Raw genomic sequence first — 60,497 nt, 5'->3', positions numbered from 1 at the left:
TTGTCAACAGCAATAAATGCCAATCAGGCTTTATTTGTAAAGTCTCTATTACTTTGTAACCGAAGCACAGTGATCTATGCATGAACTAGCCCATGTTTGACTAGCTAGACAAACGACCCTGCATCTTGGACATCGTTTTAGAAAGACTTTTTTCCTGATGGAGTGTAATTAGACACTAGCATAGTTAACTCATAAGTTTTGGGCCAAAACCCATATTCTAGTTCATTAAGATAAAACAAAAATCATTTTTTGCTTTTTACTCCATCCGTTTCCTAAAGATCTTCCTTGTTACTATTCCTACATATATCAAGGAGGATCCATTTGTGTGGGGTGTGGGGTGGGTAAAGTAGGAGAGAGAAAGGGGTTAAGATAAATAAACAAATAAAAAGGGGTTAAAGTAGGAGAGAGAAAGGGAGTATAATTGAATTAATAATGTAATGGTGGACCATATAATAGGGACATGAGAGGGTAAAAAGGAAAAAAAAAATCCAAATAAGGAATAAAGCAAAAGAGGAAAGATCTTTTGGAAACGCACTTAAACGGAAAGAGGGAAGATCTTTAAGAAATGGATGGAGTATTATACAAATAATTTTATGAAACATTTTACAGGGGAATGAGCTACATGTAGAAATAGAGGGAACAACAACAATGATAATAATAATAATGTAATGATAATAAAAATGCATGTTCTAACAATATTCATGAATAGTTGTAAATGGAAAATCTGCTTAGTTAGAGCCCGTTCGGTATCACTGTCAGTTTCCAGTTTTTGGTTTTTATGATTTTAGAATCATATGATATAAGTAGTATTATAAACTTGAACTTGGTCATAATGATAGTAATCATGCTAATTTTGAAAACTGACAACTAAAAACTGAAAACTACTTTTTCTGATTATCATATTATGGTTTTTGATTTTCAAAGAAAAACTGAAAACAGAAAACGATAATGAACGGGCCCTTAAAATTTATTTTAAAAGTTTTTATTTTTATTTTTACCACCTTATAAGCACCCTGTTTTATGCATTATTACAACCTTTTTGTTTTTCTTTTCAAATTTACTACATTAAAGTTCTTGACTCACTAGTCACTATAAGTCACCACCTAACTCATTTCTAGGCCAAGATTCTAGCTAAGTGGGGTCACATAATTTCCCCCTTTTTTTACTCGCTTCATGATTTCTCTTTCTCCCCTCCCTAAACTATAATCATATTATCTTTTCAACCTTTCTTCCATCTCAAATATCAAATTCCTTACTTATAAGCCCGAATTAACTTAGATCTTATACTTGTCTGTCATATTCGGCGCAGCCACAATCAAAGGGCATTTTCAAATTCCAAAATTGTAAAAAGGTATGAATTTTGAATTAGGTTTTTAAAAGTTAGGGTTCTTTAATTTGTTGATTTCGAAAAGAAGATTGAGACATTAGTATGTGTCGTTGTATTTTTTCTTTTTTAGAGGAAAAACGAGCTAGTTCATTAATCCAAAGACAAATTGTCTACAAGTACATACGGGGAAATTTCAGAGGGACATGATTTTCCCATATTTGTTCAGTATGAAGAGAAACATGAATGAAGTAATTTTTAATCTAAAAAGGACTAAAGATTCCCCAATTTAGGCCCAGTTCACCAAAAAAATTTATCAATCTAGTAAAAGGCTCAATATCAAGCAAGAATTGGATAGCAAATTAGGAATTTGCAATTGTTATTTGATTGAGGTCGAGTTTCTCAGAAAATTAGAAGCCCTAACTTGATTTAGGGTTTTACAAAAGAATTTTGGGTTTTTAGATGGATCGGAATAGATAATCGGGGTTTTTATGAATAAGAAACGAGAAATAGGGCTTTAATGGGGGAAAAAGGGGGAAACTAAACATAAAACAATAATGTGGCCCCTACTTGGCTTGATTGTTCACTTGAGCTAAGTCAACCATTTATAACGAGTTAGTAATTTTAAGGTGGTAAATTTTTTAAAAAAGACGGTAATGCATAAAATATGTTACTTTTTAAGATGGTACAAAACAAAATTAATATTACATCAAATCGAAAAAATAAGATTTGATCAGATCACAACTAACTAGTTCAAATTAGATCAAATAAAAATAAAATACTTTGAGACGAGATTAGATCAAGAAATAAAATCATTTTTAATTTAAATAAGTAAAAATAAAGATGATCTAAATATAGCCTAAGGGCCTGTTCTCTTCAACATAAAACAACTGAACTGATTACAACTGAACTGAACGGAATTAAGTTATAACTAATAGTAGTGATAATAATATAATACAATATTATTTAATTAATAATAAATTCATAATAATGATTCATTAATAATAATAAGTTATTAAATAAAATAATAATTAACCGATTATGAAAACTAGTTAATGTTCGATTGTACTATTATTTTTGCTAGTAATTCAACTATATCAAAACGTGTATTTTTTTTATTTCAACAATGACAAGTATTATTGTAGTTATTTTTAATAGTATTATTGTTGTCATCTATTAAAAAGTTTGTACTTTAAACAATGACAAATATTATTGCAATGTGTACTTCTTAGGTTTAAATTTTTATTTCAATATAATTAGCCGAATCATATAGAAAAAAAAAGTATTAGCAATATTAAAATAATAATAATATAAATATTAAGCGTAATAGTAATAGGAGTAATAAGAACAATAATAATATAATAATAATAATTATAATCATGATATTAATATTTATAATAGTAATAGTAATAGTAATAGTAATAGTAATAATAATGATAATAATAATTAGGAAAATTTGCCAAAAAAACCTTTTACGAGTTCATTTTTGTGAAAAAAAACCTTATAAAGCATTGTTTGCGAAAACAAACCAAAATCAATTTTTTTTTTTGCGGAAACAAACCAAAATCAATTTTTTTTTTTGCGGAAACAAACCAAAATCAAATTGCAAGATGAAACCTAACCACCACTACCGGCAACCCCCAACCCTCCCTCCACCCCCTTCGCCCCTACCCCCTCTCCTCTTCATTCTTCCCTCCTTCACCCCCTATCCTCTCCCTTCGTCCATCCCCCCAACCGCTGCGCCACCCAGATCCCCCCACCGTTTCGCCACCCAAAAACAATGGAACTCCCTCCAGGAAGGAGGAAACTTTTCCAGCAGAACATTAGCCTGGAAAACCTCACAGATTTTCATGTCCTCATTTAGAACATTAGCACATAAATTCTCGTAGACATGAACTTGGTCCATGACAGGCTTGTCATCAACCATTTAGAAAGACAACCACTTTCCTACAACATATTTCTGTTTCCCAGCATCATCAGCCCCATATTTTTTCTCAAGGGCCTCCCAAATCAGTTTAGATGACTTATGAACCATAAATAAATCAAACAAATTATTAGTCATCAGATTAAGGAGATGGAAGTGAACTGTTTTATTATCTTTTTCATATTTTAAAATCTGATCCTCATTCTGCTTAATAACAACAGCAGAAGGAGAAGATGAATCAGCAGAAGCCGTAATGATAGTGGGACAGTCATTGAACAGGACATAGTCAACATCCAATTGCTCGAAAAACATAAGAAGTTTCTGAGCCTAGCGTTTGTAGTTATTTCCATCAAGGGACTCAAGTTTGGACAGATGAGCCATTGATTTGGTTGAACTTTCTGCCATTGCAAATAATAGTAATTGCTTTCAAATTGTTAGAACAAAAGATTCGCAAAGGCAGAAATAGAACTTTCAAGACTGTGCCGTGGTAGGAGACCACTGACTTGAAAGCAATTACGGACCGACACTGGTGGTTATCGAACTTGGCCGGAATGCTCCCCAAGGTTAACACAGTAGCTAAGTATGCCACCACTAGAAAACTGAGCTTTGGAGATAAGCACGAAAATCGAGGAAGAGAGAAGAGAAGGAAGAAGAGAGTGTTTGTTTTTGTGTGTCTTTAACTGGTCAGAAGGCACCGATATATATAGGGAAAAAAACAAGCCTAAAAGCAATCAATTGGGCGGATTATTTGGGATTTTCCATGAATACTGTAACGGTCAAAAACGTTACAGAATCCCAACAGCCACACACGCGAAGCTCCCGGGTCCAAAACTTTAGTTAAGTTAATTCCCCAAGGCCCAAGGCCCAAGGCCCTGGCCCGGTCCGGGCGGGCGGCGCACGCGTGTGTGATAGCAAGCCCAAACCAAACATATCATCCAACCACAAAAGCATCACTAGAACCAACTCAATAGATGGAAGGAGGGAGGGAATATAAAAATAAGAGGAGATTCCCTCCCACAAGCAATGTGGGACAAACAACAAAATGAGCCAAGGCTTTTCCAAGCCTTAACTCCAACAATGGTCATGTGATGGTGATGGGTTCAGATTTTCTAAATTGCGGAGGGGGAAGCTGCGGGGGCTGCGGTGTGGGGGTTGGACGAAGGGAGAGGAAGGGGGGGGGGAGGGAAGAAGGGAGATGAGAAAGGGTAGGGGCGAAGGGGAGTGGGGGAGCCGCCGCCTGAGGGGGTGGGGGCTGCTAGTGGGGATGGGGTGGGCTGCAGGTGGTGGGTGCTGGGCTAGGGGTTAAGTGGGGGCTACAGGGGTGGGTGGAGGGTTGGACGCAGGTGTTGGTAGTGGTGGCTAGAGTTGGTCAACGCCGAAAAATGATACTAGGTTTGTTTTTGCAAAAAAAATTGATTTTGGTTTATTTTCGCAAAAAATGATTTATAAGGTTTTTTTTTTGCAAAAATGAACTCCTAAAAGGTTTTTTTGACAAATTTTCCTAATAATTATCATTGTTTTATTATTAGAGAATTAAATGATTGAACTAAACTGAAGTGAATAGATTGCAACTGAACTGAACTAAAAATTCTTATAATAAAGAAATAATATCGAGAAAAAACAAAAATATACAAGATAAAAAAGAACTAAACTAGTTATTTGATATTTAATATATATCCAAAGAAAAATACTGAACTGATTTGAATTGATTGCAATTGAACTGAACTGAACTGAAAATAAGTTGGAGAGAACAGACCTAAATCAGTTCGTAAAAAGATTTCTTAGTATTGCAATTTAATTTGCAGATGATTTCAAGTATTTTTTTTTTTTTTAAAAAAGGATTGAATCTTGTTCTACAAATATTTGATTGAGGACTTGAGGGGGTAACTCCAAAAGTAGGCAAGTTTGGGAAATGGTTGAATTGCCACCGAACACCTTTCTAATCTCATTGCACCAAGAAACTGCAAATAATAAATTAGGACATCTCTTTCTAACGATGATGCATACAATGATACAAAACTTATATTTTGGTCACTAGTAAGACGTAATTTTCAATTGCAGTGCAAAATATATTCTTAATTTGGGGATGAAATCATGAATACCTATCAAAAGGAATAATAATGATAATAAATATATTATTTTGTAGGGAAGGATCAATTAAAATAGGATTTTTGTAGGAAAATACCACTTTAATTTTTTTTTGAAGGGAAGGACCAAATAAAATAGTTCCGTTGGCAACTAAACAACATATTACTATCAACTTTCCGGCGTTGACAATTGGTTTCCCCCAAAATCTCAGTTTTTTTTGTTTTGTCAACTCACATTTTTTGTTTTCTCCTCTCTATTTTACGAGATCCCCATCTTTTTTCTCTCTCTAAAATCTTCATGTCATGGTCTTCTTCTCCTTCTTACGCACTTCTCCATCTTATCACTAATTAACACTCTCTCTCTTCCTCTTTCCTCACTCACTCACATTGTTCCACATTTTCGTTTACCAACAACAACAATAAGCCTAAATTCTGATCTGGGTTCACCCGTTTCTTCTCTACGAACTCAGACGAGTGCACTTGCTCCAAGTTCTCTAACTAGTACTTCTATTCACTGCAAGGTTGAGGATGAGAGCTTGAACTTCAATAAAATGAGGGAAATTGGGAGAAATTAGGGCTTTTAAATAGTAAGAAGGGGAAAACAAGACAAAACAAAAGAAATCGAGGTTTTGGAGGGAAAGAAATTGTCAATGCTGGAAAGTTGACAATTTGAGCTGACAATCATAATGCGGTGTTAAATTGCCAACTGAAGTATTTTAATTAGTCTTTTCCTCCAAAAAAAAATTTAAATGGTGTTTTCAAACCAAAACACTATTTTAATTGATCTTTCCCCACAAAAAACTAATAATATCAATAATAGTTTGGGGAGTATATTAACTTGACGGGTTCTTTCGCACTAGCGCACTATCTGTTATTCATTTCTAATAGATATGGTAATATATAAATGTTCCTCCAATTTCGAGCTTTCTAAAATAATAATTCCTCCGTTTCATAATTTAGTGCATGTTTCATTTTAGATGGGTCAAACTTTATAATCTTGTTAGATTATTCATATGCCTCAACAAGAAAACATATTCATTTGGGATCCTGTTAGATTCGCCTCAATATGCACTTTCATTATATCATCTTTTTCTATTTTTTACTAATAAGAAAGTGAAAATATCGAAGGTCAAAAGTAGATCTTGAAAATTGTGTAAAAATAAAATAAGCATTATATTATGAAACGAATGGGGTATTTTTTTAAGTTATAATGGTTGAAATTCCCGAGCCAATCCACATCCCAGAATGAAAGATTGCATTTGGTCCATACATGGATCAAGATAAAGTTTTACTTATTAAATTCATAGTTTGCTGACCTCCCATGTCTCCTTCCTCGCAGATGTTCAGCTATTAATTAATTTAATAGTACTTATATTTTGCTACCACTATGACAATCTTTCATCATCTTCTTGATTACCTCTCTAAATGAATACGTTTTGAATTTCTTCCCCTCCAAATATGACGAAATCTCCGAATTAGTTAGCACTTACAGCTGACTATAGAAGTGTCATCCTAATTAATTAATTGGCTTTAAGCTCATTTGGTGTAAGGACTAAAATAAAGAATTAATGTAATAATGTTGTTAAGTTTGCTAATTATGTGTTAAACTTAGAATAATCTACAAAAATCTAAGCTATGTAATAACTCTAGAAAAATCTAAGTTGTGTAATTCTAGAAAAGACTAAGGAAAAATCTACTAACTCTAACTAAACAAGTAGCTAGACTAATCTAGAACTATGATTAGAAAATTGTAGAATGCTAAACCGACAAAGCACTAGTATATATATGTGTGAATGTAAGCAAGCAAGATACAAGAGTCAATAAAAAGATATCATTCCCACAAAGTTTCTCCTACCATATCATCCAATTATACACCAAACAGAATAACCTTTTCATCATGTCAAAAGGACCAACTCAACCAAAAGCTTAAGCTGATGGTTGAGGCCCCAGGAATAGATTTATACTCTATCACGCCCCCTCACGCAAGAGCCCTTTGGGCTTGAAGTGTGGATGCAGCACAGGTCTCCCTCATACCTGGCGCTAAATATTCCACTTAACAATGAGGGGGTGATGAGATTCGAACCCGTGACCTTTATGTCACACTGGCTCTGATACCATGTTAAGATGGAATAGAATTGTGGAGAAAACGGCTTAACCTTTCATTCACATAATCACAGAATATATATAGTACAAGGGAATAACCCTAACAAGCCTAAAACTCCTCAACTGAAAGTATCTAAGAATATCCACAAAAATAGGAAGGTATAACAAACTATAGGAAATCCTAATATCAACCGGATTTCCTAACATGTTAAGATGGAATAGACTTGTGGAGAAAACGGCTTAACCTTTCATTCACATAATCACAGAATATATATAGTACAAGGGAATAACCCTAACAAGCCTAAAACTCCTCAACTGAAAGTATCTAAGAATATCCACAAAAATAGGAAGGTATAACAAACTATAGGAAATCCTAATATCAACCGGATTTCCTAACACCCCCCCTCAAGTTGGAGCATGTAAGTCCCGAATGCCCAACTTGTGAAGAAGGAACTGAAACTGCCGACGGCCCAAGGCCTTAGTGAGAATGTCAGCTAACTGATGACCAGTAGGAACATAAGACGGAGAAAGGTTGCCGGACACAATCTCATCTCGAACAAAATGGCAATCCACGCCGATATGCTTAGTACGATCATGAAACACAGGGTTGTGAGCAATGTGGAGAGCAGACTGACTATCAGAAAACAACTTCATAGGCCGAGAATGCAGAACACCAAGAGAGAACAAAACGGACTTAAGCCACTTAAGCTCACAAGTAGCCACAGCCATAGCACGATATTCAGCTTCAGCTGAAGAACGGGACACAGTAGGTTGTTTCTTAGTCTTCCAAGAAACAAGGGAACGCCCTAAGAACACCATATAACCAGTAATAGACCGACGAGTCAAAGGACAAGCCGCCCAATCACTATCACAAAAAGCGGACAAAGTCAAATCACGAAGAGGACGGAGAAGAATGCCCTGCCCTGGACTGCCTTTCAAATAGCGCAACACACGAATAGCAGCATCCCAATGTGGAACCTGAGGATCACTAAGAAACTGGGCGAGAGTATGCACAGCATAACTCAACTCAGGTCGAGTAACAGACAAATAAACCAAACGACCAACAAGGCGACGATACTGTTCAGGATGAGCATAAGGAGCACCAACAGCGGAAGCAAGGCGATGGTTTTGTTCCATCGGCGTGTCAATAGGTTTACAACCTAACATACCAGACTCAGTCAATATATCCAAGGTATACTTGCGCTGAGAAAGGAAAAGACCAGAAGGACTACGAGCAACTTCAATACCCAAAAAATACTTCAAATGACCCAAATCTTTCATATGAAAACAAGACGACAAATATAGTTTGAAATGACGAATAGCATCAGCAGATGAACCAGCAATAATGAGATCGTCAACATATACAAGCACATGCAGAGAAATCGGCCCTTTAGTGTAACTAAACAGTGAATAATCGGCATAGGACTGAGTAAAACCAAAATCAAGTAAGGCACGAGAGAGTTTAGCGAACCATTGCCGAGGGGCCTGTTTTAAACCATATAAAGACTTGTGCAACCGACATACCTTCCCTGGAGAAGGACTATGATAACCAGGAGGAAGCTTCATATAAACCTCCTCTACTAAATCGCCATGCAGAAAAGCGTTATGAACATCCATTTGATGTAATTCCCAATTAAGAGAAACCGCAACAGCTAAGAAAATACGAACAGTGCCCATTTTAGCCACTGGAGCAAATGTTTCATTATAATCAACACCGGCAATTTGCCGATTACCATGTACAACAAGACGACCTTTAAGACGCTCAACCGCTCCAGTTGAAGTATACTTGATCTTGTAAACCCAACCACTACTAATAGCACGCTTGCCGGGAGGCAAATCAACTAAAGACCAAGTACCATTTCGTTCAAGAGCATCTATCTCCTCCTGCATAGCCTTGCGCCAACCAGGTTGCTGCATAGCCTCTCGAAAGGATGAAGGCTCAAGGCCCTGAGTGACAGCTGCTAAGAAACAACGATGACGAACAGAAAAATTATCGTAATTCACATGACAAGCAATATCAAAAACGTTACCTGAAGAACGTGACGGAGAAGGAGAAGCATGTGATGGAGAAGGGGGGTCTATCTTGGGACGAACAATAGTATTAGTAACATAGTCACGAAGCTTGGAAGAAGTGACTTTGGTACGACGACCACGACCCAACTCGACAGGAGAAGAGGGCAACACAGGAGAAGGCGAAGAGATCGCACACTCGATCTCACCAATACGAACCGGCCCAGCAGGGGCTGCAAGTGAAGGCTCAGTATGAGACGGCCCAGCAGGAGACAAGGACCCAGCAGACTCGCCCACAATGGTAGAAGGGCGCTCATCGTCCCACAAAATGGGTTGTGAAAAATAGGATTCCCATTGCAATTTGGCAGAGTCCGAAAGAGTATCAAGGTACGGAAATTGATCTTCGACAAAAACAACATCACGACTCACAAAAAAATCACCAGTATCCAAATCATACATCCGCCAACCCTTTTTGCCAAAAGGATAACCAACAAAGATACAATTGCGGGAACGAGAATCGAACTTATCCTTGATACGAGGACGATTAGCAACATGACACAAGCAACCGAAAACACGAACATGCTCATAAGAAGGAACAGAACCATACAAGCATTCATAAGGAGTTTTGCCATGTAAAACCGAAGTGGGAGTAAGATTAATCAGATGAACAGCAGTTAAAACACATTCTCCCCAAAAGTACTTAGGCAACTTTGCCTGAAAACGTAATGCACGGGCAACATTAAGAATATGCCGATGTTTTCGCTCAACCCGACCATTTTGCTGAGCAGTGTCAACACAACTAGTTTGATGACAAATGCCCTTTTTAGAAAAGAAAGAGCCTAAGCTTAAAAATTCCTGTCCATTATCACTCCGAACAACTTTGACTCGTTTATTAAATTGAGTTTTAACCATAGCGTAGAACTCACGAATTAATTGACTTGCTTCATGTTTGCCCATCATTAAATAAACCCAAGTGGCACGAGAACAATCATCAATAATAGTGAGAAAATAACGAGCATTACCACTAGACAAAACTTTATTAGGTCCCCAAATATCACAATGTACCAAATCAAAAATATCAGAAGCTCGTTTAGAACTAACAGAAAAACTATTACGAGGTTGTTTACCCATGAAACAAATACGACAATCAATAGCACAATCGTGTTTGAGACCATGACTAACAACACCAGGTAATGATGAAACAACCTTCATAGATGGATGACCTAAGCGTCTATGCCATAACTCAGCCTCATCACCAACAGCTACTTTATTTGCTTGCAACGGACGACCACGAACTGGCTTGAAAAGATAGACCCCATCACACGGCATCCCCACTCCAATCAGGTTCTTCAAAGTGTGGTCCTGAATAGTGCAAAATTTGTCAGAGAAAACAATAATAAATTTCTGAATATCAAAAAGTTGCATTACAGACAACAAGTTACATTCTAGTTCAGGAACATAGAGAACATGGTCCAGAACTAAATCGTTGGATAAAACAACACAACCTTCCTTGGATGCCGTAGTACTTTGCCCATTAGGCAAACGAACAGGAGAAGATATAGTACGCAACTTAGAGAATAAAGACAAATTACCAGACATGTGGTTGGAAGCACCAGAGTCAACTATCCAGGCATTAGAATCATACATACCCGATAACTTTTCCGAAGAGGATGAAGGAGTGGAGCCTTTAAGAGCCGCAATAAGCTGCCCCCATTGTTCATTACTCAAAGTAGGAGCACCGGAACGATCACTATCATCAATAACCGAAGCCGAGGAAGAACGCGAAGTAGACCCCATGCTGCCAGCAAAGTTACGCTCAGTACCACGGCCAGCAGAGGTACGGCCACGACCGCCACGGCCACCCCGGCCACTAGAACCACGACCCCCACGACCTGCTGGCCAACCATGCAGCTCATAACACCGGTCCTGCTCATGACCGTGACGCCCACAGTGAGCACACACACGCACATCTGAACCACCAACCCCCTTACTACTACGTCCAGGAGCGTTACCACCTGCAGCAAACCCAACAACAGTAGCACGAGTGGTATCCTGGGCCTCGGAAACCGTCTGCTTACGCTCATCAGAGATTATTTTAGCATAAGCAACATTAAGAGAGGGCAGAGGATCAAGCATCAAGAGACCCGAAACAAGAGTACCAAACTTTTTAGAGTCAAGACCAATACAAAACTGATGAAGTTGTTCAGTTTCACGAAGCCGAACATACTCAGACGCAGCACTACAAGTACAAGCAGGTAATTTGCAATAGCTAAACAACTCATCTTGCAAACGACAAAGTTCACCAAAATAAACAGCCACTGGTCGATTATTTTGACGGCAATCACGAATTTGATTTTTTAATTCCAAAATACGCGGACCGTTACCAAGAGAATAACGATCACGCAGGTCATCCCACAAAGATTTAACATGTTCAGGAAAACGCATAGTAGATCTAACAGAAATATCAAGAGTATTAAAAATCCAAGCAACAAGCATAGAGTTTACGATACCCCATTGTGCATAATCGGCAGACGTGGCAGCCGGAACCGCGATCGTACCGTCAATGAACCCAAGTTTATTCTTTGCACGCAGATTATTGCGAAGAGAACGAGACCACTCTTCATAGTTATCGCCTTTGAGTAAGATAGGACTAATAACCGCACCGGTCCCCTCGCTTGGATGAAGATAATATGGAGTGAAGGGTTCATATGTTACTGACTTCTCCTGATCAGTCATGATGAAAACAGGAGAAACAAACCAAACGAAAAAAAAACAGAAGGATCGAAAAAAAAAAAAGCTCAGAACTAGAGTAGCTCCGATACCATGTTAAAAGGACCAACTCAACCAAAAGCTTAAGCTGATGGTTGAGGCCCCAGGAATAGATTTATACTCTATCACATCACAAGTTCACAATACAAATCAATATATTCCAACAACCAATTTCTAACATTATGCTGGGTTGTTAACTAAAAAAATATCCTTCTGTTACACAAATTTTTCAAATTAAATTGATTTTTTCGACATATTTGTTGCCAATTGAAATAAATAATAATCTAACTGAAAACAAACTTGATTGCAAATTTGCAATAGCACCACCTATGGGTCAGGTATGCCCAACAACATGACCTTTTAAGTCTTTAACTGAAGCAATTGACAACATAATTTATAGGGGGTGGGTGCGCTGAGTGTCCTCGATGAAATATGGTTTCTAAGATTGTGATGGAGCAATAAATTTTGAAAGAGAATGATTGAGTTTCAAATTTTATTACTTTTTTAAGGGATTCATATGTATTACTTCATCGTGTAATAATCTGTGATCCACAATTTCTGTAAAATTTAGAGATTTTAGTGATCAAGAAAAAGGAAAAAAGAAGCATATCAAGTGAAAGAGAAGAAAAGATAAGAGAGAAGGTTACATGGGGTTGAAAAAAATAAATAGTCATTTCAATCTTTAGAAGGCTCGAGAGACCTCGGGCGTAATATACGCTACCCCAGACTATCATGGTACCCTCGACTTTCCAGAACTTAATTTGAAAGCCATATTTCGAACTGAACATTTTCGGGTTGCCCCTAATAACCAACAAATGGCAAGCGCTTTTATGAGGAACGCAACGAAAAGGAGGCTCGAGGGCTTATTGTTAGGATTTCTCTATGAATGGAAAAGCGGAGCTTCCTATCGGGAGTAATCACTAGTGATAAGTAGAGATGGCAGTGGGTAATTGATCCTTCCCGGATCCGTGGATCCAGATCCATTTTTGACGGATCTGGATACTCCTTGAAAAAACGGATCTGGACCTGGTCCTAACTAATTACCCAGATCCAAATCCGTTTACCCGTTTTAATTTATAATAATATTATTATTTAATATTATATTTTGATAATATTAGTTGTAACATGCTGTAAAACGGATTTTCGATTGAATTTCAGATTTGATCTAATTAATGTGTGATTTTATGCGAATTTACTGGATAGTTAAGTTGGAAAATTGGGTTGCTAATTAATCTACAGCTTGATAATTGAATAGCTGTAAGTAGTTGCAATGGTTATTTTGTAAAAATTAAATGTATTTTTTGGTTGATATTATATGATTTTATTATTTAAAATCTTTAATTTTTGTGAAAATTAGGGTAGTTTGAAGACAATAAGCAAGGATCCGTTTAGGACCCGGATCCGTAGGATCCATACGGATATGGATTTGGATCCTCATTCTTATTACCCAGTGGATCCGAGTAGGATATGGATCCTTGCCTAAAAAAACGGATCTAGATCTTAGAGGACCCTGTCTAGATCCTACCCGCTGCCATCTCTAGTGATAAGGCAAAAATAAGGGGGTGGGGGGGAGGACAAAGGAAATATCGCGCCTCCATTGCTTGCCTCTATTAATAGAGAAGTTAATTTCTGATTCAACCAGATGATTGGTCACGCCCTTAATGCAAGCACTAAGTAAGTCACCTACCTTTTTAACTCCTAACCTTAATCCCCTTTCTCAAGGCTCGATCAAAGGACGTTGCTCTTGAAAAATGACTGGGTCTGGCCCATTTATGTCAACTATCTAGTCTGACTCCTAACCTTTATCCCCTTTCTCAACGCTTGATCGAAGGACGCCTTTAAAGCGATATAAATTTTATTCAAAAAAAATAAAAAATAAACACTTTCGAAGGAAAGGCCTTGCATTCCTAATCAGGTAGGGCCGAGCAGCTTTAGCTTGGCTAATCTTTCTTGTCCGATAATCAAGCAAGGGAGCCTTTGGATTCGTCCCTTCGTCTTGCCATAACTGTTACATAATCTGTCTATTTCTTACTCGATTCAGTAAGCCTGAAGGGACCTCGTCTAACTTTTCTCCTGATGCTGAGTCTAGCTCGTTAGCGCTTTAGAAAGATTGCAGGGCGTTTACTTAACCCCTTTTTTGGAGTGGGAGGAAGAAGGAGATCAACGGCGGATAAAGAAGGAGATGGCATGGGAGGATAGAGAAGGAGATGGAAGGACAAGAAGAAGGATTAAGGTTTGTTCTTAAACTTATAAATATGTCTTATAAACTGATAAAAGATACTCATAAACTGATAAAAGATGTTCATAAGCTGCTAAAAATGGTAAAAGATGTGCACAAACTCGTAAAAAAATGTCCATAAACTAATAAAAGATGTTCAATTCATAATATAAACTGATAAAATTAAATATATTCATAAACTGATAAATATATAGCTTATATTTATTTACTAAATTGATGCAACAACGCCTTGAAACTAATACAAAAATGTCATAAATTGAAAATCTAATAACTCAAATGCATTTCAACCAAGACGCTTTGATAGGTATATGGAATATGAGTACTAATTAATTTTAAAGTATAATGTAAGCTATTTTTTTTTGTATGAATATCATAGTAATTCGAATTATGTATATAGTTAAAACATAATATTTAAAAGACACCTTTTTCTCTCTATGCGATTTCCCCCAAACCAAACCCTAAAGTAAAACCGTCGACCAGCAGCCACCTTGTAGGCTCGCTGGTGGCCGGCGTGGCTACACCGATCACTAGCGAGCGTATCCTCTAGTTTATAACAACGTCTTCCTTTGTACTATTCCCGTCGAGTCTCCAGTCAGTGTTTGTGTCTCGTCCTGTCGCGTTTCCCCCATCCCCCATTCCCTTAGTGGTTGGTCTGGGTGGTACCCGTCGAGTCTCCCTATTGTGACTCTAAGTCAATGTTATTTTGATGATGATAAACACATGTTATTTTGATGATGATAAACGATTTGTGCCATAACTTGTATGAGTGTAACAGTGATCTAAGAAGTTCGTGAAAGATTGAAGAACTTGAAGATATGGAAGCTTAGATTTTGTTATACTTGTAATTATGTAATGTAAAGTATTGGAACCTTATGCTGAACTCTGTGCTGAAATTAGAAATGTGAAATTAGAATGGTTATTTATTTTCTTAGAGTTAAGAAAATAGGTAAGCATATTAATTTGATACATCTATATAAAAAGGAAATCTTAGTTTCGAAATTAAGATATTAAATAAAGCGTTTTTTTAAAAAAGATTTTATAAAAACCAATTTAAAAAATATTTTATAAAAAAACCAATTTGCAAAAGGAAAAGGATTTCGTAAAAAACGATTTAAAGGAAAATGTTTAATAAAATAATTTCGAAAACAAAAGGAGTTTTAATAAAGATAAAAGAAAAACTGATTTGATCATCAAGTTTTAGATAAAGATTGTTTTGAGAAAAAATTATCTTCTAAGAGTTAAAGATAAAGATGAAGTTATAAGAAGATAAAGATTGTTTTCTTAAAGGAAAAAGTTTTATCCCTTAATCTTAGGAGTAAAAGATAATTAACACTTAGAGAAGGATTTTCATTCAGAAAATAGGCTATATAAGGGATAGAAACTCAATTTCATAACATAAGTTTTCAGAGAATAAAATCGGAGATTTCGAGAGCTGAAAATAGTTTCATAAGGCACAGAGTATAGCACAGAGTTCCAGTCAGGTCAGGAAACTAAACAACGTTTATAATTGTCCTCTAATTTAATTTGCTTGAATAAGAAGCACGCTTTTGAGGAATCATTCTTTCTATAATTTCCATAATTATAGAGAGTAGCAACATTTAGGGTTAAGTGTTGGGGAGCACTACTAGAGTTAGTAGTGGGGACAATCGTATTGTATCAAGAGTTTGATATTTTAGGATTCAATTAATAAAAGAGTTTGTTTGTGTGGACGTAGATCTCAGAGGTGAGATCTAACGACCAAATATAACTGGTGTTTGATTTTTGATTTCATATTGAGTTACGCATTATTTTTCGCAAAAATACAAATCAGAGAATTACGAGTGAATAACACAGTGCTAGGCATAGTGCCATAACAGAGTTTTTGCGAAAAGCGATTAAATTTAGTCACTTAATTCAACCCCCCCTCTTGAGTGTCACCTTGTACTTCAACACTCCCCTCTCCCCATCCCCCCGTTCCCCTGGTGTTGGTGTTTCCTGCCTAGTTCCCCCCGTTCCCCTGGTGTTGGTGTTTTCTGCCTAGTCCCCCCCCCCCTTTAGTTCATCACGTCGAGTTTGTCCTGCCTCCTCTTTTGTTCATTAGGTTTCCTTGTCCTTCATGTCTAGTTCCCCTTCCCCCCCTTGTTAGGTGTCTTTTGTTATTGGTGCGTCTCTCCTCCTAGCGTTCCGTTGTTCCTAGTTTTGGTGTGTATCCCCCCTCCCCGTCCCATGTTCGGTGTCTTTAGTACGCGGTTCAGCTTCCCCCCAACCTCTGTTAGGTGTCTTAGTGCATTTTCCTCTTCCCTCTCCCTGTTTTTTGTTGTGTTGTGGCTTTGTCGGTCGGTTTGGCTGAGTGGTTTGTCGCTGCCCCTGTTATTGGTGCGTCTCTCCTCCTAGCGTTCCGTTGTTCCTAGTTTTGGTGTGTATCCCCCCTCCCCGTCCCATGTTCGGTGTCTTTAGTACGCGGTTCAGCTTCCCCCCAACCTCTGTTAGGTGTCTTAGTGCATTTTCCTCTTCCCTCTCCCTGTTTTTTGTTGTGTTGTGGCTTTGTCGGTCGGTTTGGCTGAGTGGTTTGTCGCTGCCCCTGTTTGGTTAGTTTTCGTGGCTTAGGTGTGGATGGTTCTCTTGAGAAGCTTTGGCGAAGTTTGCATAATGTAGCCTAGTAAAGTTTGTTTTGGCTACAGTTAGTAGTCCTTCCAGTTATTTCGGTCTCGTTTTATGTCTTAGTTTTTGTTTAATGTATGTTTCTTCCAGATCCAATATCCCTTGCCTTTTTGTGTATGGATGTGCTTGGTTGTTCATCGGTTGTGATCGGTCGACAGTGCAAGACTCTTAGTTTTCTATGACAAAGGAAGATATAGGAAACCTGGTGAATAGAGCCAATGATCCCGGAGTTGGTCGGGGGGGAGGGGGTATGCCGCTTTACGACTTTGAGTGTTGGTTAAGATGAGAGGAGGTTCTCAATTCAAATTTGTTGTGCGTCGTTCGTCTAGGTTGGAGATTGTGAGTTTGGATCTGCAGATCCATAAGTGGGGCAAAGTTCATCAATATAACTCGCCCCAATTTCTCGTGATGGCTTCAGGTGTCATCACACTTAAAAAATACATCTTTTGGGAGGTCCTCCAATTTGACTTAGAGCAAGTTATGACCTCCAACTTTTCGAGTTTCAGTCTAATGAGACTAAACTCTGGTAATCTCGCAGCAGGGTCAGAAGTCACCAAAGGACGTGACTTTATTGTTAGTTAATTTAGTAGAATTTCGGGAGGTTGTTTCTCTTCAAGGACCTTACAATTTAGCGTCTAATGGACATTGGAGTCCACTAGCTGCAGTGCGACAGTTTTTATCGGAATATCGTCAAAATTTCGTATCACAACAGGCTCCCTCTCATATCAGGTCTTTTTCATCAAGATATAGCATCCAATCTCACCGTCATCGCTCAAGACAAACTTCTTTTGGACTGGACATGTAGTAGCTAGTTTTTTGTTCATAAAGTAAGTACGAGTTAATAAACCTCTTGATACTGTTAGCTTATGTCTATTTAGTTGTATTAGTATTAGGTTGTACTCCAATTTTAGTAATGCAAATTTAATCGAGGTAAAAAAAACCTAATATTGAAATCAATTTACAAAATGTGGTCAACAATGAGAAATTTTTCCAAAAAATAAGACTCTTCTATTAGTAAGTAAACATGGTTCCTAAATTGGCCTAACTATCTCAAGCCCAAAAGTCCATATGTTAGATAGCTCAAGCATGTGAGTAGGGAAATTATGGTAAAAAAAAAAAATCACCCACATATATTTTCCCAATGAGTAATAAAAAAACCCACCAAATATTCCTATCATTGAGACAAAATTTTCATCCTAGACACATATGTACCATGAGCAACATACATTCAACGCTTTAAATTGCTAATTGCTCATCTAAACGACTTAAAATTCACATGCTCACCTCTACTTTTTTTTCTAAAAAAAATAAAAAATTGGTAAGAACAATTCCTTTGGGCTGCCTTCATACATGCCTCCACCCATAGGCCCATTACAAGTCAGACACCCCCCAACCCCCCTCCCTCCTTAAATCTCAAACAAATGTTTGGGGAATGAATTGAATCATAAACCTTATTTGGAGAGATGGAAAAGCTCACCACTTGAGCCAACTTCAATTCCAACTTCAATTCTTACATGATCCAATAACCTGCCTCTACTTATTATATACTAGGTTTACACCTTTTCCCTATTGCAATATCCGGAATCCGGATGTCCGAGGGAAACCGAAAAGATGAGATTTATTCCAACTTTGCTTTGTGTCATTGTGTTAGTACTTTATAGTACTTTATAGTTTATACTATGCTCGTCTTACTTGTTTGCACAATCAGACTCAGACACCATGCAGAGATACCGATGACCAATCATTTGAGTAAATAAAGCCGAAAGCCAAAAAACACAAAGAACAATCAGACATCAACACACAGTGATACAGACTCTAACTTAATCACCCTCAATTATAGCAATATAGCATGACTAATCATGCTGGTTATAGATAGTCTAAGACATATTGTCGAGATGAATACATAATCACGTCAAACTCAGCAATTGAAAAAAAATGTATTAGTCTAAATCATAATGATTTATAAATTGGTTGCCAACTTGGTAAAGTAAAAGAAATACCTACAAAATTACAATTAGTCATCTTTAGTTGACACTGAATGTTAGAAGTATTTGCTCAGCTTTAGACAAGATCAATAGGTTGGCCCATTAACAACTCAACATGTGCAGATCCACGTCAGATCAAATTGTAAATAATATCTGCCTATGTTGGTGCTTGAGTCATGTCGATGTGTCACATATTGAAAGATTAAAGTTGCATTGCAATGGAAAAATTATGTTCGTATAAAACATAGGGTTTTTTTTATCAGAAAAGATCTAATAAAATACAAGTTTTGTGGGAAGGATCTAATAAAAAAAATTTTATCAAAAAGGACCTAATAAAATACTTCCAATTGTGAACAGGAACCGCTTTATGAATATCCGGCCAAATTTACCATTTATCGGCGTTGACCTTTTTTTTACCCCTAGTTGACTCTTTAATGTTCTGTTCCTATTTTAAATCCAAGGGGATGCAAATTCTTTAGATGGGTGGATGATAAGATGACAGAATGACAATGAATTGTGATTAATGATCTTGCTGAAGAGAAGAAGTTTTTGTTGAATTAGTTGAAGGTGGTAAAGCAAGAAATGAACAATTTGAGAAGTTGAAGTTGAAATTAAAGATGAAGAAGGAGAAGGTTAAGCCAACGGGAACATTAAGTTTGGGGATTCAATAGGGATTTGTATGCTGTAAAATAGAAACAGAACATTAAAGAGTCGGCAAGGGTAAAAAAAAGGGTCAACTTCTGTAAATGGTAAATTTGGCCGGAAATTCATAAAGTGGTTTTTGTTCACCATCGGAAGTATTTTATTAGGTCCTTTTTAACCAAAAAAAAAATTTATTAAATCCTTCCCCACAAAACTTGTATTTTATTAGGTCTTTTTGTGACAAAAAAAAACCCTAAAAATATAGTATTATTGCTTCTTTGTCCATCAGTTCTTTTTATATGATCACACTTTTCAATTCTATGATGTTTAATTTGTTGATTTGTTCCCTTTATTATTGTCACACTTTTACTTTTTTGCACTTTTGGCAAAGTTTTATTATCTATTTTTCTCAACTTAACCCACTTTGTCTCACCTTCCCGAATTTTTTCATTAAAGAGTGATATCACTAGGGGTGTAAGCGGACTACGAAAAGTCCAGAGTCCAATCCAGTCCAGTCCAAACTTGTCGAACTGGACTGGACTGAAAATTTTTCGAACTAGACTCGGACTCAAATTTTCGAGTCCAAATATTTTTGGACTGGATTTGGACTCATCCTTTTGGAGTCCAATAAGTCCAGTCCAGTCCAAAAATATTTATATATATAATATATATATTTAATACATATATAATGTATATATTTAAAAAAATTGATACTATTTTTAAAATTTTGGAGTTTTCAACCTTCCCTCTCTAAATATTTCAACTGGCGCCAGACAATTTTACTTGGCGCCAAACTATTGCACTTAGCTCCATTTGTTAAATAAGTAAATTATACTAGCAGTATTGCAGGTCTGCAGTAGTAGGCTAGTGGCCGACTAATTCTATCTCACTTCACTCCTCAGTCCTTACTACTCACTTCCTCTTACTGTCCATTTTCTTTCTACCTCGCTGTCTCGACTCTTGCATTTTGTATTTTTCCCTGAGATTAATTGTCAGTCTCTTTGCTTCCCCTCAACTTAGATCAAGGTAAACATCTAATTCAACTTTTTATTCATAGTATTTTACTTTAATTTAAGCTTTCAATCTAATTTGTGGATATTGATAATTATTGAATCAGATGTCAAATGCTCAAGCATCTCAAAAAACGTTCTGAATCATTGAATCTAAATCGGAAAAAAAAGATATAATAATCGGACTGGACTGGATTCGGACTCAAGAAAAAATTATCGGACTGGATTGGACTGGACTCAAAAAATATTTGGATCGAACTTGGACTCAATTTCTCGAGTCCAAAAAACTTTGGACTGGATTTGGATTTGGCAAAGTCCAATCCAGTCCAATCCACTTACACCCCTAGATATCACTAACAATCTTTACTCTACCTTCACATAATACGACATTTCTCCTAAACATATGTGATTTTGAGTTATAACATAGTCTAAATCCAATCCCATTGCAATCCAATAGGAATAATTTTTTTTATCTTAATCGATTAAATAAATGAATCATATGCAACCCAACTCGTTGTGAATTGTGATTCCTAACTACCATCCACAATGATCACATACTAGATTTTGGTCCTAATTGACATTTAGTGGTTATCTATTGGCAAAATCAATCGGATAATCTAATTGATTTCTGCTTGTATTAGTGATTTTTTTTCACAGTTACATATATTTTTGACAAAACGATTCCTATCTTGATTAGGAAGAAGCCTAAACCGAAAATAAACCAAACACCTTGCATCACCCTCCCCCCACGAGAATCGAACTTGTATATCTCAAGTTAGGGCTGTTAACGAGCCGAACCGAGATCGAATATGTACGGGATCGACTCGGCTCAAGAATGGTTGACATTGAGCTCGACTCGAGCTCGAAGCCCGACGAGCTCAATAATTTGGGCTCGGATCGAGAGGATTAATCCAAGCTCGGCTCGAGGCTCGACTCGAAAGCAAAAAAAATCAAATATAAGAAAAAAAGAACATAACTTATGTCAATCGAGCTTTTGAAGAAACTGTAGCCCAACATAATTTTGCTCAACTTTAAATTATTACAAAAAGTCAAATAATCAATTTGTCAAGGCCAATAATTAAGCAAGAAGGCCAAACTGTCAGTACAAAGAAAGGGAGGGGGGATTTGAACCTGTGACCTATGTTCACACCACCTCAATCTAATCTTAACCACTAGACCAAGACATCATTGGTTACCGTATGACACTATGCCATTTTATTACTACATGTTCACCCCTTTCCTTGATAGGTAATCGATGTGGAACTCAACAAATTGTCAACATAACTGATTGCTGCAAGTTTAGGATTTTCTATAAAAACTCATGGCCACTAAACGTAGGATTTCTCACTTGAGGGCTGCAAATTCCTTTATTTTTTTAATTTGTAATATGAAATGTTGCTGCCACATATTATGTCTTAAAATGTTCATGGATATGTAATTTAAAAAATGATTAAATTAGTTAATTGAAGGCTAATTTTATATACACAAATGAAAAACTTCATAAATAGTCCAACAATATAAAATAAGACATATTCAAAAATACTTATATGTAGTACTAAATTTGACTAAGTAAAAAAAGTATTATGTACTATGTTGAACTACATGTTAATCTCTATGTATGCTATCTAATTATCAACTCCTTATACTTTTTTAGTTTTTTTTTTTTTTTTTTTTTGAGGGGTACTTTTTTAGTTGATAAATAAGTAATTAAGAAATTAATAGGTAAAATTGTGAGTTTGAGGTATTAAAGCTAAATTTTCTTGTTCTTAATAAAAAAAAATTAAAGTGCTAGATATATCGAAAAGATTATGGTGTGTGAAAAAAGAATACAATGAAAGCATTTTCTAATAGCTGACACGAATATTATAAACTTTGAGCTTGACTTGGTTCTCATTGCTGATATGTTATTAGATCATTTTGTTAATGACCCCCCAAACTTAAAGTCTTGGATCCGTCTCAACCCCTATTTGTCCCAAATCATAAAGCGAAAAAGTATACAAGTGGAATTTTAGCGGCTATCCCAACTTTGTTATTCAAACCAAAAATCACGACATTTAAAATATTATGACTACTAATATGGCTGCTTTTAACCATAATTAATAAAAATTTTTATCTTATATTAAAAATTAATAAAATATTTTTATTAATTAAAAAACTTTCGAGCCTATTCGCGAGCTTTTGAGCCGAGCTTAAGGTAGCTCAGGCTCGACTCGTTGAGGGTCTCGAGCCGATCCCGAGCTCGAATCGAACCCTGTCAAGCTAAATTTTGATCGAGCTGAACTCGAATAGTTTGTGAGCTACCCTAACTCATAAGCACCCCCACCTCGGATGTAGGAGTCCCCAATTCGCCATCTAACTCTCAATTAATTCTCAGCTAGTTTTAGTAAATTGTATCGGGACCTCCTAGATTGATTCAAACACTATAGATGTTTGCTAGATCTAACTTTTTAATTGTTTTTGCAAAAAAAACTATTAGGAAACAGCTAAAAGCGAATGACAATCTGATGATGATCGCAACAGATGTTAGATCGGTATGAAAGAATAATACAGACGCATTACAAATTGATTATGAAAAGTAACTCCTAGAAATTAGGCTTTTTCATTTTGCCTAAGACGAATCAATTGTCTATAATGCAAATTGTGATTGTATTTAGGGGTGTCCACCGATCCAGGACCGGGTCGGATCCGGCTGGATCGGTGATTTGGTGGACCGAAATTCGGGATTTTCTCGAACCGATCACCCAAACAACTTTTTTTTATTTTAACAAAAGCGTAACAAGGAAAACTAAATATGGTAAGTGAAGCTACAAGAAGTTTAGGAAGTAGGCACATTGTAGTTATATGTTACTCGTATATCCTAAACAGTGATGTAAGAAAAAGAAAATAAGGTTAAGTAATATTCTCTTATAATAAAACGCATATAATATATGATTAGATTTGTCTTAAAAAATTACTATAATAATATTACTTATTCTAATTTTTATCAACATGGATTGAGAATAATTAACCGTCAAAGTTCAACCTCAAACATTGTGCGTGTCTTATAATTTAAAATGGAGGGAGAATTCAGCTTCATTCTTATTTATTACTCCCTTCGTCTTATAATATAGTGCTTGTTTCTTTTTTACACGATCTCCCAGATAAATATTTGACCTTCGATATCTTCAATCCCTCATTAATAAAAAAAAATATAAAAAGTTGATATTATAAAATTACACATTTAGGCGAATCGAAGATCCCACATGAATATGATTTTTTATATAAACAAATGAGAATATTTTGGTCAAAATTTTTAAGGTTTGACCTCAAGATAGAAAACAAGCACTATATTATGGGCCGGAGGTAGTAGTTATGTTTGATCCCCTTTTGACCAAATCAATTGCTTTGCGATTCGACAAAAATACCCTTAAAATCATGTATAACCATAACTCTTGCTAGCAACTCATATCATAAAAACATGTATCTAATTCTAACAATCGAAACCAAGTGGTCTTGGTATAGTGGTTGCTCACTTTATCCCTTAACTAATTGGTCAAGAGTTTGATCCCCAACCTTTGGGGAGATTCTTGGCTGGCCCTTTACGTTTAAGTGGAGCACCCGGTGAGAGGGGATTAGTCATTGCTATCGGCGGTTGATACTGAATGAATATAAATATAGTTATGATATATTTTGTCCCTAGAGATATACTTTGTATAGGTTTCTTAAATCATAATAGGACTATCCTAGGATGTAACACTATAAATGTTGATGTAATCACTTTAATTGAGGAGTTTTTTCAAATCTAGCATGGTATCATAGTTATAGGTTTTCCATAAATTTACTTAATTTTTCTTGGCTCCTGCGCATATCCCATCGTATTTCCGCGGTATTTCTTTTCGTTTTTTTGCGCCTCCCTTATTGTGCTTCTTGCACATATAAGCCACGTACTTCCCACCAATTTCTCCAAGTGTGCTAGATTGTTGCGCCACTTCTATCATCCAAAATTGGATCTTGGCCATGTGTGATCCACCATGACCAAGGAAGATGCTCAACCCTCCCCTACTGCATCTACTGAATTTCATCCGGCACTTTCTATCAACAATATATGGAATGCCATCCCGTTAATTCTTGATCGAGAAAAGGTTCACTATTCCAATTGGGTAGAGTTGTTTGAAACACACTTACATGCTTTCAATATTTTGGATCATATTGATCCCAAAATTCCTCGTTCCTTGAATATATCTGACATTATATGAAATCCATTATTGAACAATGGATTTGTGGTACTATTTCATATGATCTATTACAAAATGTTCTTTGTCGTGGGGATTCCGCACAAGCTCTTTTGGGACAAATGGAAGGCGATTTTTCAAGATGATAAGCATACCAGGGTATTCTATCTTGAAAACCAATTCAATTCTCTACAATTGTCCAATTTTTCGGATGTCTCGACGTATTGCACAAAATTAAAATCTTTAAAGGATCAACTTGCAAATCTTGACCAACCTATTTCGGAGCAATTGGTTCTTCGACTCGTTTCCAACCTTAACGGTACAGATTTTGATGTTGTAGCAACTATGCTCCAACAAATGGAGCCTCTACCTTCGTTTGAATTTGCAAGATTGCGTCTTTTACTTGAAGAATCGCGCCGGGCACAAGACTTCGTCCCTCAAACCTCCACTTTTGTGGCTCAAGGGCCACCGGCCGTAGCTGCAACCGCCAGCACAACACCACCATCGCAACAACAGCAGACCAACCACCGTGGTGGTGGTGGTAGTGGTCGCGGCAGGGGATGTTGGGGTGGTCGTGGGCGCCACAGATCGACCCAGCAGCAATAACACTCGATGGTTGCTCCTTCACCAGCCCAGCAGGCTGCTCCCATGAATTGGGTTGGGCTTTCACCACAACAGGTCTTGTCTGCTCCTCCTTATTGGGCCTAGGCATGGGATCCTTCTCCATCCCCATTTCCACAGCAGCCTCACTATTTTAGACAACCCTATCCCACGACATATGGGCCCTCTCCAGCTAGTCGAGTTTTATCCCCAGGCCCACCAAACTTCTTACACACATATCCAGATCATGGGCCTACTATGACCTTGACTGACTTAGCAAATTCGTCTGCTACCATGACACTGCCGCCAAATAATTCTTAGTACATGGATTCAGGTGCGACTGCTCATATGACAAATTCTTCATGTACTCTTATACCCTTATTTAATTTAAGCACTCCTAATCATATATTGGTTGGTAATGGTCATCGCATTCATGTGTTAGGTTAAGGTCACTCAACCTCACCAACCCTCACCCACCATTATCCCTGCATGATGTTTTTTTTGCCCCACAAATAATCAAAAACCTTATTTTCTTCCGAAAATTTACCACTCATAATAATGCCTCCATTGAATTTCATCCTTTTGGTTTTTTGTGTGAAGGACCTTCGCACGGGGAATATTATAGGCATATGAGATACAATAGTTCGGGGGGAGCTCTATCCAGTAACTTGTCCTCAAGCTTCCACATGCTTAGCTACCGCCCTCACGGCCACTTCATCACGAACATGGCATAGTCGCCTTGGACATCCAGACTCTCAAGTTTAAAATTTTCTTAGGTCTAAAGATTAATACATTGTAATAAATGACCTATCTCTGATTTTTGCAATTCTTGTCAAGTAGGCAAACATATTCGTTTACCGTTTCAACCTTCAAATAGTAATACGATTTCTGCTTTTGATATTATTCATGCTGATTTATGGACATCTCCTATTCGTAGCTCTCAAGGTCATAAATATTATTTGGTCCTTTCGAATGATTATACTCATTATGTGTGGACCATACCCCTCAAATTTAAGTCTGAAGTCTACCAACACTTCATAAATTTTCGCCAGTATGTCCATACTCAGTTTGAAAGACCCATAAAAGCTTTTCAGTGTGATCATGGGTAGAGATGTAAATGGATCGGGTTCGGGGCGGGTGGAGCATCACCCGCATCCATCACTCGCTACCATCCGCACCACCCGATACCATCCGCACCACCCGATCCATCCATCACCCGGAAAAATCACCACCCGAATCCATCCATCCATTTACTTCCGGGTGAACGGATGGATCGGGTTATAATCGGGTGAAATTACCTCAAAATAATGCTAACCATAAAATTTCAGAATAATAAAGTTTCAACCGACAAAATCATAGATCCACAATCACAATTCAAATTAAGTTCAAAATCACAGTAATTCACATACAGAAATTAGGAAAATTAGGTTGAGCATTGGGCTTTTAGATTTTGGACATTTAGTTGGGCCTTGAGGATCGGACCTAAAAAATGTTTTTTTTAAATAAACGGGTGATGGGTCGGATTAACGGATCGGGTGATGGATGAAAATTGTCCACCCGAATCCGATCCATCACCCACATCCGTTAATTCGTCACCCGTTCACCATCCGTTTAATCCGGGTTTTTCACCCGTCCATTAAGACGGATGGATCGGGTGACCGGGTGGTCCACCGGATATTGCCATCTCTAATCATGGGCGGGAATTCGATAATATCCCTTCTAAATTTTTTTGTGTCAAACATGGCATCATTTTTCACTTCTCTTTCCCACATACATCGTCACAAAATGGGAAAGCTGAAAGCATGATCAAAACTCTATATAATATGTCCCGCTCACTTCTTTGTCATGTGTCTATTCCTCCACAATATTGGGTTGAATCTCTTGAAACGGCAACATACCTTGTTAATCTCTTACCTACTAAGGCTCTCAGTAATCTCCCCCGGCCGAAGTATTATGTCACATCATCCCCTCCTATGATCATATTCGGGTGTTTGAGTGTCTATGTTTTCCAAATTTAATAGCCACTACTCCTCGCAAATTAGCACCTCGTTCCAATCCATGTGTGTTTCTTGGTTATACTCTCCATCACCGGGCATATAGATGTCTTGAGTTGGCAACAAATAAAATTATTATTTCCCGACATGTCACTTTTGATGAATCTACATTTTCTTTTGCCAATTTAGGCTAATTTCGACCTACTGATTATGCCTTTTTAGAGGATTATGGGTCCAGTCCCTTAATTTTACCCTTTTAGGCGCCTTTCTCCCAACCCATTGGTTTCCTTCCCACCATTAATGCGGCCCAGCCTCCTCCTGCAGCCCAACCATCCACTACAGCCTAGGCGTGCGCTACAAGCCCACCCTTACCCTCCCTAGCGCAGACCCCCAGCGTGTCCAGGCCCCGCGACCCACAAATTCCCCTTCATCCCTCATCCGAACCCAGGCCCACTCTCTCTCACAAACTCGCTACAACCATCACTCTCTTAGTGCTGCTATTAGGCCCACACGCCCACCTCCCTCCCTTCATCCTATGCATACCAGCCTATTACCAGGTCCAAATCAGGAGTTTTAAAACCCAACCCCAAATATGCTCTAAACACTATTTCTTCTTCTTCTATTCCTATTCATCATTCTCCACTTCCTAAAAATCACAAACAAGCCTTGACTGATCCTAATTGGAATGCTGTGATGCATGATGAATATATGCTTTCATTAATACAGGGACATGGGAATTAGTACCTCGGCCTATGGGGGGGTGAATATTGTACATTGCATGTGGATTTATACTCACAAAGAAAAATGATAAAGGTGACCTTCAAATATTTTGCTTGTATAAAGCCGACGCATTTTGGCCCGGCTTGATTTTGGCCTGAAAAGCCCGCTCAAAATGACATTTTTAATATTTATAATTGCATTATTTCTCTCACCTGTCAGAATTTGACAAGTGTCAATTTTTTTTACATTTAATTTAGTTAATGCTAAAAACGCTAATTATGTATTTATAAATTAATTTTTTTATCAATTAGTAATGAATATTTAATATTATTAAAACGTAAATAATAAAAATATTATATAATGGTGATGGGGTGATAGAGAGAGAAAAAGTAGTTGGGTGGAAAAAAAAAATAGTTGAGTAGGTAAAAGTAGTTGGGATGATTGAAAAATGGTTCATGGTTAAGGAGATGAGTGGGGAAAGACTGTGGGATGCTATTTTTTAAAGAGAGAAAGTTAGAAAGAGAGTGGGATGATTGAGTTTTTCACTCATGAATAATGGTGCTCTTATGTGCTCATATTAGTGGTTATTTAGTAAAAGAAACACAATTTCTTGGAGATTCAGCTTTCTACATGAGCGAAAAGCCAGATTTACAAAATAAAAAAGGTGGTCTCTTCCCTCCTCAAACTTCATTTCGTTCCCTGTGGGCACCAGCACGCTTATTTTAACAATAAGAAGAAAACAAAAACCAAAAAAAAAAAAAAACAGGGGCCTTTTAAGTTTCTTAATAGTCTTACATACATGTTTGCGTATTTGCAACTTCTAGCAATTACTCTGTTAGAGAGGTAATCAGGATTCAGGAGCCGCACCGTGCCAAAAAATATTGCTCATTGGTTGGGGTAGGCCAAATTTTTGTGCCCAAAGCTAGCTACTTCGAGCCAAAATGAGCGGGCTTTTCAGGCCAAAATCAAGCCCGGCCCAAAGATTAAAAAGTCATTTTTGGCTTATATAAAGCCCAGCCCAAAGCAAAATATTGAGCCGGACTGAGCCCGACCGCAGGCCAAACATATTCTGCCCAAACCTGCCCAAAAATCGGGCCAAACTGTAGTTGATCAGCTCTACTCTGTTCTATATTATTGCTACCTCTAGGGGTGTAAGTGGACTATGAAAAGTCCAGAGTCCAATCCAGTCCAGTCCAAACTTGTCGGACTAGACTGGACTGAAAATTTTCCGAACTGGACTCAAACTCAAATTTTCGAGTCCAAATATTTTTGGACTGGATTTGGACTCATTCCTTTGGAGTCCAATAAGTCCAGTCCAGTCCAAAAATATTTTTATATATAATATATATTTAATACATATAACATATATATTAAAAAAAATTGATACTACTTTTAAAATTTTGGAGTTTTCAACCTTCCCTCTCTAAATATTTCAACTGGCGCCAGACAATTTTACTTAGCGCCAAACTATTGCACTTAACTCCATTTGTTAAATAAGTAAATTATACTAACAGTACCGCAGTAGTAGGCTAGTAGCCGACTAATTCTATCTCACTGCACTCCTCAGTTCTTACTACTCACTTCCTCTTACTGTCCATTTTCTTTCTACCTCGCTGTCTCGACTCTTGCATTTTGTATTTTTCCCTGAGATTAATTGTCAGTCTCTTTGCTTCCCCTCAACTTAGATCAAGGTAAACATCTAATTCAACTTTTTATTCATAGTATTTTACTTTAATTTAAGCTTTCAATCTAATTTGTGAATATTGATAATTGAATCAGATGTCAAATGCTCAAGCATCTCAAAAAACGTTGTGAATTATTGAATCTAAATCGGAAAAAAAGATATAATAATCGGACTAGACTGAATTCGAACTCAAGAAAAAATTATCGGACTGAATTGGACTGGACTAAAAAATATTTGGATCGAACTTGGACTCAATTTCTCGAGTCCAAAAAACTTTGGACTGGATTTGAATTTGACAAAGTCCAATCCAGTCCAATCCACTTACACCCCTAGCTACCTCGTTTTATACGCTGCATGCTCCTCATCCTCTCACCAATGCATTAGCAATCTCAACACTACAATCTCTAAAAGCAGTTTTGCATTTTCGTCATAATCTCCTGAAGTTCAATCCAAAATTGATGGTACTGTACCACTCAAAATTAACACAAGACAATCAGTACATTGCCACTTCACTTCCTCCAAGAACCAAAACAACAATATAAGCACAATCTCCGACTGGTGGCCTTGTGCAGCCACTGCACTGAAGAAGTCAGACTTAGAGCTGCTGCCACCACATATATCCAGCAAATTGCTGCTATTACCCACCTAGAGAAGATTTGGATTCGCTCACCTGGACCAGACACTGATCAATAGAATTATGGACTATGGTGCCTATTTCTGTTCAACTTATCCCATCTTACACTAGCGTTGTTAGATATAGGGAGCTCACCGACAACTTCACGTCTTCACGACAAGGTGTCAATAGATTGCAGACAATGGATCAGATGCAGACTGCAGGTATGGACATGATAAAACTCTAATACAACTATTGCACTATTGCCGTGATGAAGTTGATAGTTTCAGATGCATCATTAGAGGAACGAGTCAAGCATACATCCAATAAGATGCAAGGTACGCACACAAGTGAGTTCTTCAGCTACTATCAAACTTAGTTAGAAAGCGTTCAACCTGAAGTGAATATCCTAAGAAAGCTAAAACTTCATGGGAAGATACGGGCATGAATAAACGAGATGCAACATGAAATTTAGGAGAAAAATCATACAATAGAAACTAGAGCAACAAATACTCAAGAGTCGATTAAGTATCAGTAATAGCCTTGCAACTACAACAGCTATAAGCACAAATTTCTTCTTTCTTAAAAAAGTCTCCGTGAACCCAAAACTCAGAAACTTAACCAAATGTATCTAACAAAACTGTAGCTAGAAATCAAAATTACTGAGAAACACCGAGCCACTTTGTGAAGACATCAAACTCTGTGTAGTCTGAATCTGAGATCATGGTGTTGTAGAAAGCACGTCCAGAGGCCTTGATGGTAGAAAGCTCCTCCTGATAAAGATTAGGCAAACAAGCAAAATTTGCACAATCAGTGATTTCAAAACTTCTATACTTCTAACAACTTAAAATACATAACCTTGAGTCTGAGAGCCAAAGTGAGATTATGAAAAACACGTTATCGTGTGTTCATAATGGACACACACTACTAAAAACTTGAGACTACTTGCCCTAGCAAATTCACAGCATCAAAAGGGAAACAGCCATACATCTTATAGGTGAAGACTAGTTTGTAGCTACTATGCTAACATGTTATGCATACAATAAGTGATCCAATAATATGGAAGACTATTCAGGACGCATTGCTTTGCGGTTCCCATACAGTTTCGGGAGAACAATACAGCATTTGGTGCCAACAGGAAAAAAAGAAGCCACATGAAGCTTTTCTAAAAGGCCGAGAAAGATAAAAGAGGGGAACTCCATTGTATCAGAAGAAGAAATTATAAGTGCAGGTTACCCAATTCATTTTAGATAAACAGTACTGCCTTATTTTGAAACATCCATTAATGAACCGATGCCTTGCCGTTTAGCTAAATTCAAACAGTGTGCTAAAGGCTATGGGTGTGGCAAGTAAGAAATGACTGAAGATTAAACTTACACCAGTGAGAGGGGGTATGCAGATTGACAAGAGGCCAAGGTATTCAAATGTAAGTCTTTATAGAGATGCTTTGGATGTGGCTTTGAAGATTAGCAACACACAAGATTAAAAAAGCTCGTCAGCACTTGGTTCTCGATGATATCATGAGCCTAAGTAGTGTTTGTGCTCTAAATTTTTGTATTTTTCGTCCAAGGCAGGACAGAAGCACAGTATCTGATCACACGGCTAAAAATTGTGTTCCTAATGTAGGGGTTGAATAGACTTCGCATGTAACTTTCCTCAAAGGAATCTTCCCTTGGTAGACATGACTAATTAAACCATTTCATCCCCTGTTTTAACCCTCAAGAAACAACCACTACTCGACTTCTTACACATAGAAACAGATGAAACATACATTGAGTGATCATCCTAATTACCTGAACAAAAAATTCGTACTTAAATCGAAAACCAAAACAGAAATCAACAAACACTTAATTGTCAAACAAAAAATGCACATTGAACCCACCAATTCAAACACAAAAACTTCAACTAATGATAACAAAACCACGTAAGAACACAAACAATAAACTTGCAGACATTCAAAAACAACAAAATCTAATACACAGAAAACTACCTTGGAAAGAACCTTCCTCTTCTTCTGAAGCTTATTCTCCTTATCAACAACCCTTTGTTTCTCAGCCAACAAAGACATCCTCCTCGCAGTCTTAGCATACGGATTCAACTTCAACATAACATTCAAATTCTTCAATGGATTCTTCTTCATTGGAGCCCTAACAAAGTTCTTCTTAATAGGTCTAACAACAGACTGAATCTCATCAGAATTAATAATCCTAGCAAGATCACCATTCAACATCTTAGCCCTAGGCAACAAGTACTTATTCTTCTTCTCCGAAACCTTATCAAACGAACCATAAATCGAATCAAGTTTCTCAAATGCACCTTGAGTCCATATAACAAATCTCCCTAAATGACCTCCGGGTGCAAGTTTCAACAAATTCAACCTATCAACATGACAAATTTCCACTCCAGGAATATTTCTAAAAGCCTTGACTAACTTAGAACCTTCCGTAGCGTAAACAATAAGCGGTCCCTTCCTAGAAATATACCTTCTGTTTCTCATCTTTCCTTTCCCTGCACGAATCGCAATCGATTTCTCTGCTTTCTCAACATCAGGAAATGCACCAACAGATTTCAAAACTTTGATAGCATCTTTAGTTTTCTCAACACTTTCAATAGAATCAGAAACAACAAGAGGAAGTTCAGGTACAGATTCGATCTTGTGACCTCTAGCAAGAACAAGAGAAGGTATAGCAGAAGCAGCAATAGCTGAAACGACAGCGTATCGTTTTTGATTAACGTTAATCATACGATGCCACCTACGCCAGATCTTTGTCGGAGCAAACATACGACCACCACGACACATGTTACCGAATGCTCCTTGTCCTGCACGGTGAGTACCACCACCAGGGACACGTGGAATACGAGAAACAGCACGACCAGTTCCCCAGGATTCAGCGGAGGTTTGATGGCCGGCTTTTTTGGAGACAGCGTAAGGTTGTCGGGAGTTTTTGGAGATGTTGGAGTGAACGTAGATGACGATGTCGGGTCGAATGGGGGCTTTCATGACGTCAGGGAGAGGAGCGGTCGGAGTTGTGTCGGTTGACATGTCGGAATCGACTGTCTGGATTGAAACCAGAGGTCGCACGGCGGCGGTTGTGGAGGACATTGTTGTTTGGGGGGGGAAATGGAGGAGAGAGAAATGAGGTGGAACGGCGGAGGGAGAATTAGGGTTTTGGGAGATGAGAGGAAGTGGGAAATGGTATAATGAGGAGTTTTTATATGTGGGAGTAGGTTAGAGGAAGTGAGGGTTTTCATTTGGGCTTTTGTTTTTTGGATGTTTGAGGTTCGTAGTTTGGGCCTTTTGTGTGTGAATGATAGTATTTGGTGAATTGGGTTTATAATAATTGATTTTGTATTTAAATTTGATTTTATTAGATAAAAATTGATTATATTAGGAAAAAAATTCCGGGTATGGAGTACAAAAATTTAGTATTTCGTAAAATTGTACTTCCTCGGTCGTATAATATATATCCTGATTATGTTTTTATACGAGAACTAAGGTAAAATGGAATCTTGATTTATTTTAATAAGAAGATTCATTTTTATTGAGAAACATCTATATTGTTTTTTTCTTATTAACAAAAATAAAAAAATTAATATTAATGATGCATGGTTGAAGGTGTAGAAGAGTTCAATGAAATACAAGATTCCATTTTGTCATTAATAATAGGGCATTCTAAGCTGAAATTATAAGGACTTTTGGCAAAATAAATTATTTTCATGAGTGACTTATATCTGGGGACACTTTAAAAGAAAAGGGGATTTATATTATGAGACGGAGGATGCAGTACTTATCATACAAAAACTGTTTATTTGTGAAAAATGATTGAGGGGTTTATATATGTGGGCGTAGGTTAGAGGAAGAGTTTTGATTTATTCAGTGGATTGGGCTTTTTTTTAATGTTTGGGTTAGAGATGAATAGGAGATAGATAGTTGAAGAGGAAGAAGAAGGTTTGCTGAATTCTTTTTGGTGGAGGGGGGGGGGGGGGCGATAGTACTTTGGGCCTTATGTGTGTGAATGATGATACTATTGGAGTACTAGTAGCATTGATTACTAACTTAGGCTATGTTCAGTTCACCTTATTTTTGCTTATTTCAGATCTAATCAGATTAGATCAGATCAGATCAGAAAAAATAAGTTCAGATCAGATTATGCTTATATTTATAAATCATTATATCTTTCATTACATATTAGTAAAAATTATAATAATTGAATATTAATAAAGTACTCATTGAGACGAATCAAACAAGACCCCACATGACTATATTTTTTCTATATATTGAGAAATATTTAAAAGATAAGATCTTGTAATCAGATCAGATCAGATCAGATCAGAAAAAATAAGTTCAGATCAGATCAGATAAGTTCAGATCAGAAAATTTCAGGTGAACTAAACATAGCCTTAGAAGTATATTGGATTGAATAACGACCCAAACCATACAAAGTGATTGATATACTCTTTTGGTTTTTTTAATTACTACATTTCTATTTTTGAAAAGTCAAATTATTAACTTTGATCAATTTAAGATGAATATATCATACAAAAAACTGATTGTATCACGTAGAAAATGACTATATCAAGTAAAAACTGACTATATTATATGATACCTGGTGCAAAATAAGTTATTTTGCATTAGATCCATTCAATTTTTTTAAATATATTTATCACATTAGAGGAACTAAATCAAATATAACAAATTATTAATATTGGATTAACTATAATGTTTTATAAGTGATATCAGAAAATAATGTTGCTTTAAAACATTCTTGTAGCTAATGTCTAATTAATGAACTTAATAGTTTCAATTAATCTTTTTTTTTTAAAAAACAAATAGCTTATTGCATCAAAAAATTTATCATACACCCGAGTGTAAGTGTACTGTGAAGATGGCTATTGTTTTCTCTTTGCTAATAATTTGAAATCGTCCAAATGAGCAAAATGTGTCAAAAAGGAGAGTTATAAATGAGTAAATGATTAAAAATTAGTTTTGAGTGTACCACGCCTCAATGTATCATGAATGGACTCTTTTTTGCATACTATGTAATCATTCGGCCTAATAGCTTATAATAACAAGTATAGTATCTAATCACCACTTATACTAATAGTTGGAGTCCTAGTTAGCTTCACATCTGACTCCAATTCATGCTCCCGTTCATAATCAAATTTCTATGACTATATGAAATCAAAAAGAAAAATTCGAATTCAATCTGATAATTTTTTTTGGATTTAACTTGGCTTTGAGATGAATTGTTATCCCTATAAGTATGTCAGTGAAGGCTATTTTTTTTACTCATTTTATCATTTACTAGTATTTAGTAGATCCAAAGAGTATATGAGTTATAAAACTAACAATTCTCTGGACTCTTAATTCTCAGCCAATTAACAAATATCTTTTTCATCTCAATATTACAGGCTGTTTGGATTCATAGAAATGAAATTGTCTTCAGAAACTCTACCCCATGTCCGGTTAGAGTCATGAGTATCTTCGAAAAAATCATCGCAAGGTTGAACACTTATAAGGCCAAGCCTAAGGAAAGCAAATCCAACAAGCTAGGAAACAACAATCAAACGTGGAGTAAGGGCATATTAGAACACCAAGACTAACTTGTGTGCGGGTTGATGGAGCTTGGAAGGAAAAGAAAGGAACTAATATATGGGAAGCTGTTGTCGCTTGGGTTGAAGGAGGAAACATGATTAATCACAAAGCAACGAAAGTTCTTGCCCAATCTCCAATTCAAGAAGAAGCTCTAGCTATTTTTGTTAGGAGTATTGGGCCATAGCCCATTAGGTTAAGTTGTGTTAGGTTAAATTTATTGCTTGTTTTCATATTATAAAGATTACAACCCTTTATATAGAGAAACATAACATAAATTTAACCTAACACAACTTAACCTAATGGGCTATGGCCCAATACTCCTAACAATTTTACATTGCATGAAGAGTTGGATGGCAAAAAAAAGAGCAATCTCAATCAAGACGGACTGCAAAGAACTAGTTCTAGCTCTAAAGAACTCGAACAAAGCTACCACATAGATTATTAGGAACATAATTGAGGAAATCAACCAATTAGCTAATAATTTTGATTTTATATTATTTGTTGTACCCTTCTTAAAACTTAAAAGAACCGAAGTTTCGAAGCTCATTTCTTGGTTACTAAAACGAGAAAGGAAAGCTAGGTTACTTCTTTTCCAATTGTCAAAAAAAAAAAAAATTAACCTTTTGTATACCCAACTAGATCTACCGTCTATATATTCAATAACACAATAGACATGAAAAAAATTTGCTGCCAATAACATACATATCCTTGCCTAGTTGAGGGAAAGCCTTGTATAAGTACTAATATAGTACTATGTTCTTTTCGGTGGACAATTATTAGGAAGCAAGGAAGGGGCTCTTTTCACCGTAATTGCTTGCCCTTTGAATGAATCATGAATGTCTTGTCCCCATTTTCATGCACGTAACCTTCTTAATACGTTTTCTGTAATTTGTGGTCATTAGAATGAGTGTTGGCAAAGCGCTTTCTCATAATAACTCCTATATAATGCCAACCAACTAACTAGCTAGCTATCTTTTCATTTATGTTTTTTGGTACCAAGCTAGCTTAGCATCTAACCCTTTTAGCGTTAATGGTGAGCCAGTGAGGGTTAAACCAAGGAGATCAAGAGGAATTATAGAATGATAGGTTCTTTCTTATAAAATAATATTAAGATGTTTAACCATTTGACTTACATAATACTAAGTCTATAGGAGTACTCCTCTGTTTTTATTAGTTTACCCCTTCTGCTTTATCAAAGTCACAGTTCATAAATTTTGACGACTATACATATTTTAATACTATTATATAACATTAAACATTATTACATGAGATGTTGTTAAATTCGTCCTAATAAGTAGAGTTAAGTTTTGAACTTTTTATAATTTTATTAGTACACATTTAAAGATATCAACGGTCAAATAGACGTGTTAGAGATGGTGAAAAGCAAAGACATAAGCTAATAAAAATATAGTACCCTTATTATCATAATTTATAACTAGCACTCTAGACACTTCAAGTAGTAGGATTCTTGCATGCCGATCGAAGAACATACAACAAGCAGTACAGGGTATACATTATACAAGATCTTGGTCATTCTAGGTTATTGTAGACTAGTAGATCTTGATCAGGGATTCAGGGTATATATATTAAGCTGATTATTTATTATCTCTCATTTTCTCGCATAACTAACTTGTGGCGTCTTATGCACACATTGACACACATATGAGGAAGTACTAGTCTTTTAACAGATAGATCCTAATTACAAGTCTTACAACTTGCAACAATAAAAGGTTTGGTACTAAAAAAATTCCAATTAATAGTCATATCATATTCATGTTACATTCTTACTTATGATATCAATTGAAAAAGTTCTTAGTATAAATATACTTCATTACTTCGAGATCTATTTGAAACATACTCCCTCCGCAAATATCAAACTTAATATTATAATATATAGTAGTATTTAATATTATGAATGTTTTTTTGAGCCCTCTCAACCCGACGGTAAGAAGAATTTTCCTGTCGACTGCTCTGGCACTGAACTCAGAGGAGCGACAAGCATCCCCACCCCCCAACACAAATGAACTTTGCTTTCACCGAGATGTGAACCTTGGTTTTCCATTTTGGAGATAGGAAACGATACCATTGGACCCAAAGGTCTTTGGTACTTAATACTATGAATGTGATGCCGAGCTAACACCAATCTATTGAAAGCTCAACTATAGCTGTGAAATTTACTGCAGTGCATCATCAAACCGAATAAAAACCTGAGATTGGCATTTCAATATCAACACAATTATAATTTCACTTTACCTGTAAAAAACAGGATTATGATTTGAGATTTTCGTACAAATTACAAATATTTACACCCAAAAAGAAAGAGCACTGACTTCTTCCAATTGGTAAGCTACCCTTCCCATAGTACCAACTTTCACTACAAGCTTTCCCCAAGGTAAAAGAGAATCTCTCTTTAGATATTCTCTCCAAACAAAAATGAGAACACCAACAAAACATTTCTGAGCATGCGAGAGAATTATGAAACAAACACCACTAACAAGAATGAGAGAGATTCAATGAAGGAAAAAATCATAACTCTTCTATTGATCACACCAAAGGGTCATCTTCCCTCATTAGCTGATTGCAATGAACCATCCTTCATCAATTTCAAGCTCAAATTATTAAATCGTTCTCGCGAATATTGTCTTGAAGCTTTCCTCCAGTCTGTTCCAGCCTTCATCATTGCTGCAAACTCTTCGTAACTTATTCGCCCATCCTACATTCACAAAATTAGAAGAATAAAGACTTGTAGAAATTAACAATTTTAATATTTTCACTATTTTTCTCATTAAGCGGGAAGAAAAGAAGAAGATAGACTGATTAAACTAACCTTATCTGTATCGACATCTCTCATAATAGCACTTATGACCTCCTCGCTATTGTCATCAAGTTCATCAGCTAGAGCATACCTCAACTCTTCTACCTCAATATACCCATTTCTATTTTGATCGAAAAACAAGAACGCTTTTTGCAGGTGCTCATCATTTCCCATTTTTCTCAAATGAACAGCTATAGCTACAAACTCCCCATAATTCAAGTATCCATCCTTATCTATATCACCCTGTATGACAATGATCTAATGAGTATTGCAATAACATGTCTTCCACAACAAAATCAGTCATGCAAAAGAATTGTAAACATGAAATATGGTAAAAACTAGGTTGTAACAGTTTATCCTACTTCCCGCTCTCCTTTATATAGTTTTTACTTTCAAGTTGTGAGGAATTAAAGTACTTACAGCATCCATTAGAATGTGGAGATCCGCTTCAGAAATCTGATGACCAAGCTTATGCAATCCGGATTTCAATTCATCGATGCCGATTTTGCCCTTTTTCCCAGTGTCCATCAATGCAAATCCTTCCTTAATTCCGGCAACTTCCTCTACTGACAAATGCTCAGCAATGACCTGCAACCCATTTAAATAATTGAGTTAATTAAATCAGAGAAATTTTTGTCTATTTAACATTTTGATCCAAGATTAGATGTCAAGTTTCATTCATATAAATGGAGTATTACCCTTAGAGCTCTTTTCTTGAGCTTGTTCATAACCGAAAACTGTTTAAGTCTTGCTTTCACTGTTTCACCCAAAGAAACATTTGGAGCCTTTTTTATGTTCTGTAACCAAGGATGATCTGCACCAAGAATTCAGAAAAAAGTTCAGGTAATGACATTCATTTCAATTGAGAAAAGAAAACTATATGCAGCAAATATGTGCAACGCATTATATAAACAAAATGGACACGAGACATTACCCAACACCTGCTGAGCACTAAGTCGGCGTGCAGGATCTGGATCAAGCATCTTTCGTACGAGGTCTTTGGCATTATCAGAAACTCTAGGCCAAGGATCCCTTTTAAAATCTATTACCGATCTAATAATTGCTTGCGCTACTCCTTGCTCAGTTTCTGGAGAGGAAAGAATTTGACAATAAAAAAGTTCAGAACATAAATCCAAGCATGCCCTTAAAGCTTAAGGTCCGCAAAACTGATAGTATTAGTTGTATTTCAAACCTGCCCAAAAAGGTGGAACGCCACATAGCAAAATGTAGAGGATAACTCCAGCACTCCAGATATCTACTTCAGGGCCATAATTTCTTTTAAGTACTTCAGGAGCCATGTAGTATGGGCTCCCCACTATTTCATTGAATTTTTCTCCAGGTTTGAAGAATACAGAGAGCCCAAAATCAATTGCTTTTAAAGCAGCTGTTTCCTTCTTATTTGCAAAAAGGAAGTTCTCTGGTTTCAGGTCGCGATGCATCACTCCATGCTTGTGGCATGCCTGACATACACAGCAGAAACATATGAATATTTAAAAGATTTAGCCAAAATAAAGAGCACAATGTACATACATGATAGATTTTCAATAAAAATCACGATTAAAACACGAATATCCTCTGCTTTCTATCTCCCTAACCTCTCATAAAAGAGAGTTGCATAACTGGTCAATATGCATAGAAGGCCAAATCCACCTCTTTCTATTTATTTTAATATATTTCACAGTTGCTTGCATGACTATCACAGAGTACATGAACAATTCAACAAAGTTAACACACATTCAAACTAGATGATTGAGTAATCAAAATTCATCAATTATTATTTTCACTAGCACCATGGGTGGTAAATAGTAATTCATAAAAAACAAGACATAAGGGAATACTTTCAAACATCAAGCAATTTTCTTTTTACATTAAGAATCAACATAACAAGCATGTAGATATTGATCTTCAATTCAATGACAAATCCATAAACTTTTTATCAAGAATATCATAACTAATGGAAACTTGAAGTAGTGCTAAAAGTCAAATTCCTAGTTCAAACTCCTCTTCATACAAATACACAGAAGAAATAGATTGAAGATGTTACACTCAGATAAATAAACACCATATTAATAATCCAATGCAACAAGGAAAAAGGACACATTCAAAGAGGACATAAAATTGTTTCTCACCTGAACAATTTCAACAATGGTGCGCATAACAATGGCAGCTGCCCTCTCAGTGTAATGCCCTCGAGAAACGATTCGATCGAACAGTTCGCCACCCTCACACAACTCCATGACCAAATGAACAGCATAATCATCCTCAAAAGTATCCTTAAGGGTTACAATGTTAGGGTGTTTAGGTATATGCTTCATGATCTCAACTTCCCTCCTAACATCCTCAATATCAATAGCAGTTCTTAGCTTCTTTTTTGATATCTTCTTACAAGCCAAAACCTCACCACTTGTTTTATCAGTGCACAAATATGTTATCCCAAATTCACCTCTTCCAAGCTCCCTACCTAGTTCATAATTTTCCTCAATATTATGCCCTGTTGGTTCTTTTAAAACTACCAATTTTGAACCTCCATTTCCATATTCACTTGCAAATCTATTTTCTTTAATCTTTTTACCTCTTTTCTTTCCTACATCTTCACCACCATTTGGTGTCATACAACAATTCCCCATTTTTTATATTTCTTTTTTTATAAAAAAAAAATAAGAACAACCCCTCTAAATTCTAACAATTTTACAATATACAAACACAAAGGATCTAACTTTATACAAACCCAAATGAGGAAAAGAAAAACCCAGAAATTTAAAGATATGAATTCAATTCATACAATTCAATCAAACCCTGATTATCTTCTTCTAATTTGAAGGGGTTTGAAATATAACACTATATTATAACTTTTGACAATAATTTTGATCGGAAACGACGAAATCAATGGAATAATATAAAAAAAAAGAAACAAAGATTTGTACAAGAAATAAGTATGACGAAATCCCACCTGGAAAATCTTCACCCCAAGAAAAAAAAAAATGTAAAAAAGTTTATGAAATTATCCAGAAAATAGAGCGCGAAATTGTAGAAAAAAAATTACAAAAGTGTGTAATGGAAGAACGTGAATAAACTGTAAACGAGATTCTGGGAGAATTATATAGATTTGATTAATATATGAGGACAAGATGAAGGTGGGTTGGTAGGAAAGAGAGAAGAGAGAGAGGGAAAACTAAAAAGGAAGAAAATTAAATAATTGTCATTTGCAAAATGTGAACTGGTCAGCAGTCGAGATGAAGAGAGGTCAAAGTCAAACACCCCCAACGCAACACCCCGCCCCCCCTTTCCGACGAGGACCTTTTCTTTTCTCTAGATTTTCTCTCTCCTCATTTAAAGGGTGGTTAGCTATGATTTTTATGAGCATCTGAAGTTTAGAAGTGGGTAGATAAGATAATGACTTGTTTAATATCATTCGGTTGTTCTGGTAAGAAATCGTTTACTTTTAACGAAGTAAAGTGAGAGCAAAAAGTCTTTGAAAACGAAAGGTTTCGAAGGATAAAAAGTCTTTAAAAAGTCTAGAGAAATTTGAAGAAGAACTTCGGGCAAGAATAATGGGGGAAACCCCGTCAAGCAAAGCAAGTGACCGCTGATGGGCATTGATCAATCAGTCGAGTCAGCCCCGGGTCTTCTATAGCTGAAAGAAATTGTGTAAGCAACTCCAGAGTGAGTGGGATCAATGGACGACTCCGATAAAACAACCATGGTAAAATCTTGGTTTATTTAATTTAATCATCAGTGACTTAATTTAAAACTAGTGTTTTGGTACGGGCGAACGGGAGATGTCTCGGGTTAGTATAATAATCAAACATGTTATTATTCTTAAATTTCATAATTTATTTTGTCACTTTTCGTATTTTTTGTCCATTAAAAAATTGAAAAGTTTACGTCATGACGTGATATGTAAAAATATCTGAAAGCTTTAAGTTTGAAAATAATAGCTTAAACAGTGCGTTTTGCATATAAGCGGCCACACGCGAAATTATAGGTGTGGTCGCACGCACGACACCCTATCAGCTCATTTTCAAATGGTCATGTCTCACTCGTTTATCATCGGAATCGAGCTTTTGACCAAGAGTTGGAAATCTATCGAGCCAAATTGTCATCTCCAACTTGAATTTTCCCAAAATATTAAGTGTACTTTGAGATATAACCTTTTGAAGTTGATCTTTGTGCACAAACCCTTATGAACAAATGAAGTTACTCTTATGAACAAATGGAGTTACTTATATGAATATATATAGTTTTACTTGATAAGTCATATTTATATATAGTTTCTAGGTTCATTTAGGTTGCATTTTAGAGCATTTAGTTTCATATTTAGGTTCATTATTGCATTGTATTCTTAAGTTATGCTTTTCTATTCCTATTCGGTATGTTTTCTTGTTTTTGATGAATTTCAGGCATTGAAGACTTATTTGGAGTATGATTAGCTAAGCTTAAATATTAGGAGCACTTGGAAAGAAGCTACAATGAATAAGGATCGTATGGATATGTCATAGTACGAGTTTGAGCAAAAACGAAGCGGAAAAATCATTAGAAGAAATGTGAAAAAGAGTTATGTCTACTCTTCTGATCATAACTTTTGATGTGATTTTTGGAATCGAGTAATTCCACCAGATTTGGAAACTAGACTTGAAGATCTTTCCAACGATAGGTGGCACATCCCGAGGAGACTTCTATTCAAGGAGTTATGCCTTTCGGAAGATTGCACTGTTTCTGCTGGAATCTGCCACGCATACGCGTGGATCACTAATCCGCCTATTAATGATATATTTAAGACTTTCCTTATCTTGTAAATTACTTTCCAAGTCATATTAGGTTATTGAATATTTATTTAGATAGGTTTTCATTATTTCTCCCTCCTCCTCCCTCTCACGTTATATTTTAGATTTTAGGTTTTAGGTTTTAGTTTTCTCTTCTCTCTTTCTCTCTAGTTTTTAGTGTAAACCCTAGTTTTCATTAATTTATGAGTTTCATTTGTTTCTTTCATTGATTTCTTCAATTATGTTTTCTTTTATAGTTTTAGATTTCATTATTTATCTCATGATAGAGTAGTTTCTTTTATCTATGGTTAAGTTGAACCCTATTATGATTTAATTCATGATTGTTTCTTTAAATTCTCATATTAATTGTTAATTGTTCTTGCTTAATTGATTGTGCATATTCCAATACTAGATTAGGGATAACTAGTATTGCTATGATTCCATTGTCTTGATCACAACGTGAGTTGGATTTTGACGGATTTGAGTATTTCAATTAAGGGCATGAAATTCTCCACGGGAGTAGGTAGAATGGATTGTTAGGAAGTTAAAGTGTCGTGTTTAATGTCTTTAATTTGCATGATTCCACGGGAGTTGGTTTGATTGCTTGTTTAGAGTAGCAATTTAACTTCCTACTCCCGTGGAGAATTTCATGCCCTTAATTGAAATACTCAAATCCGTCAAAATCCAACTCACGTTGTGATCAAGACAATGGAATCATAGCAATACTAATTATCCCTAATCTAGTATTGGAATATGCACAATCAATTAAGCAAGAACAATTAACAATTAATATGAGAATTTAAAGAAACAATCATGAATTAAATCATACTAGGGTTCAACTTAACCATAGATAAAAGAAACTACTCTATCATGAGATAAATAATGAAATCTAAAACTATAAAAGAAAACATAATTGAAGAAATCAATGAAAGAAACAAATGAAACTCATAAATTAATGAAAAAGAATGAAAACTAGGGTTTACACTAAAAACTAGAGAGAAAGAGAGAAGAGAAAACTAAAACCTAAAACCTAAAATATAACGTGAGAGGGAGGAGGAGGGAGAAATAATGAAAACCTATCTAAATAAATATTCAATAACCTAATATGACTTGGAAAGTAATTTACAAGATAAATAATTCATTAATAGGCGGATTAGTGATCCGCGCGTATGCGTGGCAGATTCCAGCAGAAACAGTGCAATCTTCCGAAAGGCATAACTCCTTGAATAGAAGTCTCCTCGGGACGTGCCACCTATCGTTGGAAAGATCTTCAAGTCTAGTTTCCAAATCTGGTGGAATTACTAGATTCTAAAAATCACATCAAAAGTTATGATCAGAAGAGTAGACATAACTCTTTTTCACATTTCTTCTAATGATTTTTCCGCTTCGTTTTTGCTCAAACTCGTACTATGACATATCCATACGATCCTTATTCATTGTAGCTTCTTTCCAAGTGCTCCTAATCTTTAAGCTTAGCTAATCATACTCAAAGTCTTCAATGCCTGAAATTCATAAAAAACAAGAAAACATACCGAATAGGAATAGAAAAGCATAACTTAAGAATACAATGCAATAATGAACCTAAATATGAAACTAAATGCTCTAAAATGCAACCTAAATGAACCTAAAAACTATATATAAATATGACTTATCATTACTCTTAACAATAAAAGCAGGGTGTTACTCTTATAAACATATGTGGTTACTTTTATTACAAAAAAATATTAATCAGTTTACTTTTATGAACGAATGAGGTTACTCGTATGAAGAAAATGAGTTACTTTTGTGAACAATTGGGGTTACTTGATCAAATAGGGCATGTATAATTAAACAAGGTTAATATTGGGAATTAATGAGATTACTCGTATTAAAAAATAGGGTTATTTTTATGAACAACTGAGGTTATTTGTATGATTATATAAGGCTGACTTATTATTTAGTGAGGTTGCTTATATGAAAAAATGGGGTTAGTTTAGTGAACAATTGGGGTGACTTGTATGATTGAATAGTTAAGTGAGGTTGTTTTCATGATAATAAGGTTACCCATATATTATAATGGGGTTACTCGTATTTATAAATGAGGGTTACTCGTACAATTAATAGCATCATCATATGAACCAATTAGGTTACTTGTATTATATATGGGGTTACTCTTATGAGGGTGTTACTGATCATTTGGATAAATGAGGTTATTAATCAGTTTACTCTTATGAACTAATGATGTTACTCGTTTGAATAAATGCGGTTACTTTTGTAAACCTTTGTGATTACTCGTATGATTAAATGAGGTTACTCATATGATTTATTGAAGTTACTTGTATAGATAAATGAGGTACTAATTAATATGAATAAATGAGGTTACTGGTATGAATAAATTAAATGATGTTATTCATATGATTAAACAAGGTTACTCCAAAAATAATTGAGGGTTACGCATAAAATAGAAAGGGTTACTCTTACAAACAAAATAGGGTTACTTATATGATTAAATGGGGTTATTAGTACGATTAAACAAAGTTACTCCAAAAAGTAATTGGGGTTACTCATATAATATTTTTAAGGTTACGCATACTAATAAAAGGGGCTACTCTTATAAATGAATGAAGTCACTTATGAAAATGTAGAAGTATTTATCAATCGTTGTGTTCTCCACTCTTCTCCAGTAGTAATTAATTAATCAAAATGAAATTCAAATCAATTACATGCAAACCAAATGAAATTCAAATATAAAAAAATTAAATCAATATACAAAACAATTTCAACTTCCTGCTATTCGAATCAACTTTGAAATACAACATGAAATTTGAATCAAGTGTGTTTTTCATTGATTTGTAGTTTACAGCTTAGCACCCCACCAATACAATCTCTTACAAGTATTTTCTTCATTGCTTGGAGCTTTTCTTCTCAACAGTTGAACTGTGAAACAAAAAATGGCGACAAACATCAAGGTTACTTCCAAATTAATCACCTTCAACTTTTTTCTCCTCTTCTTTCTTTCTCTTAGTCAGGTTCCTTTTTAATCTTTTTTAATCTAGGTTTGAAATGTTCGTTTGGTTCAAACAACAGACGAGAGCAAGAGGGTTGACGGTTAAAGGAAGGAGGAGGAGGAGGAGAGAGAAAGAACACTAAGGTTAGGGATTTGACTAAGGAAGAAAGGAGGGAATAGGAATTTCTTCTATAATTTATGTTTGGGCTTTATATAATTTCTGTTTTGAATATAGTGATTAGAGTTAATGTATTTAGTGACCAATTTGATCTATTTAATGACCAATTCAATTTATTCATTTTTCACATTCTTTAATCCATTTAGTGACTAGTTTAACCCATTCGGTACGACTGTAGGTTTTTTTTTTATTAAAAAATGCCTATTTTAGTTCTAGATTCAAAAGGAGAAGTGGGAACGACGTACTACTTTGTGTTAGGGATAATGTTGGGTTAGAGTGAGATGGAGTGTGCTTGTTAGGAGAGTGTAAGTTTGGGTTTGTCTACTATATGTTAAAACTATATCGCCTATTCTAATAATTTGTATATTAATAAAATGATAGTTCTTATATCAATATATATACTACATTTTTTTTCTCATTTTAATATACTAATTTATTGATATAGTAAATACTATTTATTATGTTGCCATAAACAAAAAAAAAAAAAAAATTTACATGCTATGAACTCGAGAATAAATAAAGAGTGGTTAGCTTTTTTTTTTGGAAAAATTGATTTAAACAGTCTCAACTATGGGCGTCCTGACAAAAACAGTCCCAACTATTATTTTTTATTGTTCAGTCTCAACTTTAACCCCCCTTTACACTGGTGGTCCAAGTTGACTGATGACTTGCTAAACCGGTAAAAAACCCTACTTTCCTTTTTTTCTCTTTTTTTTGACATGTTTCTTCCACCTCTTCCTTACTTCAATCTTTCTCTCTCCTTCCTCCTTCCTCCCCTTCCCCTACCACCCCTCCTCTTCCCCCTCCCGTCCACCCAAATGACAACCTCTCTCTCTCACACCCGAAACCCAGAGCCCGTGAAACCTGAAGCCCGTGCTACCGGCGCGGTTGGTGTTGGTTGCCGGTGATGGGTCGTGCAAACCTTGCTCGCGTCTCTCTCTCTCTCTCTCCCCTTTAGCCGCTGCTTCAGGGGTAGGGGAAGTCTTTCGGGTGCCGGGGAGGTGGGGGAAAGGGAGGGGTTTCGAAGGCTGGGGGATGTATGGTGGGGAAGGGGAAAGAAGAGGGGTTTCGAAGGCTGGGGGATGTATGGTGGGGAAGGGGAAAGAAGAGGTGGGGGAAGGGTTCCGGGGCAGGGGGATGCGTGGCAGGGTGAGGGCTGACTGGGGCAGGGGAAAGGGGATGGCAGTGGAGGGGAAGGAGAGGGGTTCTGGGGCAGGGGTGGTTGGGGATGCATGGCTGGCGAGGGGTGGCAGGGGAGGGGGGGCTGGCTGGGGAGGGGTGGTTGGTGGCAGAGGAGAGGAGGAGGGAGTAGTTAAGGAAGGAGGGAGAAAGAAGATTGAAAAAAAAGAAATTTAAAAATGGCAAATTACCTGCTATAGCAGGTTTTTTACTTGCTGGGACTACTATTATAAAACACCGTTCAAAGTTAGGACTGAACAATAAAAAACGATAGTTGGGACTGTTTTTGTCAGGACGCCCATAGTTGGGACTGATTAAATCAATTTTTCCTTTTTTATTTATGAACATGCAAGTTTAGACGTGAGTAAATAACTAAGTCGATAATGACTTGTCTACAGCATTAGTCGTTGCGGTTAGGGGTGTAAGCGGATTTCGAAAAGTCCAGAGTTCAATCCAGTTCAGTCCAAACTTGTTGGATTAGACTGGATTAAAATGTTTTTAGACTGTACTCGGACTCAAATTTTCGAGTCCAAATATTTTCGGGATGGATTTAGACTCACTTCCTCTAGAGTCTAATAAATTCAATCCAGTCCAAAGTATTTATATATATAATATATATTTAATATTTATATGTATAATGTATATATATTTAATATATATAAAATGTATGTGACTTAGTTTATGCAATAGATATAGTGAGCTTAGTTTTTCAAATTCTATTATGAGAAAGCGTTGTGAATCGTTGAATCTAAATTGAGAAAAAAATAATATAATAATTGAATTGGACTGAATTCAGACTCAAGAAAAAATTATTGGACTGGACTGGACTCAAAAAATATTTATATCGAACTTGAACTCAATTTCTCGAGTCTAAAAACTTTGGACTGGATTTGGCAAAGTCCAATCCAGTCCAATCCACTTATCCCCTTAGTTGCGATAAACGTTATAAAGTTTACAACAATGTTTGGTAGTAGAAGTATTTTAATTTGTTAAAAAAAAAATTATAAATGCAATATTTTACTTAAACTAGAAGTAGTATGAAAAAGAACATACAACTAATATTTATTAGTTAAATTAATATACTAGCTTTTCTTTATTTTAATATACTAATTTATTTATATAACATATACTCCCTCTTTTTTTCTTATCTTTCTCACTTTCTTGTGTACATCTCCCAATGCACATCTTTAGACTTTTTAAATATCTTTCATTATATAATTGTAAAAATTATAAAGATTGAATATTCATAATGTACTAATTGAGACAAATCAAACAAGACCCCACTTGACTATATTTTTTCTTATAAATTGAAAAAAATTGAGAAGATTCTATCTAAGTATGAATAGTGTCAAGATTCTAATTGAGAACAATAAAAAAAACAAAGAGAGTACTAATTACTATGTTGTCATAAACAAAATTTGCTTATACTTTTTATGAATTCAGCTAAGCTCATTTGATTGTAAATAAGACCATTTGGTATATTTATTTATTACTCTCTCCATTCTGTTTCTTTTAAACTAGGTTTTAGGCCCGTGCATAATGCACGGGAACTATTTAGTATAATAACAATGTTTATATATCAGTTACAATGAAAACGTGTAAACGATTCTTACGTTAACTTGATAAAAAAAAACTTTGTGTTTAAGAGATATACACCTTTATATTAATTATAAAGTTGTTTAACATATACATGATACACATATGTTTTGGAAGACTTTTTTTTAGTGCAAAACGAAATTTATTAAGAAGTTACTTCCTCCGTTCTATTTCTATAATATGTCAAAATGAGATTTTTACACTATCCATTCACCATCATAACCTTTCACTATATATTATGATTTTTATGTAAGGAAAAATATTGTCATCATATGGGGTCTTGTTAGATTCGTCTCGATATATATATACTTTCAAAAGTAATTAAAGATATTAATAGTTAAAATAGTGCATTGGTAAACGTGAAAACTCAATTGTTGCAGTAGAAAAAAAACGGAGGTTGTATAACATAGTCATAAGCAAAGCCAACTGTTAAGAGGAACTTTGGAATTCCATATTTTCTCCATTTTTTCGATATTGAACCGCTAATAACTTATGTATGGGAATTCTTTGAAAAATTAATAAAGTTATGACATGATTTAATATAATATACCAATTTTGGTGTAGCCCCACAAAGCCATCATCTAAGGGTTGAGATGACAAAGGTAAATTAATGATCTCAGCTGCTTCAAAAAGGGAGAAAATTTACACGAACTTGGTCTTATCCCAGTAACCACTTAGGGGTCAATTGTCTTAGAAACCCTCTCCACATTACAATCTTTATTTTTTTACTCGAAATGGCCTTAAAGTGTTAGACTTCCCATGTTATTTCTCATAAATTAGTACTATTAGACAATTTTTACTCGTGACTGAGAAATGGCTACATAAAATTAGCCATGACTAAGAACTGATCTCGGGAGATACAAACCTACCATGTGATAGGGATTGTCCTTGACTTTTGACACATGGCCGAAAAACTGTCTTTTTTGAAACATCATAAGAAATTTTGTTCCAACTGACGGAATAAGTACCATATGGGGTATAAATACCTTATTCCCCATTGCTACCTGAAATTACCACAATTTCAATGATATATTGTGTCATACCTTATTCCCCGTTCCATCTGACGTTGAGTATCATACGGGGTTTCCCACTTTACTTTTTTGCCTAAATACCTTATTCCCCGTTGCTACTTGTAATAATCCTTACTCATTAATTAGTTTCTTCCTAAAAAACATTATTTGAATATATTAAGCCACCAAATTTTAATATTAAGATAATTTAAAAATGATAATTTTGTATAGTAAACAAATATAAATACACAGTACTTGTATAATATATGTGTGTTTTATAAGTTCTCCATATGATTTACATTTCAATATTATCTTTTACATCAAAGAAAAAAGAAGCTGTCAAAACAAAGTACATAGGCAAATTAACAACTTTTCTAATTCGATAACTTATGATCTTTCAACAACAGTTTTACTCTCTTATAGACCAACTAAAATTGAATACTTATAAATCCCTCTTTTGATATATAAGCTTGATATATAATTAACTCATTTTGTTGATTCACCTTCTCAATTAGTGTCTTGAAGCTCATTAAAGAAAGCTATATTTTATAATTTAAGCACATGGGCCATGTTTCACTCTCTCTGCTAATCCTTTATTTTAGAATTTTTATATATAATGGGCCAAATTCAAAGTGTACATTTTCTTTAAAAATAATATTAATATCAAGCGTAAGTTCATAAGTGGATGTATTTATATTTTTTGTTTCATTTGAATGTAAGAGCGTGGGAAAATTTTGAGTGATCCAAAGGTTAACCCTCTTAGACACAATAAAATAATAATATTAATATATATACAATAAATTGGATAGAGAAAAATAATAAAATTAATGTCTGAATGTACTATAATAATTAGAGGGTTGTCAATCCGTTGGATCACCTAATCATCTAAATTTTTTCGAACTTATATCGTCATAGTTTTGTCAAACTAAGTTGAAGTGAACCGACCCTTATATGTTGGTTTCACTTTTTTTTACCTTATTTAATTTCTTGTTTCATATATTGTCTGTTGTCTTACTTCTCTCACTTTAAGGGACTGTTCTCCCCAACTTATTTTCAGTTCAGTTCAATTTCAAAAATATTATCATTACCATTAGTCATAATTTAATTCAGTTCAGTTGTTTTATGCTAAAGAGAACATGCCCTAACTCTTTTTTTTTTTAAAAAAAATTTAGTATGTATTGGTCGTGGATATGATTTGTTATGATGATTCATATCAACCCACCTTAGACCACTTTGGGACTAAAGATTGAGTTGTTATTGTTTTTATTGTTTTTGTTATATGTAACCTGTGATCATAGTCATGGTGTGACATTTTTTTTTTGAACAAAACATCTTTTTATTTCTTATTTGGTAATAAAATGAATTTGCATGACTGTTATTATTGCATTTGCATTTCCTCCTGAACGGGCTAACATCTCATTATATTCATTACCAAGAGTGAATCAAGAAAAAAGAAAATTAATTAGTTGGCTAACATATTATCAGGGTATCATATACTACTTCACATTTGCAATTTTTTCATTATTACCCATGAGCTGTTTTATACTTCTTTCATAAAGTATAATATATTATAGGATGATTATGTTATATATGAACATTGCGAAAATGGTAAAAGAGTAAACATAGGAAGGAATGTGTGTATATTCTTGCACGAATTTATAATACAGTCATTCAATTGTGTGTAACAAAATTTTCTTAAACAATTTCAGTATCAAATCTAAAACCATCCTGCAAATATTTTTCAACTTTAAAAAAAGTAGCTGAATGGAATATTTGACAGGAAAAGAAAATCCTTGGAAGATTTGCTTAAGTGGAGATTTCCTTCTAGTGAGGAATTTTTCTTTTACCGTCCAAAATCACGGATATATCTTCAACTTAAGGGAATTGGAGGTTTTCCTAAAGCATTCAATGACTGATTTTTAAAATTTTTGGAAACTAATAATATCATAATCAAACAAAATCATTTTAATGGGATGTGACACGTGGCATCTATTTTATTGCTCTATGAATGTGGGGTGAATTGTGAGAGCAGAATTTCTATGAGGCTGCCACGTAAGCTAATTTTTTCTTGCTTTAATATTATATATGATTTTCCTATTACAAATGAGAGGCAAAGAAGTCAAAATAAGAAGAACAAATACAAAAAAAGAGAAGAATTTTGCAATATCTGATTTTATGGAAGAATTTGAGAGATATTCAATGTTTGGTTAAGTCTTAGTTAACTCAAGTAAGGGAAGAGAAGAGATAGGAATGAAAAAAAAATTGACCACTTCTTAAATTGTCTCTAATTTCCTCCCAAATTCCTCCAATTTTAGGAAGAATGAAAGTGAAATTTTAATTACAATATTTTTCCATCACTTTATTCCACTTCTAGAATTGATTTTTAATGAGCCAAAAATATTGTACTACCTCTGTTTTTTATTATGTGCAACGATTTGACATAAAGTAGAAAGGGAAAACGTGTAATCGTTGCACATAATAGAAAACGGAGGTAGTATATAATTTGATTGTCTCTATATTGGAGATGTTGTCACTGAAATTTCTAATAAATCCATTTCACCAAGGAAATGGGGAAGTAGGGATTCGATAATCTTCTTTTCAAATTATATACTATGTATAATTTGTATGCTTAAAATTGAGTGTATTGAGATTGGAGTCTGGATCCTCTAGAGTTTTAGTGAAACTCTACAAGGTAGAGTTATATCTGAACCATACATTTTAAAATCAAGGGATCATATTGGTGGAAGGGAAAGATTCTGAGCTGGATTTTGATGAGATAAAATAGGGGGGATTTTGAAAAGAGAATATATGAGCCATTGCTTTTTTATTCAATGGTTGATAATTTGATATTGCTCAAACTCTACCTTGTAGAGTTATTTTACAACTCTAAAGGATCCAAACACTTGAGATTGAGATTATACCTCGTATAATCAGGATAATATGTTGAGAAAGAAGTTCATAACGTGATTTGGTTTAGAAACATTTACCTTAGTTGTGCTATATTAAGTTTAAGGTCCAATTAATTCAGGTCATTTCAGATCAGTTCAAATTAGTTCCAATAAGGTCTGATCAGGTCTAATAAGTTTCAATCATTTCCAATTAGGTACAATTATGTACAATAAGTTTTAATAAGGTCCAAATAGCTACTCAATGATCAATAACTTTTAATATGTTCCAATCAGTTCTAATAACTTTTAATATGTCCCAAACTGTTCCAATTAGGTACAATCATGTCCAATAAGGTCCAAATAATCCATTATCAATGAGCTTTAATAAGTTTCAATCAAGTCCAATAAGGTCTTCAACCAGGTCAATATGTTCCAATTAAGTCAGGTCCAATAAATTGAATTAGATCAAATAGAATTTAATAAGTCAAATAAAATAAGTTCGATAACTTTAGGGTTTTAAAAATAAAGAGAATGTACCTAATAATTTTCTTGATAGTTTAGGAAGTTTCTTATACTGAATTGTTTAATCTTAGTTTCCTCTCAAGTTCAATGATAATTACTCCCTACGGTCTTTATTAGTTTACCCCTTTCTTTTGCACAGAGTTTTAGGAGAAATAATGTTGTAGCCTTGTGAGTCATAGAAAGAAAGAGAAACTATATATTATTTTATATTAAAGTTGAATGATGTGTGATGAAAAGTTAGTGGCCCCATTCTAAAAATAAAAACAAAAGAAATAGGTAAACTAATAAGAGACATCCTAAAAAAATACAGGTAAACTAGTAAAGATCGAAGGAAGTATAACACAGTGTCCATCAATTTGCCCAACTGTCTTTCTTTAGCTGGTAAACAAAAGCACAGTCGTTGTGTCCTACATTAGACCCCAACCCAAGGCCCAGAACTGCCCCCTCTCGCTCCCACCATATAATAATTATACTATTCCCATGGTTTGATCCTTGGTTTTTCAATAGAACATGGTACCAATTGAGCTATATTTTTTTGGATTGCACAATTATCTCTTATCAACACAACAATTTCGTTAATTTGGATACTTCAAATGAGAATATTGATGGTATAAGCACCATGCCACCAACTCCACGAAAATAATTAGATTATGTTTAGTAAAATAGATGGAAAACATGTTGAATCAACTCTTTGAATTTTTTTATTCCAAAGAAGCAAATCTATTCAAGCATATTTTTTTTTTGATGCAAAACGTGAGGAGAAGCCTCAGGAAAGGAAAACAAACAAAATAAAGCAAAGTAAAACAAACAAACAACGAAACCTAGCGAGGAACAAAACGCGGTAAAGCCACGCCTACAATGTACTCAAATAAAATTCTACCTAAATGTAAAGGGGGGACTTGAATCAACTCTATTTTGTTGTTCTGAATGACACCTTGATTCGCTAACCAATCTGCCGCTCGATTTCCTTCTCTGTAAACATGAATAATGTCCACTTCCCAATCACCTTCTGCAATGCAAATCTTAGGATTGAGTCTCCCCCTAGACCCCCAACTTCTCCACTCATGGACTTCATCTTACCTTTTTAGTTTAGATGAAACCCCTTAATAAAAATAATACATATTTCCTCCGTTTAGAAATAGTTGCACCACTTCTATTTTGTGCACTATTCACATCTTACACTTAGATTGTCTTTGATGATTTATATTTTAGAAAAAATATAGTTAGGTTTTGAAACTTGTTAGATTTGTCTAAATTTAATTTTTATTAAAATAAACTTTTTATAATTTTATTTATTGATACTTAAAAATATTAATAGTTGAAATCATACATCGACACGCGTGAAAGTTAGAAATGATGCAACTGTTTCTAAACGGAGGAAGTATATAGTGTGCATCAATGTCTCCCAAGTGAGATTGAATTAAGTCTTTTACACGTGAGTTGAAACTATTGTTGTACAAATTGGATATTTCCAACTTTCCGCATGAGATAGTTTTAAGCTCTTTTTGAATTATAAGTGGAAGAAGAAGAGAGGTCACCTAAAGAGTTGGTTAACTATAACAGGCAAAGGATTATCCAAGATAGAGTAGAGCTCCAAAGACTCGATGAAATTGTCAAAGCATACACTTCCAATTTTATGGAAGTATCCTGAATTTGAAAATCCCAAAATGATGAGCATGGTATATTGGTGGAGGAGAAAGAAAGTGGATGCTGGAGAAAGAAGAAAGCTATGGCCCATGGGCCATGGGAGGTGAAGAGACCGACAGGGATTTAAAGAGGCAAAGAGGGGGAGGGTGGTAGCGGCGAAGGGGCAGTTGAGGAGAGAAAGAAGAGGAAGTGTCGAGTAAGAGAGGGAACATGTGTTAAATAGGTCAATTACGGTTAATTATGGTGGGTAACATAACTAGGAATTAATGATTAACGAAGTTGACGCCGTTTGTTATTAAGGACATTTTGTATATTTTGATGAAATTGAGGGACATATAGTGAATTTTGAAAATACTGGTTGCGCGAGATAGATTAACTTTTTTAGGATATATTATCAAGGTAATGATTCATTAATATGCGAGCTCTTTTTATGAGGCTTAAACGGGAGAATTTCTCCGAAAAGTGAAAGAATTTTTGAAATTGCACAAAACCCTCACAAGGCTTTATAGGCATATGATGAGCAAAAAAATGTCGGTGATATATGATCAAAATACCGAAAATAATAATAAATTATTGTCATTATAAATTGAAGTGAGGATGATGATGAATTGAAGTGAGGATGATGATGTGTGAATATAGTCTGAATCAAATTGATTATAATGATGGTGATCATGACGATGGAAGTATGACAGGGCCCTTAATTAGAGGTGGCAAACGAGTCATACAAGTCAGGTATGTGTCAAGTCATTCAGGGTCAGATCATATTTGGGTTAACTTTGCGTTGGGGTTGGAACGAGTCCGTTTGCGTTCGAGTCCGTCTCGGATCCTCAAATTTCGGGTCAGGCCAAGTGCGTGTTTATGACTTTTGTCGACTTAGAAGGGGTTGAGTCAATTCGGATAAAGTCGGCTTTCTTTCTGCAACAAATAAATAAAGTACATACTAACGAGTATAAAATTCAAATAATTGGAATAGTTTCAGTGGCAACGTCTAAAATTTTAACCCCATATATTTAATTTCATTTATACTCTTATGTGTTTTAGTGAAGACTCATGATAAAAAATTTGTTTTATCTTTGATTTCAGTTCGTATTTCTAGTACTTGAATCAGCTACATAGTTTTAGAGTAACATTTGTTCTTTTATGGACCTTAATATTTTAGATTAATGGTGTTAGACTTTGCTTTGAGTTAGAAGTTTATATGTTTCTTTATTTATTTCTATTTGGTCGTTTAACTTAATTGTAAATAAAGTTTAAGTTCATTACTTTAATGTTCGTAAAAAATATTGTATTATTTTCCTTCAATAATGCCAAAAAGGAGATTAATTCCCAAAATGTGCCACAAAATTTTATTTCCCTGCGTACCGTCCACGTAGGACGGCACGCGAAAAAAAGTTTTTTTTTTTGTTTTAACGGAGGTAAACCGCTACTCGGAGTAGCGGTTTACTTCAAACAAAACCGCTACTCCGAGTAGCGGTTCATACTCCGAGTAGCGGTTCATTCACATAAACCGCTACTCAGAGTAGCGGTTTTAATGAATGAACCGCTACTCGGAGTAGCGGTTTTGTCCCCCGGGTAAACCGCTACTCCGAGTAGCGGTTCATTCATTAAAACCGCTACTCCTAGTAGCGGTTTTGTACCCATTACACAACTCATTGCATTGTTTCCACATAACTGGCCAAGTGCCAGAAAGCCAAAAAAATTCCAGCAATCCCAAACAAGCATCCAACCTGCAATTCCAGCAATTCCAAACAATTATCCAACCTCCAATTTCAACATTATCCAACTTGCAATTCCAGCAATTCCAAACAATTATCCAACCTCCAATTTCAACATTATCCAACCTGCAATTCCAGCACCAAATTCCATTCAACAACACCAAATATAAGCCACACATTGATCACTCATCACCAAGTTCATACACATTCAAATGTATGTAAAAAAATTTTAGTTACAAGTTAGAGTGAGAAAATAATGTTAACTAACTACATAAACAATAAATGAAACTGCTAAAACCCTCTCTTCTTCTTTTGTGAAGGTGTAGATGAGCTAGGTGTGGTCTCATGGGTCTCTGCAATGGCATCAAGAGAAGGGGGAGTAGTGTCAGAACGTCGTCGATAGGCCCTCTGACTGACTGGAGGTGAAAGCAAAGCTTCGTGGTAGATATATGGGCAGCAGACGTAGAAGATGTAGAAGTCGATGTATATCCAGCAGAAGTAGGCACGCCTGTACGATGTGGCCATGTCCAGCTCGGCCAACAGCATCAACACACAGTCCCCTCATAGTCTGCAATGTCTGCGCATACAACTCACGCACCATATCTGGAGGCAATGACTCAGAAGCCTCTAGTACAGTACCGCACCTATGAGCAATATCAGATAAAGTTGTGCCTGAATAGAAAGAAAAAAATACATATTATATAGTTGTATAAATAAATAAAAGTGCAACTAAAAATCAGTGAACTTACCAGTACTATATCTGCAGACGCAGGCTGATAATGTGTAGAAGGTGGTCGCCTCGATGGATTCGTCAGGCGTAACCTCGTGATGCGACGAAACCATATCATATACTCGTCAAAGGCAGAGTACGACCACTAAAAGGAGTGCCCTGAACTATGTGTCCCTCGCGCTCATCCCAATGTGCAATGTAAGGTCGATGTCTGAGCGGATAGTTCTTGTTCTTCGACCTCCGATCTATGGCATGAAGGGTTGTGCTCGTATCAGAAGGTGCTGGAATCGTCTGCTCGAATCCAAACTGGCGCATAACTCGACCAGGGAAATGGAACTCTACAATGTCGAAACAGATAAGTGGGGCCACTGTGCGCCATACATGTCGATCACTCGACATATAGCAGGTAACAACGCCAGTCTCGCATCAGTATATGGCTGCCAAGTCATCTACAAAAAATAGAATCTTACAAATATTAGGCAAAAGAAGAGTCTACCAATTTATATAAGTTAGGCAAGTACGAGCCTATGTACCTGCTCGTCCGTCTGATGGTCAAGTGCATCCCTGTAGTAAGGAAGCCCACCTGCTGTGTGGGACCTAGTGATGTGTACTCGAAGCCAACTGAAAAGAAATATACGTTATTATCCATGAGAAAAATGAAACTAAAGAATGTCAACAAATGTGAGACATTGAATATTACCTGACAGCTAAGGGGTCAAGCCCCGGAACATGCTGGGAGCCTAAAATAGGAACGGCCTCGTCAAACTGTGGAGGTGGGTCCCGCACCCTCGAAATCCGAGGTCTGCCAATGTGTATGTGCTCCCATGCCCAAATCTGTAACAACAACACAGGGCCACCTAACTCCCTCGCACCCCTCTGTGATGCCCGACATAGCTGCCGATACAGGTATGCAAGGGTCGCACTACCCCAACTATATGTCCCTGCTACGTCGAGATCAGCTAAAAGTGGGAGATAAAGAACCTGGACTGCATCTCCACTCTTGTCGGCAAAAAGAATGGACCCCATCAATGCAAGAATGTAAGCCCGGGCAAATCGCTGTACTGTCACCTCATCAGCATCATTCGGCAACAAGAAAAAATGTTGTCGAAGCCATGTCAATCTCAAAGACGAACCCTGGAGAACTTTGGGCTTGTTCTCCGGTGTGTTGGGCCAAATCCCTAACAACTCGAAAACTAATGCAGCCCAGTTACCCTCGCCTCGACCAGTAACAGGTGCCCCGTGCACTCTAAGTCCAAGGATAACAGCGACATCCTCCAAAGTAATCGTCGCCTCCCCAACAGTCAAATGAAATGTATGGGTCTCCTGCCTCCATCGCTCCACTAATGCCGTCAGAAGTGGTCTATCAATCTCCAAACCTCCCCCTACCAAACGATGTATGCCGAGAAAACCAGCACGCTCGACATACCGAAGAACCCTATCGTGAATCTCCCAGTCAAGATAGAGACTGTGATGATGCAACCGACACGATAGTACCGTGTCCGCTACTCCCCTCCAGACATCCTCACTCCGATGCTGGTCCTGGAGGGTGAGAACGCTGCGATCAGTGGGGCCGGGAAAGATGGACTGCGCCATCAGACCTAATAAGAAAAAAAAAATATATACCGGTTAGTAATACAATGAGGACTATGAAAATAATATAAATTTATGAAATTTAACAAAATATGAAAACATTTACCCAGATGTTCCTTCACCGTTCTTATTAGGACATCTTTGCTTATTGTGTCCTGAAACCTTACAAATGCTACATCTATATTTGCCAGACCTATCAGCTGCATCCATTTCATTTTGTATTCGAGTGGACCGTGGACGTCCAGCTCCACGTTTTAGCCTCTCATCAGCTATAATTCTCGGACCATCATATGGAGAACAATTATGCATATCAGGCACAGGCTTGAAAAAGGACATATAAGTAGATCGATACGGTCTAGTCAGAAATAAAGCGTCCACAAAACCACTATATGACAAGCTCCGGTGACGACATACCGCAAGGACATGAGAACACGGCAACTTATATATTATGACTTTCTCACATGTACATGTCTTCTGCATTAAGTTAACCGTGTGTTTCTTTCCACCTTTCCCTGCAATACGGTCTCCACGACCAGTAGTGACCTCAAATAGCCCTCGTTCATAATCAAACACAATCACCTCATGAGCACCTGCCTTCTCCATGTTCTTTTCAATGATGGTAGTCGCCTTCGGGCTATAATCATGGCCTTCCTCAAGTCTTTTTCTACCTAATTCTCTCCTTGTAGCAAAATAAGAATTGACACGATAAAATGTCATTCTTACCAAA

General features: G+C 35.9%; 3 protein-coding genes across 3 annotated transcripts; all 3 read right to left on the bottom strand.

The window, feature by feature from the left end:
* Positions 1-31,025: 31,025 nt before the first annotated feature.
* LOC104884157 (60S ribosomal protein L4) lies at positions 31,026-33,750 on the bottom strand. Its single transcript, XM_010668754.4, has 2 exons — positions 32,546-33,750; positions 31,026-31,328 (listed from the first exon to the last, which is right to left on the bottom strand). The coding sequence occupies exons 1-2, from the start codon at positions 33,656-33,658 to the stop codon at positions 31,215-31,217; spliced, it is 1,227 nt and encodes a 408-aa protein (XP_010667056.1). The 5' UTR covers positions 33,659-33,750; the 3' UTR covers positions 31,026-31,214.
* A 4,614-nt stretch (positions 33,751-38,364) lies between these two features.
* Positions 38,365-42,228, bottom strand: LOC104884156 (calcium-dependent protein kinase 8). The gene is made up of 7 exons (XM_010668753.4): positions 41,096-42,228; positions 40,159-40,426; positions 39,901-40,053; positions 39,665-39,780; positions 39,387-39,554; positions 38,979-39,209; positions 38,365-38,864 (listed from the first exon to the last, which is right to left on the bottom strand). The coding sequence occupies exons 1-7, from the start codon at positions 41,591-41,593 to the stop codon at positions 38,709-38,711; spliced, it is 1,590 nt and encodes a 529-aa protein (XP_010667055.1). The 5' UTR covers positions 41,594-42,228; the 3' UTR covers positions 38,365-38,708.
* Positions 42,229-58,518: 16,290 nt separating this feature from the next.
* Positions 58,519-60,115, bottom strand: LOC125495759 (serine/threonine-protein phosphatase 7 long form homolog). The gene is made up of 4 exons (XM_048640574.2): positions 59,877-60,115; positions 58,881-59,778; positions 58,714-58,801; positions 58,519-58,629 (listed from the first exon to the last, which is right to left on the bottom strand). The coding sequence occupies exons 1-4, from the start codon at positions 59,983-59,985 to the stop codon at positions 58,519-58,521; spliced, it is 1,206 nt and encodes a 401-aa protein (XP_048496531.2). The 5' UTR covers positions 59,986-60,115.
* Positions 60,116-60,497: the final 382 nt, after the last annotated feature.

Source organism: Beta vulgaris, chromosome 3, assembly GCF_026745355.1.
Source record: "Beta vulgaris subsp. vulgaris cultivar EL10 chromosome 3, EL10.2, whole genome shotgun sequence".
Classification (NCBI taxonomy): Eukaryota; Viridiplantae; Streptophyta; class Magnoliopsida; order Caryophyllales; family Amaranthaceae; genus Beta; species Beta vulgaris.
Note: the sequence above shows the minus strand (reverse complement) of the source record. Positions and strands in the feature narration are given on the sequence as shown.

Bases quoted from the DNA above. Each gene is read 5' to 3' on its own strand.
- LOC104884156 (XM_010668753.4), bottom strand. From the start codon at position 41,593: ATGGGGAATTGTTGTATGACACCAAATGGTGGTGAAGATGTAGGAAAG. The intron at 39,781-39,900 runs GTAATGTCTCGT...TTCTTGGTGCAG, and splicing joins TAGTGCTCAGCAGGTGTTGG to ATCATCCTTGGTTACAGAAC. The intron at 39,210-39,386 runs GTAAGTACTTTA...ATTGTCATACAG, and splicing joins TCCACATTCTAATGGATGCT to GGTGATATAGATAAGGATGG.
- LOC104884157 (XM_010668754.4), bottom strand. From the start codon at position 33,658: ATGTCCTCCACAACCGCCGCCGTGCGACCTCTGGTTTCAATCCAGACA. The intron at 31,329-32,545 runs GTAGTTTTCTGT...AATCTTTATCAG, and splicing joins AGAGGAAGGTTCTTTCCAAG to GAGGAGCTTTCTACCATCAA.
- LOC125495759 (XM_048640574.2), bottom strand. From the start codon at position 59,985: ATGAAATGGATGCAGCTGATAGGTCTGGCAAATATAGATGTAGCATTT. The intron at 58,802-58,880 runs GTAATATTCAAT...ATTTCTTTTCAG, and splicing joins CTTGACCCCTTAGCTGTCAG to TTGGCTTCGAGTACACATCA. The intron at 58,630-58,713 runs GTACATAGGCTC...TATTTTTTGTAG, and splicing joins ACCATCAGACGGACGAGCAG to ATGACTTGGCAGCCATATAC.